Genomic DNA, 72,089 nt, shown 5'->3' with positions numbered 1-72,089 from the left:
TGCTCTCAAGGACCTTAGGATTTTACATTCTGTTAGAGAAAACATCATGCGTACATATACATTTATTATTTATTATATACATTTATTATATATGTAATGTATATATACATATAATAAATGTATACGTGTGTGTGCATATGTGTACAATTTAAAATAATTTTGAGAGGGAAGGACTAGCAATTAGGAGGAGTGAATCCAGAAAGGCCTCATTTAGAAAAGGGATGAATCTGGAAAGCTGAGGTATTAGCAGACTGTGAAGATGTTAAATTTGCAGCAGCAAATTAAAAGAGCCTTAGAATATCATTTTATATCTACCAGGTGAGCTAAAATGATTGAAGAGAAAGAGACAAATGTTGGGGGGGATATGGAAAAATTGGGACACTAATTTACTGTCAGTGGAACTGTAAAATAATCCAACAATTTTGGAGCACAAACTGGAATTATGCCCAAAGAGTTATTAAATTGCCTATAACCTTTGACCTAGCAAAACCAGTACTTGGTCTGTTTCCCAAGAAAATTGAGGAAAAAAGGAAAAGAATATATATATTATGAAATATTTATAGCAGTTCTCTTTGTGGTATGAAAGGGCTGGAAATTGTGGGGATACCCATCAATTGAGGAATGGCTGAATAAGCTTTGGTATGTGATCATATGTGTGCTATAAAAAATGATGAGCTCGGTGATCTTAGAAAAAACATGGATAGACTTGCATGTAATAATGAAGAGCAAAATGAGCAGAATCAAGAGAATGTTGCATGTAGTAATAATAGTTTTAAGAACAACTTTGAGTAACTAAGTCATTTTGACTATTACAAACACTCAAATTAACTACAAAGGACATATGAAAGATGTTATCTGCATCCAGAGAAAGAACTGATATATATCTTTTTTAAATTTCGAATTTTATTTTTCCCCAGTTACATGTGAAAACAGTTTTTAACATTCATTTTAAAAACTTTGATTCCAAATTCTACCCCATCCCCATTGAGAAGGTGAGTAATTCAGTATAGGTTATAGACATGCAGTCATGCAAAACATATTGATAATAGTCATGTCATGATAGAAAATATAGACAAGAAAAAAATCAAGAAAAATAAAGTAAAAACAAGTATGCTTCGATCTGATTCAGACAACATCAGTTCTTTTTATGGTAATGGATAGCGTTTTTCCTCCTAAGTCCTTCAGAATTATCTTGGATTGTTGTATTGCTGAGAACAGCTAAGTCTTTCATGGCTGATCATGCTACAATATTGCTGTTATTTTGTACACAATACATTTCACTTTACATTGATTCATGAAAGTTTTCCCAGGTTTTTTTTTCTGAGAACATCCTGATCATCATTTCTGATAGTGCAATAATATTCCATCACAATCACATGTCACAACTTGTTCATCCATTCCTGAATTGATGGGCATACCCTCAACTTCTAATTCTTTATCTTAATAAAAGTGTTACTATAAATGTTTTTTGTAAATATGGGTCCTTTCTTCTGTTTTTATCTTTTTTTGGCATACAAACCTAGTAGTGGCATTGCTAGGTCAAAATATGTTTTTATATCCATGTAGACATAGTTCCAAATTGTTCTACAGAATTGTTGAATCAGTTCACCACTCCACCAACAATATATTAAACAACATTTTCCCTATATCCCTTTCAATATTTATTTTCTGTCCTATTAACCAATCTAATAGGTATGAGGTAGTACCTCAACATTGTTTTAATTTTCATTTCTCCAATCAATAGTGGTTTTGAGTATTTTTTTTCATATGGCTATAGGTAGACTTGACTACTTCATCTGAAAACTGATCATATCTTTTTATCATTTATCAACTGGAGAATGGTTTATTTTTAAAAATTTGAATCAGTTCTCTATATGTTTGACAAATGAATCCTTTTTCAGAGAAACTTGTTTCAAAATGGTTTTTGCAGTTACTATTGGTAAATTTATTCTCTTCCTTCCTGTTTATTCTATTCTCTCTCTTTTTTCACCCTGTCCCTCCTCAAAAGTGTTTTGCTTTTGACTCTTACCTCTCTTCTCTCACCCCTACCCCCTTTTCTAGTTTCTTCCCCTCCTACTTTCCTGCATGGTAAGATAGATTTCTATACCCAGTTGAGTGTGTATGTCACTACTTCTTTCAGTCAGTTCTTATAAGAGAAAGGTTCACTCATTTCCCCCAACCTTCGCCCTCTTCTCCTCCATTGTAAAAGTTTTTCTTTCCTCTTTTCCCTCATTTTACCTTTCCTTTTCTCTTTCACTATGTACATTCCCCTCTCACACCTCTTAATTTTATTTTTTGGATATAATCCTTTCATAATCGAATCACACCTATGCTCTCTGTCTATACATATTTCTTCTAATTACCCTAAAAATGAGAAAGGTCTTAAGAGTTACAAAAATCATCTTCCTGTGGAGTAATGTAAACAGTTTAAATTTATTAAGCTCCCTATGATTCTTCTTTCCTGTTTACCTTTTTACACTTCTCTTGAGTCTTGTATTTGAAAGCCAAATTTTGTATTCAGCCCTGGTCTTTTCATCAAGAATACTTGAAAGTCCTCTATCTCATTGAATATCCATTTTCCGCCCTGAAGGATTATACTCAGTTTTGCTGGGTAGGTGATTCTTGGCTTTAATCCTAGCTCCTATGACCTCTGGAATACCAAATTCCAAGTGCTTTGATGCTTTAACATAGAAGCAGCTAAATCTTGTGTTATCCTAATTGTAACTCTATAATATTTGAATTGTTTCTTTCTGACTGGTTGCAATATTTTCTTCCTGAATTGGGAACTCTGGAATTTGGCTATTATATTCTTGGCAGTATTCATTTGGAGATCTCATTCAGGATGTGGTCAGTGAATTCTTTCAATTCCTATTTTATCTTCTGGTTCTAGAATATCAGGGTACTTTTTCTTGATAATTTCTTTTTTAATGTTTATTTATTTTTAGTTTTCAACATTCATTTCCACAAAATTTTGAGCTCCAAATTTTCTCCCCATCTCTCCCCTCCCCAGCCCCACAATGCCTTGCATTCTGGTTACCCCTTCCCTCAATATGGCCTCCCATTTATCATACCCCTCTCTTCCCCTATTCCCATCTTCTCTTTTCTTGTAGGGCAAATAGATTTCTATACCCCATTACCTGTATTTCTTATTTCCAGGTTATATGCAATAACAGTTCTCAACATTCATTTCTAATACTTTGAGTTCCAACCTCTCTCCATTCCTCCCTCCTCACCCATCACCACTAAGAAAGCAAGAAATTCAGTATTGGCTATATACGTGCAGTTTTGCAAAAGACTTCCATAATAGCCATGTTGTGTAAGGCTAACTATATTTCCCTCCATCCTAACCTGTCTGCCATTTATTTTATTCTCTCATCTTCTCCCTCCCCAAAAAGGTTTAATTCTATCATTCCTCCAACCCCAATTGTCCACTTTCCCCTACTTTCCTGTAGTGTAAGACAGATTTTCATACCACATTGAGTGAGCATGTTATTCTCTTCTTAAGCCAAATGTGAAGAGAGTAAACTTCACTTTTCCCCTCTCACTTCCTCCTATTTCTCCTCCTTTGCAAAAGCTTTTTCTTGTCTCTTTTAAGAGAGATAATTTGCCCATTCCATTTCTCCCTTTCTCCTCCCAATATATTCCTCTCTCACCCCTTAATTTTATTTTTTTAGATATCATGCCTTCTTATTCAATTCACCCTGTGCCCTCTGTCCATATATATGTATATGTGTATGTATGTATGTATGTATATGTATATACATACATACATATATATATGTATATATGTATGTATGTATACATATACATACATACATACATATATATATATATATACGTGTGTGTGTGTGTGTGTGTGTGTATAATCCCTCCAACTACCCAAATACTAAGAAAAGTCTCAAGAGTTACAAATATGATCTTTACATGTAGGAATGTAAACAGTTTTGTTTTCTGTTGTAAGGGCAAGCAAAATAGCATCTTATGCTATTTTTGTTTTACTAAAAGTGCCTCTGAATAATGTGATTAAGGAGGATTTTTCCCACCCATTGTCTGACATGGGAAGATTTCTAGGAAGGATCACTCCTTTTGTTAATTAGGCACTGGTTTTCAAAGGATGTGATAGCCTCTGACTTTAAAAAATGTATAAAGACTCTGAGGCCTGGGTTTTACTTTGAAGCTTGCTGACTAGAAATGTTTGTTTGATCAGGCAAGGACTCTGGGAAACATTGCTAAGGAGCCTCCTGGCTTGGAAAACCCAGACGTTGGGGCTTACTTCTCTGGTTACTATTGTCACACAGTTGGACCTGTCTGTTTATGGTAAAGCAAAGGAAGTCATGTCTCTTGACTTTTGATTTCTCTCTATTTTCTTTGAAGTTCAGGGTGTTTACTCCCCTGAACTAGGTGAATGATACATGTGCTTGATTAAAGTGATTGTTAACCACTCAAAAGTAGCCTTTCCTTTTATGAATGCAGATGTAAGAAACTGTGAGAGTAGACCCCCTGTGTATGTTGGGGTACTTACTGACACACCTTACCTCAGGTTCACAGAATACCTAGCTTTCTTGGAAGAGTAATTCAGGGAATATTATGTCCTATCCTACCTGAGTGCTCTCTCCCTCTTGATGTTACTTTGATTTTTTTTTTTGGATTTGCTTATCTATCACAGGTTGTATCCCTATAATTTAACATGAGCTTAACTAAGAGGGGAGCTATTTCCCTAGCTCCAAGTCTCTTTCATTGCACATAAAAACAACTCATCACAAAACGCTGACTAAGTATCTACCAAGTTCCAAGTACTACATCATGCACTGGAAATAAAAAGACAAAAGTAACATGGTTCAAGCCCTTACACATACAATTAAATTTAAAAAATACTAGGTAAATTTGCGGAGATGGAGAAGGGAGATGGGAAAAAGTCCAAGTGATTTGACTTGACTTTGAAGTCAACTAGAAATTTTTTTTATTAATTTATTTAACTTTTAACATTTATTTTCACAAAATTTTGGGTTCCACATTTTCTCCCCTTTTGTCCCCTCCCCCCACCACAAAACACGGAGCGTTCTAATTGCCCCTGTCTGCCAATCTGTCCACCCTCCCTCCCCACCCCTTCCCTTTGGAAGGCAAGCTATTCAATACAGGCCAGATCTGTGTAGTTTTGCAAATGACTTCCATAATAGTAGTGTTGTGTAAGAATTAATTATATTTCCCTCCATCCTATCCTGTCCCCCATTACTTCTGTTCTCTCTTTTGATCCTGACCCTCCCCATGAGTGTTGACCTCAAATTTCTCCCTCCTCCCCGTGCCCTCCCTTCCATCATCCCCCCCACCCTGCTTATCCCCTTATCCCCCACTTTCCTGTATTGTAAGATAGGTTTTCATACCAAAATGACTGTGCATTTTATTCCTTCCTTTAGTGGAATGTGATGAGAGTAAACTTCATGTTTTTCTCTCACCTCCCCTCTTTTTCCCTTCACTAAAAAGTCTTTTGCTTGCCTCTTTTATGAGAGATAATTTGCCCCATTCCATTTCTCCCTTTCTCCTCCCAATATATTTCTCTTTCACTGCTTGATTTCATTTTTTTTAAAGATATGATCCCCTCCTCTTCAGTTCACTCTGTGCACTCTGTCTCTATGTGTGTGTGCATGTGCATGTCCATGTGTGTATGTGTTATCCCACCCTGTACCCAGATGCTGAATAGTTTCAAGAGTTACAAATATTGTCTTTCCATGTAGGAATGTAAACAGTTCAACTTTTGTAAAGTCCCTTATGACTTCTCTTTGCTATTTTCTTTTTCATGCTTCTCTTCATTCTTGTGTTTGAAAGTCAAATTTTCTTCTCAGCTCTGGTCTTTTCATCAAGAATGCTTGAAAGTCCTCTATTTCATTGAAAGGCCAATTTTTCCCCTGAAGTGTTATATTCAGTTTTGCTGGGTAGGTGATTCTTGGTTTTAGTCCTAGTTCCTTTGATTTCTGGAATATCCTATTCCATGCCCTTTGATCCCTTAATGTAGAAGCTACTAGATCTTGTGTTATCCTGATTGTATTTCCACAATACTTGAATTGTTTCTTTCTAGCTGCTTGCAATATTTTCTCCTTGACCAGGGAACTCTGGAATTTGGCCACAATGTTCCTAGGAATTTCTCTTTTTGGATCTCTTTCAGGAGGTGATCTGTGGATTCCTTGAATACTTATTTTGCCCTCTGGTTCTAGAATCTCAGGGCAGTTTTCCTTGATAATTTCATGAAAGATGATGTCTAGGCTCTTTTTTTGATCTTGGCTTTCAGGTAGGCCCATAATTCTTAAATTGTCTCTCCTGGATCTATTCTCCAGGTCAGTTGTTTTTCCAATGAGATATTTCACATTCTCTTCCATTTTTTCATTCTTTTGGTTTTGTTTTGTGATGTCTTGGTTGCTCATAAAGTCATTAGCCTCCATCTGTTCCATTCTAATTTTTAAAGAACTATTTTCTTCAGTGAGCTTTTGAACCTCCTTTTCCATTTGGCTAATTCTGCTTTTGAAAGCATTCTTCTCCTCATTGGCTTCTTGAACCTCTTTTGCCAATTGAGTTAGCCTATTTTTCAAGGTGTTATTTTCTTCAGCATTTTTTTGGGTCTCCTTTAGCAGGGAGCTGATCTGCTGTTCATGCTTTGACTGCATGTCTCTCATTTCTCTTCTCAGCTTTTCTTCCACCTCTCTAACTTGATTTTCTATGAGCTTTTCTATGGCCTGAACCCACTGAGTGGGCTGGGATATAGAGGCCTTGACTTCTGTGTCTTTGCCTGATGGTAAGCATTGTTCTTCCTCATCAGAAAGGAAGGGAGGAAATACCTGTTCCCCAAGAAAGTAACCTTCTATAGTCTTATTTCTTTTCCCTTTTCTGGGCATTTTCCCAGCCAGTGATTTGACTTCTGAATATTCTCTTCACACCCACTTCGCCTCCGCATCCTCCCAGCCAGCACTTGGGGTTTGAGATTCAAATGTTGCTTCCCAGCGTCAGGGCATTTGGCAGGGGCAGGGCTGCTATTCAGTGTGAGATTAAGTTCAGGTGCTCAGGTCGGGGCAGGGCCGCCTCACGGGCTCAGTTCCCTCAGGGAGTTTATGCAGAGACCTTCAACAATGGATCCAGGCTCCTGCCTGCTTGGGGAGCCCTGGTCTGCTCCCGCCTCCGCTGTTGCCTCCCGAGGGGGCCTGAGTTATGGGGGCACCCCACTCCCCTTTTGACCCACCAAAGAGACCCTCTCACCGACCTCTGTCCCATGTGGGTGGAGGGACCTGCGTGGCCACTGGAGATCCCATCCCTGAAGCCCACTCGGATCTTTTCCTCTCGGTGCCGCGGCCGCAGCAGGGCTGTACTCAGCTCCCAGTCCCAGTGTCCAGTCCGCGGCATGAAGGACCTTTTGCAAGAGCTTTGCAGGTCTCTCTGGAACAGAAATCTCCCTCTCTCCAATGTTCTGTGGCCTCTGGGTGCAGAATTCGCCATGAGTTATTTTTTTGTAGATGTTCTATGGGTTGGGGGTTCGGAGCTATATGTATGTGCGTCTTTCTACTCCGCTATCTTGGCTCCACCCCTCTCAACTAGAAATTTTAAGATTGCAGGTGATGAGAGAGAATATTGTAGGCAGGCAAAGGCACAAAGATGAGGGATAGACTATTTTTTACAAGAAATATCGAAAACACCAAGTACGATGAAAGAAAGATTATATGCATTTGAAGGGGCTACTACATCTTCAAAGACTGTCTGAATCCAGACTGTGAAGGGCTCTAAATGACAAACAGAAGAGTTAGTATTTGATCCTAGAAGCCACAAGGAACCACTGGATATTTTTAAAAAGGAGTCAGACCTGTCTTTTAAAAAATTCTGGCTCCTGGTGTTTAATAATTGTTTGCTGAATTGAATAGAATTAACCAAATATTTCCCTAAAGAAGACTGAGTTGAAGACAACAGAGTAGAAGCAGGAACTTGCTAGAGGTCTCCCCCCAAACCTCTCAAAATCCTGTAAAAATGACTCTAAACAAATTCTAGAGCAGCAAAAGCCACAAAATGAGAGACTGAAGCAAATTTCCAGCCCAAGAGAATCTGGAAGGTCGATTCAACACAACCTGGGAGTGGAGCAATGGGTAGCGTGGGCCATGCCAGTGCTGATGGAGCTAGAGTAGACTTTAGGGCACTGAATCGCTTGTGGCTGCTGTGGTTTCCAGACTTTTCAACCCACTAATCCCAAAGAGAGCCTTGCAAGTCAGTGGGAAAGTTCTCTCACCTGAGTGAGAGGGGAGCTTGGTCTGGTTTGAGCCCAAGCCCCAAGGCAGTGGCAGCCAGTGCTGAAGCAAAGGCTGCTTCTGGAGCCCTCCACTTTACAAAGAGCTCAAAAGTCAAGTTATTGTCTTGGAAAATGACCAAATGGGGGGAAAGAAACAGACCATATATTCTTACTTTCTCAGTGAAAAGGTGATGAGAAATATCAAAACATAACCTGGAGAAGACACCAAAGCCAAAGCTTTGCCATCGAAGCTTCCAAGAAAAATATGAATTGGTCTCAGACCAAGGAAGAGCTCAAAAAGATTTTGAAAATCAAGTAAGAGAAAAAAAGGAAAAACTGGAAAGAGAAATGAGATTGAAGAAAATCATGAAAAACAAGTCTACAGCTTGCTAAAGAAAACTCAAAAATGCTGAAGAAAATAATGTCTTTAAAATAAGACTAACTCAAATGTCAAACGAGTTCCAAAAAGCCAATGAGGAAAATAATTCCTTAAAAAGGAGAATGGGTCAAATGGAAAAAAGAAGTCCAAAAGCTCATTGAAGAAAATAATTCTTTAAAAATTAGAATGAAGCAAATGGAAGCTAATGACTTTATGAGGAATCAAGAAATTAGAAAAGAAAACCAAGAGAATGAAAAAATAAAATACAATGTGAAGTATCTCACTGGAAAACAACTGACCTGGAAAATTAATTCAGGAAAGATAATTTAAAAATTATTAGACTTTGTGAAAGACATGATAAAAAGAAAGAGCCTAGACAATCTGTCAAGAAATTATCAAGGATCTAGGGGCAGAGCCAAGATGATGGTGTAGGAAGATGCACATACTCTAGCTCTTCCCACACAGCCTGTAAAAACTTACTCCAAACAAATCCTAGAGCAAGAGAAGCCACATAGTGAAAGAGATCTTTAGTCCAACATTGCCTGGAAGACCAACAGGAAAGGTCTATGGCATGGGGCATGGAGCAGAGTGCAGCCCATGGAACCCACTCCAGCCTTGGCCACATGGATCAGCAGAGAAAGGACAGGAACAGGCCTCTGGAAAAGAATTCTGAGCAGCAGTGGTGGTTCTCAGAACCCTCTACCCACAAACACCAAAGACACTTCAAAGGTTAGTGAAAAAACTTTTTCTCCTGAGTGAGAAGGGAGCAGGGTCCTCTCCTAGCCCCAGCCTCAGGTGCTGGCAACAGCAGTAACAGCATTTATTTTTGGAGCCCTTGACCTAAAGCCCTTGGGGAACTGAGTTGCTGATCTGAGTCTCAGTCCTGAATAGTGGTCTGGGAGTGAGAAAGAGTGCTGGCTGGCATGGTGGAGGCTCTGGAAAGGGAATTTTACTTGCAGATCCTAGGCAGAAAAGTTTTGATAGCTGCCAGACCAGAGTGCAGACCATAAGAAGAGTAAACTCCTCTCCCTTGACTGAACCACCTTAGAGGAACTGAGAACTTATAGGTCCCCAGAGTTTACAACACTCTTCACAAAGGATTCAAAAGTCTAGTAACTGGCTGGGAAAATGTCCATGAAAGGGAAAAAATAAGACTATAGAAGGTTACTTTCTTGGTGAACTGATGTTTTCTTCTATCCTTTGTGATGATGAAGAGCAATACTTACCATTAGAGGTCTCCAAAATAAATATGCAATAGTCTCAGGCCATGGAAGAGCTCAAAAAGGATTTTGAAAATCAAGTAAGAGAGGTGGAGGAAATATTTAGGAAGAGAAATGAGTGATGCAAGAAAATCATGAAAAGCAAGTGAACAACTTGCTAAAGGAGACCCAAAAACATGCTGAAGAAAATAACACCTTTGAAAATAAGTTAACTGAATTGGTAAAAGAAGTCTGAAAAGTCAATGAGGAGAAGAATTTTTAAAAAGCAGAATTAGCCAAATGGAAAAGGTGGTTCAAAAGCTCACTGAATAAAATAGTTTGTTTTTTTTTTAAATTAGTATGCAACAAATGGAAGCTAATGACTTTATGGGAAACCAAGAAATTACAAAACAAAACCAAAAGAATGAAAAAATGGAAGATATTGTGAAATATCTCATTGGAAAAAAGAACTAATTTGAAAAATAGATCCAGGAGAGACAATTTAAAAATTATCAGATTACCTGAAAGCCATGATCAAAACAAAAATAACCTACACATCATCTTTCATGAAAGGAAAATTGCCCTGATATTCTAGAACCAGAGGACAAGATAAATATTGAAAGAATCCACTGATCACCTTCTGAAAGAGATCTGAAAAGAGAAACTCCTAGGAATATTGTAGTCAAATATCAGAGTTCCCAGATCAAAGAGAAAATATTGCAAGCAGCTAGAAAGACAAAATTTGAGTATTGTGGAAATACAATGAGGATAACACAGATCTGGCAGCTTCTACATCAAGGGATTGAAGGTCTTGGAATATGATATTCCAAAAGTCGAAGGAACTGGGATTAAAACGAAGAATCATCTACCCAGGAAAACTGAGTATAATACTCCAAGGGAAAAAAATGGTCATTCAATGATATAGAGGACTTTCAAGCATTCTTGATCTAAAGACCAGAACTGATTAGAAAATTTGACTTTCAAATACAAGAATCAAGAGAAACATGAAAAACTAAACAGGAAAGTGAAAAGATAAAGGACTTTCTAAAGTTGAACTATTTACATTCCTACATTGAAAGATAATAGTTGTAACTCTTGAAACTTTTCTCAGTATTTGGGTAGTTGGAGGGATTACACACTCACACACACACATACACACACACACACACACACATAGACAGAGAGCAAAGGGTGTGTTGAATAAGATGGAATGATATCTAAAAACTAAAATGAAAGAGTGAGAGAGGAATATATTGGGAGGAGAAAAGGGAGAAATGGAATGGGGCAAATTATCACTCATAGAAGAGGTGGGAAAAAGTTTTTTCAATGGAGGAGAAAAAGGAGGAAGGGAGATGGAAAAAGTGAAGCTTACTCTCTTCACATTTGGCTTAAAGAGGGAATAACATAGTCACTCAATTTGGTATGAAAATCTATCTTACACTCCAGGAAAGTCGGGGAGAAGGGGACAAGTGGCATGAGGGGGATGGTAGAAGGAAGGGCAAATAGAAGAAGGGAGTAGTTAGAAGTAAACCCTTTTGGGGAGGGACAAGGTCAAAAGAGAGAATAGAATAAATGGGGAGCAGGACAGGATGGAGGGAAATATATTTAGTCTTACACAATATGACTATTATGGAGGTCTTTTGCAAAACTGCACATACATAACCTTGAATTTCTTATCTTCTCAGTGGGGATGGGTGGGGAGGGAGGAAAGGAGAGAAGTTGGAATTCAAAGTATTAGAAAAAAATGTTGAGAGTTGAGAGTTGAGAAACAGCTGAGAAATAAGATATACAGGTAATAGGGTATAGAAATCTTTCTTGCCCTACAGGAAAAGAGGGAAGATAGGAATAAGGGAGGGGTGTGATAGATGGGAGCCCATATAGAGGGAAGGCACAACCAGAATGCAAGGCATTATGGAGCATGGGGAGGGGAGAGATGGTAAGAAAATTTGGAACTCAAAATTTTGTGGAAAAGGAATGTTGAAAACATATCTGCATAAAATAGAAATGGAAAGAATCCACCAATTACCTCCTGAAAGAAATTCCAAAAGGAAAACTTGAAATATTCTAGCCAAATTCAATAGTTTCCAAGGTCAAGGAGAAAATATAATATAAGCAGTCGGAAAGAAACAATTTAAGTTTTTGGAAACACAATCAGGATAAGGAAGATTTAGCAGCTTCTATACTAAGGGATCAGAGGGCTTGGAATATGATATTCCAGAAGTCAAAGGAACTAGGATTAAAATGACAAATGACCTACCCAGCAAAACTGAGTGTAAAACTTCAGGGAAAAAAAGAGAACTTCAATGAAATAAAGGACTTTATTTGCAGCATTATTATTATTATTATATTTTATTAATATATGGTTGTTATTTATTTGCAGCATTCTTGCTGCAAAGACCAGAACTGCAGAGAAAATTTGACTTTCAAATACCAGAATCAAGAGAACCATGAAAAGGTAAATGGGAAAGAGAAACCATAAACCACTTATTAAAGTTGAACTGTTTACATTCCTACATGGAAAATGATATTTGTAACTCATGAGACCTTTCTCAGTATTAGGATACTTTAGAGGGAATGTGTGTGTGCACATATGTGTGTGTATATATATATATATATATATACATATGTACGTGAATATATTTATGTATATATGTATGCATACATATAAATATAAATGGATAGATAGATAGACAGATAGATAGATATATGTACAGAAACAAAGACAGGTAGAGACAGAGGGCACAGGGTGAGCTGAATATGAAGGGATGATACCTAAAACAGAAAGAGGACTCCACTAAGAGAAAGAGAAAGGGAGAGATAGAATGTAGTAAACCATCTCACATAAAAGAGGCAAGTAAGAGCTTTTACAATGGACAGGAAGAAGCAGAAAGTGAGAAAGAATAAATGAGCCTTACTTTCATTGGATTTAGCTTCAGGAGGGAATAACATATACACTCAATTGAGTATGGAATTTTATCTTGTGCTACAGGAAAGCAAGGGGAAAGGGGATTAGAGAGGGAGGATTATAGAGTGGGTGGTAGACTGGGGGAAGGGGTAATCAGAAGCATGCATTTTGGTAGAAGGACAGGTCAAAGGAGAAAACTGACTAAATGGAGGGTGGGACAAGGTAGAGGGAAATATAGTTAATCTTTCACAACATGGCTGTTATGGAACTGTTTTCCATAACTACACATATTAAATATATATCAAAATGTTTGCTTTCTCAATGAGAGTAGTGGGTGGGGGAGAGATTGTGGAACTCAAAACTTTGGAAATGAGTGTTGAAAATTGGTTTTACATGCAACTAGGAAATATGGTATCTAGTAATGGGGTATAGAAATCTATCTTGCTCTACAGAAAAATAGAAGGGAAGGGGATAAGTGGGGTATGATAGAAGGGATGCCAGATTGGAGGAAAGGGTAATAAAAATACCATGCTGTCCTTGGGTGGGATGAGGGGGTCAAAATTTTGTGGAAGCAAATGTTGAAAACCGAAAATAAATAAATTTAAAAAAGAAACCTTTGTTGAAAATGATTAACTGAAAAGAATAGTTAGATCTTTCCTAAAAATTATTCCATGCATAAAACACAAGGAATTATCCTTAATCTTCTATGAAATCTTTTCCCTACCCTATTGGAAATAGGATGTTGACTTCTAGTTTCCTAGCTGCACTGTGTGTAAATATATCAATTCCTTCTGTGATGTAATACAAGAAATGTAAAAAATGGATCCTTCCTTTATCTTCAGATAAAATCTACAAATCTAGCCCTTGCTTTATGTATATTTTCAAGTGTTTGTTAATTTAATGGTACCATTATAGCATGTCTCCTCTTCACTCTTAGGACCATGTCTGTTCACCTTGATTTGGGCAACAGTAATCCCTGCCCAGGACTCTAATGCTGGGTAACATCTAGAGAAACAATATCTCATGGACAGTGCTGAATTCAATAGACAGAAACATTACAACTCAGAAAGAGATTGGCTTTTGCCCTATGCACATTGTTACTTGCTATGTACACCACTGCCCTCTAATGAATGCATGATGGGATCTATGTCCCTCACATGTCTATTGCATAGCCCAGAGTGGAAATGATACTGTCTTGTAATTTTGTTAGCATAGTAAGCATTCTCTTTTTTGATGCCATATCTGGAGCCTAGAAGTTCCACAGGCACTGCCCACCTATAGCAGTCTAGGTATAGCACAGGAATGTTTAATTATTGATCCTTCTCCATGTTTGAAGACACTTTGGGTTAATGCTTATGTGAATAGGCATTGATGTCTAATCTTACATAATCTGTACCCAAGCTGAGATGTGATGATAAAATAAGAACCACACTGAACGTGATTTTAAGTGCATCTGTTTGGTTGATGTGTAATTCAGAAAACAGCTCTGAGACGCTAGCAGCCAAATTACTCCCAGGAGGGGACGGCAATTCATTCCTTAAATGGCACAAATACTTTATGTGTTGCTTTAGAGAGAAAAGACTCTGGGATATATATTGTGCAAACCCAGAATGATGACCAACATTATCAAATCTATACAACATCATATTCTGTTTCATCCCAATAAAAAAACAGCAATATATTAACAAATAAAAGGAAGATACTTCATACCGAATAACCCTACTCTACTAATCAGCACATTTCAGTGACCCATGAAATTCTACTTGTTACTTTTTCCTTTAAAGAAAGGGATTCAGCTATCCAGCTGTGTCTCACTCTTCATGGCCCCATTTGAGGTTTTCTTTGCAAAGATACTGGAGTTGTTTGCCATTTCCTTCTCCAACTCATTTTACAAATGAAGAAATAGAGGCAAACAGGGTTAAGTGATTTGCCCAGAGTCATATAGCTAATAACTGACTGAGGCTAGATTTGAACTTAGGAAGAAAGGTCTTCCTTACTGCAGGCACAGCATATGATCCACTGTGCTACCTAGCTGCCTAAAAGAAAGGGGAAGTCTAAGTTATTAAAGCAAAATCGAAGCCCCAGAATCTCTCAATAATTCTACCCCATCATTTCAAGTGTGCCAATTAAAGATAAGGGAAAGAGGATGTATGAAAAAGATTCTCTCACAGGCTACACAGTACAAAAAATCTTGTGAGGAATACAATGTCAGAACAGCCGTCAGAATGCTAATGTGATCTTAGGTTTCATTAAGAGAATAGCTTCTAGAATTTTGTCCTCATCAGAAAACATCTGGATCTTTTATTCAATTTTAGGTGTTGTATTTTAGGAAGGACATGGATAAGCTGGACAATGTGTAACAGACAGTGAGCAGGATGACCTTAAGATCATATCATGTGGAGACTTATCAAGTAATAATAATAATTAACTTTAACAATCATGCTTGAAAGTTTGTAGAAATAATTTTATCTACATTATTTCATTGATCGTCATGATGATCATTCATGGAACTGAAAATGTTTATAATAAAAAAGTGAAAACTTAGGAAAAAAGGATATGATACACAATAGCTGTTTTAAAATATTTGAATGGCTGTCATGTAGACAAAGAACCAGACTTGTTTTACTTGGGTCAACTGAGAAGAACTAGCATCAGTGGCTAGAAGTTGAAGATTTAGGCTTGACTTAAGGAAAACACTTGGTCATGATTAGTTGTTAAAAGGTAGGTCTCCCTTAAGAGAACCCCCCTTACTGATACTATTTCAGGCAAAAACTGGATCACCACCTATCAGATAGATAAGAGACAATATCCTGACTTGGTTAGGAATTGAGTTAGATGGGCTTGGAGATCCTTTCTAACTCAGATTCTATTACTTTGTAACACATTTTCCCTACGTAAGAAGACAAATGATGTCTGCAAGAATACAGCATGGCGACAGAGCCAAGATGGTGGAGTAGAAAGACACACATACGCTAGCTCCAAACCCACAGCCCATAAAATATCTGTAAAAAAGAACTCCCAACAAATTCTGGAGCAGCAGAAGCCATAGAACAATGGAGCGGATGAGATTTCTGTTCTAGAGAGCCCAGAAAACCTCTTGCAAAAGGTCCTTCATGCTGCAGACCCGGAGCTGAGCCCAGCCCTGCCTTGGCCGCGTGGCAACGAGAGGAGCGGATCTGAGTAAGCTTCAGGGATGGAATCTCCAGAGGCTGCGCAGGTCCCTCCACCCACAGGTGACAAGGGTCAGTGAGAGGGTCTCTTTGGCAGGTCGAGAGGGGAGTGGAGTGCCCCCATAACTCAGGCCCCCTCGAGAGGCAGCAGTGGAGGCAGGAACAGACTGGGGCTCCCCAAGCAGGCAGGAGCTTGGATCCATTGTTGAAGGTCTCTGCATAAACCCACTGAGGGAACTGAGCCCCTAAGGTGGCCCTGCCTCCACCTGAGCACCTGAACTTAATCTCACACTGAAGAGCAGCCCCGCCCCCGCCCCCACCAAAACTCTGAGGCTGGGAAGCAGCATTTGAATCTCAGACCCCAGGCACTGGCTGGGAAGATCTGGAGGCCAAGTGGGTGTGAAGAGAATACTCAGAAGTCAAGTCACTGGCTGTGAAAATGCCCAGAAAAGGGGGAAAAAAAGACTATAGAAGGTTACTTTCTTGGTAAACAGATATTTCCTCCCTTCCTTTCTGATGAGGAAGAACAATGCTTACCATCAGGCAAAGACACAGAAGTCAAGGCTTCTGTATCCCAGCCCACTCAATGGGCTCAGGCCATGGAAGAGTTCAAAAAGGATTTTCAAAATCAAGTTAGGGAGGTGGAGGAAAAACTGGGAAGAGAAATGAGAGAGATGCAAGAAAAGCATGAAAAACAAGTAAACACCCTGCTAAAGGAGACCCAAAAAATGCTGAAGAAAATAACGCCTTGAAAAATAGGCTAACTCAATTGGCAAAAGAGGTTCAAAAAGCCAATGAGGAGAAGAATGCTTTTATACCTATAAGGAAACAGACATGCCACCTAAAAGAGAACTGTACAATCACATCAAAAGAGGACGTTAGCAGCCTAACAGACCCATTGATATGAGTTGTCCTGCTTACAAATAATCCTAAGTGTAATCCTCCATATGTGTACCCTGACCACATGGAGGACAGGAGTGTGCAACTTCAAGTACATTGCCTGGTGATATGTTCTCCCTACTTGCATTTTCCTTGATCTATCCTCAGTTGTGTTTCTATGTGTCTATGTGTATGTATGTTCCTGCATCACTGGGGTTATGGTAATCTGTTGAAAGTGTACCCTATGTGTTCATGGAGACAGTTTTTCTTGTCATTTGCTATGTTGGTTACTTATGTGTTCTTTGCTTTTGAGTTGACCTGTATCCTTGGTTGGCCAATATAATACAGATATTGTCACAGTTTTATAGGCTTTACTTTGGGTGAGTGCTAATTCACAGATGCTTTCACCCTAATAAAGTTTTCCTTGGGTGTACAGGGGAGATGTCCATTTCTTTTACAGATGATGAAACTGAGACTGAGAGAAATTAAGCAATATCAAGTAAAAAAACTGATACTTGAACCCAGGTCTTCTGGTTCCAAGTCCATTGCTTTTGTAACTACCAGCTGGGGGAATTCTTCCCAAAGTAAAAACAAAATGCTCTCTTATCACTTCTGTGGTGGGTGGAGCCTGGTAATAGGACAGCAAAGGAAGCCTGGGAGAAGCTTTATTACAGACTCAGTGGTAGAGTCTGGTAGAGTTCCCCAGGAAAAGACATAGAAAGAGCAGAGACTAAGCTTACTACATCACATCTCCATCTGTCCATGAGACAGAAAGGAAACTTGGCTCTAGTCCAGGCAGAATGATGGCAAACTTGTTGCCTCAGTGCTGCTAAGCAAAAATGACATGCGTTTCTAAGTGGGAGGGAGTTTGCATAGTGGTGGATGGAGAAGTAATTTATTGGAGACCCATACTTCAGAGATTCATGCCCTTGTTCCCTTTGAAGAAGGTACTGGGCTATTCTTCCTGGACTGAGTTTCAAGTTAGAGTGCAAGTAAATAGTGGCAGTGACCAGTTCCCTACCTCCACCTTCCCACTAAACTGAACAGTCTGAATCATGAGACTATTTGTCCTGGAAGGTCCAGTGCTTCTTCTTCTTCTTTTTTTTTGAGGGGGAAAGGCAAGGCAATTGAGGTAAATTGACTTGCCCAAGATCACGCAGCTGGTAAGTATCAAATGTCTGAGGCCAGATTTGAATTCAGGTCCTCCTGACTCCAGGACCAGACCCATGCTCTATTCACTGCTTTGCATCACCTGGCTGCCCCTGGGCCAATGATTCTGAATATGAAGATCCAATTTCAACAACCTCGATGAAAGGCCATTGGGCCAAAAGTCTAGATGTAGATCTAGATTCTAATGTCTACCCTCACACTAACATTGAACCTCTTTTTCCTATTCTGTAGTATGAGACAAAGTAGTCCTTAAGGACAGGTTTAGCTTTAATAGTCTGTAAGTCTGAGATATGGGTGCAATATGATTTCACCTTATCTCAGCATTAATTTCAGAAATAAGTGAAGAAGCTCTTATCACATCCAAGTAGACAAGTAATTTTCATTATCTGAAGTCTAACTTTTCTCCTCTGTAAAACAGAGTCAAACAAATTCATCTCTACAGTACTGTCCAGGTCTCACATTATGTTATGATACTTTGAGAGTATCTGTTTTAGACTTCTACCCCTAAGTATTTTTTTTTGTTATACTTAGACTACTCCACCAATACTCCTGGTAATTAAACTTCTTAGTAGGATGCCAGTTTTATATTTTTATTCCAGTATTGCCTCTTTATTTTTTTTAATAAGTATTTCATTTGTTTTCAGTGTTTTACAGTGACTTCCAAATGTCTTAGATTTTTCCCCTCCCTCCCCCTTCCTTCTCCCTCCCTTCCTATACCCTCCCCAAGATGGTGTGCAATCTTACATAGGCTCTACAGATACATGCTGATTAAGTACAATTTCATCAGTCATGTTAAATAGAAAAATTAAAATGAGTGGGAGAAGCCATAAAAGAAAGCAAAATATAATACAAAAGAAAATAATCTGCTTCATTCTGATATCCAATTCCATAGTACTTTCTCTAGTTGTAGAAGACGATTGTCTCAAAAGTCCATTTGGAATTTTTTAGGTCCTTGCATTGCTATGAAGGAGTAAGTGTATCAGAAAAATTCCTCACACACTGTGGTTGCTGCTGTGTAAAACGTTCTCCTGGTTCTGCTCTTTTCACTCAGCATCAGTTCATATAATTCTTTCCAGGTCTCCCTGAAGTCTTTCTGTTAATCATTTCTTGTAGTACAATAGTATTCCTTTATATTCATATACCACAACTTGTTCAACCATTCCCTAATTGATGGCCATCGCCTTGATTTCCAATTTTTGACCACCACAAAGAGAGCTGCTATAAATGCTCTTGTATATGTGGGACCCTTTCCCATTTTTATGATCTCTTTGGGATACAGTCCTAGAAGCTATATTACTGGGTCAAAGGGTATGCATGTTCTTGTAGGCCTTTGGGCATAATTCCAAATTTATCCCAGAATGGTTAAATCAGCTAATACCTCCACTAACAATGAATTAGTGTTCCAACTCTCCCACATCTTCTCCAACATTTATCAAGTTCCTGTTTTGTCATGTTAGCCAATCTGATAGGTGTGATGTGGTACCTCAGAGTTGTTGTGATTTGGATCTCTCTAATCAATAGTGATTTAGAGCATTTTTTCATATGACTATAGGTAGTTTTAATTTTCCTCCTCTAAAAACTACCTGTTCATATCCTTTGACCATTTATCAATTGGGAATGGCTTGTATTCTTGTACATGTGACTCAGTTCTCTATATATTTTAGAAATGATGCCTTTATCAGAGACACTAGTTGCAAAAATTCTTTCCCAGTTTCCTGCTTCCCTCCTAATCTTGGTTGCTTTGGGTTTGTTGTGCAAACACTTTTCAATTTAATGTAATGAAAATTATCAGTTTTGCACTTCATAATGTTTTCTATCTATTGTTTAGTCAAAAATTTCTCCATTCTCCACAAATCTGACAAATACACTCTTTGATTATATTATCAATCTTTATGACTAGATCATTTACCCATTTGAACTTTATTCTTGCATGTGATGTCAGGCATTGGTCTATGTCCAGTCTCTGACACAATTTTATCTAATTTTCCTAGATTTGTTGTCAAACAGTGAGTTCTTATCCCTGAAGCTGGGTCCTTGGGTTAATCAAACAATAGATTGTTATATTCATTTACTACTACGTCATGAGTACCTAACTTATTCCACTGCTCTACCCCTCTGTTTTTTAGCCATTAAGAAGTGGTTTTGATGATTGCTGCTTTATAATACAATTTGAGATCTGGTAGGACCTGGCCTCCTTGATTAGCATTGGTTTTCATTCATTTCCTTGAAATTCTGAACTTTTTGTTCTTCCAGGTGAATTTTGACATTATTTTCTTTAGCTGTAGAAAATAAGTATCTGGTAGTTTGTTATGGCACTGAATAAGTAGATTAATTTAGATAGAATTGTCTTTTTTATTATATTCTCTCTGCCTAACCACAAGCAACAGAAGTTTTTCCAGTTATTTAGATTTGACCTTATTTATGAGAAAAATGTTTTGTAATTGTTTTCATATAATCCCTGGGTTTGTTTTGGCACTTGGACTCCAAGATATTTTATACTGTCATCTGTAGCTTTAAATGGGATTTCTCTTTCTATCTCTTGTTGCTGGGTTTTGTTAGTAATATATAGAAATGGAGATGATTTATGTAGGTTTATTTTGGAACCTACAACTTTCCCAAAGTTGTTTATTATTTCAAGTAGTTTTTTACTTGATTCTTTGGGATTTACTAAGTATATCACCACATCATCAACAAAGAGTGATAATTCAGTTTCTTCTTTGCCTATTTTAATTCCTCCAATTTTCTTCTCTTATTGGTACAGCTAACATCTCCAGTACCATAATGAATAACAGTGGTGATAATGGACATCCTTGTTTCACCCCTGATCTTATTGCAAATCTATTTAAATTATCCCCATTGCATAAAATGTTTGCTGATGGTTTTAGGTAGATGCTGCTTATTATTTTATGGAAGGTTCCATTTATTCCTATGCTCTCCTCTGTTTTTAATAGGAATGAGTGTTGTATTCTGTCAAAAGCTTTTCCTGCATCTATTAAGATAATCATGTGGTTTGTGGTAGTTTTCATGTTGATGTGATCAATAATGCTAATAATTTTCCTAATATTGAACTAGCCCTGCATTCCTAGTATTCATGCTACCTGATCTTAATGCATTATTCTCCTGATAAGTTGCTGTATTCTTTTTGCTAATATCTTATTTAAAATTTTTGCATCTATATTCATTAGAGAAATTGGTCTATAGTTTTCTTTCTGTGTTTTGGCTCTTCCTGGTTTAGGTATCAGAACCATATTTGTATCATGAAAAGAATTTGGTAGGACTTCTTCTTCCCCAATTTTCCCAAATAGTCTATATAGTATTGGAATTAACTGTTCTTTAAATGTTTGATAGAATTCACTTGTAAATCCATCTGGCCCTGGAATTTTTTTCCTAGCAAGTTAATTGATACCTTGTTCACTTTCATTTTCTGAGATGGGGTTATTTAAGCATTCAACTTCCTTTTCTACTAGTCTGGGCCATTTACATTTTTTAAATCATAATCCATCTAATTTAGATTGTCAAATATGTGGGCATACAATTGGGCAAAGTAATTTCTAAACATTGTTTTAATTTCCTCCTCATTGGAGGTGAATTCACCCTTTTCATTTTTGATATTGGTAATGTGGTTTTTGTCTTTCTTTTTTTTAAATCACATTGACCAAAGGTTTATCAATTTTATTCATTTTCTCATAAAACCAATTCTTAGTTTTATTTATTAGTTCAAAAGTTTTCTTACTTTCAATTATTAATCTGTCCTTTTGTTTTCAGTATTTCTAATTTGATATTTACTTGGGGATTTGCAGTTTGTTCTTTTTCAAGTTTTTTCAACTGCATGCCCAGTTCATTGATCTCCTCTTTCTCTATTTTATTCATGTAGTCATTCAAAGATACAAAACATCCCCTAAGAACTGCTTTTACAGTATCCATAAAATTTGGTAGGTTGTCTCATTACTCTCATTCTCTTGAATGAAGTTGTTGATTGTTTCTATGATTTCTTATTTAACCCACTCATTCTTTAGATTATTTAGTTTCCAATTAATTTTTAGTGTATCTTTCCCTGGCTTTTTATTACATATAATTTTTATAGCATTATAATATGAGAAGGATGCATTGACTATCCCTGTCTTTCTACACTAGATTGTGCAGTTTTAATGCCCAAGTACATGGTCAATTTTTGTATATGTGCAATGTACCACTGAGAAAAATGTATATTTCTTTCTATACTCATTCAGTTTTCTCCAGAGACCTATCATATCTACCTTACCCAGAGTACTATTCACCTTCTTCACTTCTTTCTTGTTGATTTTGAGGTGAGATTTATCAAGTTGAGAGACAAGGAGTTTGTAGTCCCCCACTAGTTTAGTTTTGCTGTCCATTTCTTCCTCTAATTTCTTTACTTCTCCTCTAAGTGTCTGGCTGTTATACCACTTAGAGCATATATGTTTAGTAATGATATAGCTTTGTTGTCTATGGTGCCTTTTGGCAGGATCTAGTTTACTTCCTTATCTCTTTTGATTAGATATATTTCTGCTTTGTCTGAGATTAGGATTGCTTCTCCTGCCTTTTTTACATCAGATGAAGCACAATATATTCTGCTTCAACCTTTTACATTTACCCTGTGTGTATCCCCCTGTTTGAAATGTATTTCTTGTAAACAACATTTCTTGGATTATGATTTTTAATCCCTTCTGCTGTTTGTCTCTATTTTATGGCAGAGTTCACATTCACAGTTATGATTACTATCTGTGTCTTTCCCTCCATCCTCTTTCCCCTTGTTTATGCTTTTACTTTTCCCTTGTCCCTTCCCCTCCATATTGGAGTTTTAATTTTTGACCACTTCTTCCCTCAGTCTTCTTTTCCTTCCTTCAACACTCCTTTTCCCTCCTTTTTCCTTACTACGTCTTTTCTCACTTTCAGCCTCGCCTCTCTTTTCTTTCCCTTTTCTTCTCCTACTGCCTATAGAGCTAATTACATTTCTATACTTAACTGAGTTTGTTGTTCCCTCCTTGAACCAAATCAGATGAGAGTAAATCTCAAACAATGTTCATCTCTTTCCCTCTACTGTAATATATTTCTTGCCTCTTCCTGTCATGTCATTCACGTTTTCCTGCCTCCTCATTTTCCAGTCTCCCATTACAATCCCTTCACACCTGTCAATCACATTTTTATCATCACATCATTTAATTTATACCCACTCCCTTTATCTATGTATATCCCTTTTATATACCATGATAAATGTACAATCCTCAAGATTAACAGGTATTATCTTCCCTTATAGAGATGGAAACAGTTGGCTCATATTGAGTAACAAGTTTTTTTCCCCTGTTTACCTTGATATGCCTCTCTTGAGGCTTGTGCTTGAAGAGTAAATTTTTATTGAGCTCTGAACTTTTCATTAGGAAGGTCTGGAAAATCCCTTATTTCATTAAATGTCCACCTCCTTGTTTGAAATATTATGATCAACTTTTCTAGATCCTTGGTTATAGTCCCAACACTTTTGCCTTACTGAATATCATATTCCAATTCCTTTGATCTTTAATGTAGAAGATCCTATTTGGTCCTGACTGTAGCTCCTCAATATTTGAATGGCTTCTTTTTGGCTGCCTGCAGTATTTTCTCCTTCACTTGATAGTTCTAGAACTTGGCAATGATGTTCCTTGGTGTTTTTAATTTGGGATCCCTTTCAGGAGGTAAACAGTGGATTCTTTTGATGATTATTTTATTTTGCCCTCTGAATTTAAGATTTCTGGGCAGTTTTCTTTGAAGATTTCTTGGCAAGTATTGTCCAGTCTCTTTTTCTTCATCGTGGCTTTCTGGTAGACCAATATAATTCTTAGATTTTTCTCTCATGCATCTAATTTCCAAGTCAGTTGTTTTTTTTATTTTCCATTAGATATTTTACATTTTCTTCTATCTTTTCATTCTTTAGACCTGTTTGACTGACTCTTGATGTCTCATAGAGTCATTAGCTTCTACTTAACAAATTGTTTTCTTCAGTTAACTTTTGCATCTTCTTTTCCATTCATCCAATCGTTCCTTTAAGAAGTTATTTTTACCGGTTAGGTTTCCATTTGTCCAATTTTTCTTTTTAAGGAGTTGTTCTCTTTAGTGAATTCTTTTTTCATATTTTTAAAATCATTGGTTAGTTTTTCTTCTGTTTCTCTAATTTGGCTTTAAAAATCCTTCCTGAGGTCTTCCAAGAAGGCTCTTTGTGCTTCAGACCAGTTTATATTTCCTTCTGAAGTTCAGATGAGAGTACAGTCTCAATGCTGACCTCTTTGATATTTGCGTTTTGGTCCTTGTTCCCATAGAAAGAATCTATGGTCTTTTCTTTTTGGCTTTGCTTCTTGCACATGGTGAATATCTTTTTCCTGTCTTTTAAAGTAGTTCTCTGTTTCTGGGCCACAAGGGGTTCTGTCCTACCATTTTTGTGCCTTGAACTTGAGGCTTTGTGTGTTGTTGCCTCTTGTTCTTTCAGCTAGATGCTAAAATGCTGCAGCTCACCTGGTGCTGAGCTGGCTGGTGTAAGAAAGCAGAGGTCAGGTGAATTCTTTCTGAGTTTCCCTGGAGTTTCCCTGAAGCTAGCTGTGTTAAGTATGGGGGAGGGGTGATCTGGCCACAGGAGGTCTCCTCTGCTGAGCAGCTTGTGAACCCACCTGCCATAGTGTCTTCTCCATTCCCCTGGAGTGCTGAGGCATGCCTTTGGTCCTAGTCCTGATGATTGTGGTCTCCAACCCCTGGGGCTCAGGATCTCCTCCCTGTTTGCTGAAGTGGAGTTGTCCAACAACTCCCTTTCAGCCACAACAAGAGAGACCCCTCCTTGTGATTTTCCTAGCTCATAGGCTAAGGGACTGTTTGTCCTTTGGCTGATCCCACCTCTCCAGAATTTTTCCTGAGGAAATATTTTGTGGGTCTTTCAAGGTCAACACGGGGAGGGGTAGAGCATTTATCAATCATTCTGCTATCTTGTCTCCCAGAAATTCAAATAAGTGACTTATAGACACTTAATCTGCAGACTGATGTTTTCAGGAGTAGCTTTTGAAGTTATCTGGTGCTCTATGTCTTTCACTCTCTCAGTTCCACAGGACTCCTCTCCTGGGCTGATATGCTGAAGATACTTCAGGGCAGCTGCTCCCTCAGACTTGCCCAGGTCTTCCTACTCAGCCCTGCCACAGTGAGACCATGCTGGTACAGCCTGTGTGCCATGAGCCGTGCAATCTGCAGCCCTGCGGGAGACATGCTTCTTGTAAACCTTTTAGTCTGTCCTGGTCTGGAAATCTGCTACAGTATGTCTCCTATTGGATTCTGCCCCTCCAAAATCTGTTCACATTCTCTTTTTAGAGGTGTCTGAAGGAGTTTGTCTTAGAGTTTAGGTGAGTAGTTGCTCTCACTCCATCATCTTTGCTTTGCCCCCTTGGATACCAGTTTCTCAGAAATAATTGACCTTATCATCTAAATATGAAGAACAATTAGTTAAAATAGGATGTATTGGATGGCCCATTTATTCTTACATGTGGCCTTATAGTATTCCAAGGAATTTGCCCACAGGGTCAGATGTTCTGACTTCTCTTTCTCACCTCTCATGGGTGGAGGAGAGTGGTAGAGGGAATAGGTAGCGCTTCTCCAAAGAACTTGTGTGCATTTTGAATATTTTGCCCCAGACAGAGTATGTGCAGCTTTTATGAGGTACAAAAAATCCAAGATATTTCTCAGATTTTGTCTCTACATTTATGTGTATAAGATTTAATTACAGGGAATAACAAGTAGTACGATCTTAAAAGCAGCCTCTAACTTAGGGATGTGCAATGGAGAAAACTGTATACAGTAGAAATAGATGCTTAGTTTTAGGAAAGCACAGTTTTTGCCTATAAGGAAATAAATACTGTCATTAATCTTGATGAAGACAGCAACCCTGAATGTTGGCAACACTGCATCTGTGACTTATGGTCCATTCCCTAAAAACTAATAAAATCTACCCTTCTAGAGCTGGCAGGCTTCCAGAAAATAATGAGACTCCTCCTACTATGTAAACTCTCTAATTATATTTATTTTCTTTTATGTGGGAAAAAGAACAACAATGCTGTGGTTACTTCATCTTACACCTGTACAGCACCTACCTAAATACATTCAAAGAACATTAAAAACTAAATATGACTTTCCCCAATTGGATAGAAGCTCCAAAGAAAATATGCAGGTATATATGTACTCAAAAGAGAAGAAACTCCACCTGACAACTGAAGTGATATTTATTCCACATATAAGTAGGGGCAGAGGTACTATACTCCATATCTCTACAAATAATGCTCAGGTCATAGATCATAAACAATGGGAACTAGAGATCCCAATGGAAGGTGGTAAATTTTACCATCACTATGATATCTCATGTAATTCTCTCCTTTCCCCTCTCTGAGAATCATCCCATAGGAAAAATAGTATTCCTTTAAAGAGGGAGGAATGAAAAAATGAGAAGGAGGAGAGAGAGAGGGAGGAAGAAGAAAAGGAAGAGAGAGAGAGACAGAGAGGAAAAAAGAGACAGAAATGCAAACAGAGTTGTTGAAGCCAAAATGCAAAATAAAGGAAGTTTCTTTGCTTGCTTACACATATTTATTAAAACAATTTCATTTATTTATTTACCTTTGTTTAACTGAAGGAGAGAAAACAAATGTTTATTAGTTAATAAGAAAAAATATTATTTAAAATATATCAAATGAATACCAATGGTCAACGTAGGATGTTTATTGCTTATTTCTTCCTTTATTTCTTCCACATTATATTTGTCATATAACTACCAGATGACTTTATACTCCTTTTCCTGCATGGATTTTACAAATTTATCATATCTAAATGTTTATTTTCAGTTCTGAGTTCTCTCCCTCCCTCTCAACTTGACCCCACCCATTGAGAAGACAAGTAGTATAATGTGCATTATAGAAATAAAGTTCTTCAAAGCACATTTTCACATTAACCAGGTGGCAAAAGAAAAAAAAGCAAGGGAAATAAAGTAAAAGAAAATATGTCTCCATATGAGGTCAGGCATTATCAGTTCTCTCTCTGCTGGTGGCTACATTTTTCATCATGAATCTTTTGGAATTATCATAGATGATTTTGTTGATCAGAGTAGCATCTTTAACAATTGATTATTGTTATAATATTGTTGTTACTATGTACAGTGCTCTCCTGGTTCTACTCACTTGACTTTGCATCAATTTGCATGTCTTTCCAGGTTTTTCTGAAACTTTCCTTCATTAATTTTCCTAGTACAATAGTATTCTTTCATAAACACATACTGTAACTTATTTAACCATTCCCCGAATGTGGGCATCCCTTAAATTTCCAATTCTTTTTCACTACAAAAAAGAGCTGATATAAATATTTTTGTACATATGAGTCATTTTACTTTTTCTGTTATCTTTTTGGAATACAGAACTAGCAGTGTTATATCTCGGTCAAAGTGCATGCACAATTTTATACGTATGAATTATATATGAATTCTGTCCTTTGCAGAATTCCAAATTGTTCTCCAGAATTGTAGAATCAATTCACAGCTCTTCCAACAATCATTAGCATACCCATTTTTCCATATCCCTTCCAGCTTTTGTCATTTTCATTTCCTCTCATGTTAGTCAAATGATGGGCAGGAGGTGTTACTCCAGGGTTGTTTTAATTTGCATTTCACTAGTCATTAGTGATTTAGAACATTTTATATGAATATTAATAACTAGTTTCTAATTCTCAAAACCAACTATTCATATCCTTTTGACTACTTATCAATTGGAGGATAGCCCCTTTTTTATATAAATTTGTCTTAGTTTTCTATAAATTTGAAAAATGAGACCTTTGTCAGAAAAATTTGCTGTAAAACCTTCTACTTCCCTTGTTTCCTATATCCTTTCTAATTTTGGCTACATTAGCTTTGTTTGTACAAATTCTTTTAAACTTAATGTAATCAAAATTATCCAGTTTTCTTATGCTCCTCTCTATCTGTTGTTTAATAATAAAGTTTTCCTTTATCCATAGATCTGACAAGTATTTTTCTTATTTCACCTAATTTGTTCAAGATATTGTTAATAATATGAAGATATATTTTCCAAAGGAAACAAATTGTGTCTGTATCATCTGCCCATTTTGAGCTTATCTTAGTATTCATTGTGAAATGTTGGCCTATGTCTAGGTTCTGCCAGCCTACTTTCAAGTTTTCCCAGCATGTTTTGTCAAATAGCAAGTTATTGCTCCAATAGCTTGCATCTGTAAGTTTATCAAACACTAGTTTTCTGTGATAATTTACTTCAGTATATTGTTTGCATAATCCATTCCATTCATTGACCACCTTATTTCCTGTCCATAACCCATTATTCCTCCATAGTTTTTCATTGTTCCCTATAGTATAGCCAATTGACACCCTTCTTTGCCCTTTGATTCATCAGGGACTGTAGTATGCCATAAATTGCAGCTTTGCAGTATAACTCTAAGAATACACAAACGAATCTGTGATCTCATTGATTTAGGAATTTCCTGCCATTCAGGATGTAAGTCACTCCTGCCTACTAATCCTCTGTGAATCTTGTCTGTGTCCTCTGTTGAAGAATTAATTCATTATTCTGTATTTTTTTTAGCTTAGCCAAGTTTCTTTTTAGCCTTTTACTTAGGGGGAGATTTGGATCATAGATACATGAACAGATCTCATAGCCATGTCCTCCAAACTAGAAGAATATGGGTGAGCAATTTGTACTCTTATAACTGGGTTTAGAAAGAAAAATAAAAACAACATATCAATAGTGGTAGTATTGAAGGATAAGCAGGAAGTGTTCATAGTATTGTGCTAAGAGGGAAATACAAAGTTACAAATTAATGAAGGTATGGTTAAGTGGGACATCATGATCTAGTTGTGATTAGAACTTTCCAGAATCAAGTCCTACAAGTTGATCAAGTGCTTTCCACTGTCTGTGTGACAAGCCACATTTGTTTCCATTGGAAAATATATCTTCATATTATTAACAATATCTACACTACACATAGGCTCTTGTAGTGAAGTGAATTCTCTCTTTTGTTCCCTTAGGGTTGTTGTTTAGTGGAAACAATGCATTTGTTACAGTACGGCAAATATTCTATTTTTCTAATTCCATTGCATCAGCAGGAGACTATACAGAATTAGGAATCTCATAGAGTAACAAGAAAAGTACAAACATGGGAAGACTTATATGAAGTTATTCCAAAAGAAAGAAGAACCAGAGGAATAACATACAAAGTTGCCACAACATTGCAAAATTGTCAGGAAGATGCAACAAATACAGTCTTGACGCTGTTCTGTCAAAGGTAAGGAGCGTATTCCTCCTTTTTGTTAGCAACCTATAATCTAAATGTTTTTCCTCTGAGAAATGTACTTTTGGAAGAAGTTAACATGAGTGCTTGTTGTGATGTATCTGTTGCATAAGTAAAGTAAACTGTATCATTAAGTCTGTACACATATATACGTATGTATATATATGTAACTACATAAATGTAACTACACATGTATATGTACATATATATAAATATATTCACAAGATATATAAATATATAGATATATTAGATTCATGAATATATATTATAAAGTATAATTCCTGCTAGCTTAATGTTCAAAAACCATTTGCAAAGCTCTGATTTGTTAAATGACTTCTTTCTGAAAGTGAAAATGTTATACCACATAAGCAGTGATTTAGTGGATCCTCCAGCATCAGAAAACAAGGCATGCTAATTTTACATTGACATCGGATCAGGAGTTGTAAAAGTGTGAAAGATTGCTAATTTTCACTTCTTAGAATATGTTCACTGCTCTTTTTTCTTCGCCTTGAAGGTTGCTCAACACCCTCTAACTTAACTAATAGGAACAATAACTTAGAAATTGTCCAATTTAAAATATATCCCAAAATATCCTGCCCAGCGATTGCACAAAGATTCTCTTTTTGGACCATGATAAAATTATTCAGTCCCTGGTTTTCCCCAGTTTGAAGCAGTTAAACAAAATTATGCTTTTTCCTTAATCATCCTAAGGAGCAACAATAAAATCATCTTGTTTAAAAGTACATTCCTTCATTGCTCGGGGTGGTTGCAAATAATAATTGTAATGAAGAAAGGGAGGAAGAAATGAACACCTTAGGAACTTTCCTATTTACAACATAGTTTGCCTGGAAGTAAAACTTCTGATTAAGTTGTCCACAAAGACTTCCTCCACTTGTCCAACAGACATTGACATACTAACTTCAAAACTTTCCCCCAACTTCTCCACTAAAATTGCTTTATTAGAAGTTGCTATTGACCCTTATTCACCAAATCATGTGGTTTGTTTTCAGATTTCATCTATTCATCTTAACCTCTTTGTAATATATAGTGCTAATGCTCACTTCTTGCTAGTACTTTCTTTTCTTTTGACTTCAGAGAAACTGCTACTGTAAAATTGAACTCCATTTCTTACCATTTTCTTTCTTACTTTCTTCCTTAGCTTCTGACCAGTTAGCACAATTAGCTTAAGTGTTTTTCACATTTCTCCTTGATTCTGCTCTCTGTACAATCTCTCTTGAAAATTGCATTCCCTTCCATGTCTTAAACCAGTGGTTCTCTAACTTTTGGTCTTAGTATCTCTTTTTATGCACTTAAAACTATTGAGGACCTATAAGTGATTTAATTATGTGGATTATATCTTTAAAATTTTACTACATTAGAAATTAAAATGGATACACTTTAAAACATTTATCATTTCATTTGAAAATAATAATAAAAATCTCACTGCATGTTAACAAAATATTTTTCCTGAAAAATGACTATATATTTCAAAACAAAAAATAGTAATTTGTGGGGAAATGGCATGATTTGTATACTTTTGCAAATTTCTTTAACATCTGACTTGATATGGATAGATTATCATCTTAGATCTTATATCAATCTTTGTTTTTTTTTTTTGTTGAAGTATATGAAGAAAATCTGAAGGCATGACAATGTAGCTAAAAAAGGCAAGAGCCTTTTTAACAGTTAAAGTCTTAATATCATTATATATATTTTTTTTACCTTGTAGATCCTCTGAAAGAGTTTTGAGAACCCCAAGGGGTCCACAGACCAAACTTTGAGAACCTTTGAAGTATTTTGTTCACCCCCTCTCTAGTGTCTGATTAAAAGGAGGCCCTTATTGCCTAAGTCAAACCCTCTCCTTACATTCTAGATCCCATCTACTCCCTTCTCTTGTGGAAGATTGCCTCCACCATCATCCTGCCTCCCTAATCTTTGATCTTGGCATTACCTAATGATATTGGAGTGCAGGCATATCCAAGTATCATACAACTATCTGTTATCAAGTGCCATCTGTCTTGTTTTTTGGGTCCTATCCAAATCAGTTATAGAGTAAAATATGAGGGGAGGGGAATACAAGAAGACAACATTGTGTGCAAGACCCATTCTGAGATTTGGCAGAGTTCATATCTATGAGTGAGAGTATGCTGTTCTATGAGATGCTGTGATGAAAGCAAACCTCATAGGCCTCAGGTTTGTGCTAACTAGATCCTCTGGACTGCTGTACTTCAATCAATCACACTAAGGAAACAACCACTTTTGCATTACTCCTCCTTATGGACTTTATAACCAAGTAAAATTACCTTATTAATTTTCTTCAAATATAGTATTCTATTTCCCATCTCCTTTCCTTTGCATTAATTGTCTTCCATATCTACAATACACTCCCTCCTCACTTTTGTCTCTTAAAATCCTTAGTCTCCTTCAGGACTTAGGTCAAATATCACTCTCTTTGTGAAGACTTTCCTTATTCTCCCCAGCTGCTAGTACTCTTCTCCCCTAAATCAAGTATACCTAGGTATCTATTACTTTACTCAATAGGCTCCTTGAGACTATTGACTATTTTTGCTTTGTCTTCAAATTCTTAGTGCCTTGCCTAAAGCCTTATACACTGTGTTGTGGTTCAGTTGTTTTAGTCATTTCCAACTCTCTGTGATCCCATTTGGGTTTTTCTTGGCAAAGATACTGGAGTAGTTCACTGCTTCCAGTTCCAGTTCTTTTTGCAGTTGAGGAACCTGAGGTAAACAGGGTCAAATTAACTTGCCCAAGGTCACATGGTTAGTAAGTGTCTGAGGTCATATTTGAAGTCAAGAAGATGACTTCAGACCCAGTATTCTATCCACTGTGCCACTGAGCTGCCCTTCTTGTATATAGTAGGTGCTTAATAAATGTTTTTTGATTGATTATTTGATGGTTGGCTGTTACAGACAGCAAGATAACTACAAATAACACCCCCTTAGTTGTCCTAGGAAGACTCTACCTAATGAAAGAAAAAAGATATGAAAGTGATTGATTCAATGCCCATTAGTTTCTTAGAATTAATGGGTTCATATTGCTTACATTAGGAAGAAAATCCAAACAATGGTTCTCTTTTTTTCACTTCACAAGTATTAGGCTGTTAAAGAAGTTGAATAAGCCCATTCCAAATGTGTTTGAAATTTATTTTCCATTGTAACAGAAGGGACCTAGTTTTCCATTCCATTGAAGACTTTTAATTTATGTCCTATTTTAATGATAAATTGCTTATAGAGATACGTCTTCATTGGTGTATAATTATTTCTTCTTCTTTCACTTGTAGCGTCATCATTACTGGATTGTGAAGTTCAAGAAAAGGAACATTTAGCTCACATAGGAGAATGCTCAGCACTAAGTGATGCTTTTTCCAATGAATATTTCTGGACAGGAGACAAATGTGAATATATATATTTCCTATTCTTTCAATTACATAAAGAAATCATTACACAGTGAAAAGAGGAATACCACAGAGCTCCAGGGTAGAAAGAAAGAGGCATGCTTGGCTGATATTGGAGTTCAATATGAATTAGAAACATCAAAAAGAGAGGGGGAGGAAGGCCATATGCTGAAAAAAAACTAATCAAATGGCTGATGAGTAGATTGAAATTTGACTATGCTATAAGAAATGATGAATATAATGAATATAGAAAAACATGGGAATATTTATAAAACATTGCAAAGTAAAATAAACAGAACCTAGGAAACAATTTGCACAATGTCTACAACAATGTAAATGGAAAAGAAAAAAAAGACTGGAAGTAGAATTCTTTATTATTTTAAGGATCAAATATGTCCTTGAAGAAAATAAAAAATATTTTTTCTCATTTTCAGTGGTAGGGGACCACAGGTGTGGAATATAACATGCTGTCAGATTCTGCTCCTGTATTGACTTATTTGCTGAGCTACTCTTATTTTATTTTAATTTTTTCTTTTGTTATTGTTACAAAGGATGACTCTCAAGGGAGGGGAAGGGCATATTGGAAAAAAATGTTGATGCAAAAACAAAAGATATCAACAAACATGAACAAAAATGTGGGGAAAGCAGGAAGAATATGTTGTGAGGAGTGATGAAAAAGAAGTGGAAGCCTTTGGGAAAGTAGACAAAGAAGCTCCCACAGTCTACACAAACCTAGACAAGTTATTCCAAAATCAGTACTTCAGTAGATGTAGGAGCAGATCTATATGGGTAGTCTCTCTAAATGTTTCATTCACCACACTCATTCTTTGAATTGTTAATCTGCACTTTCCAATATGTGCTCCAGAAATGATTTATCTAATGCCCTGATGGCCATCTTCTAGGTATTTTAATATTCTCTAGTTATCAGTACAATATGGGCTATCCCTCTGTCATTCCTCACTTTTGTTACGCCTCCCATCCCTATACATTTTGTCATTTCTTGCATGAATCATTTTTGGTAATGACATTTCTTTAGTAGAGATTCTTAAAGGAGATTGAGACTTTTTGAAACCACTGAAGCAAAGGGCAGAAAGAGTATTGAAAATATAGAACTGAAAAAGACACAAGAGGCTCCAAAACAGAGACAGAATGAAAATGCAGTGCCTCAAGTATGTCAAGCAAATGACTTCTATGTTCAATGTCTTGGTTACCAAGAAAACCAGCTATTGAATGTGGAGCCATTTTTCTATGCAGAAATAGCATCTCCATTCAATGTCACACTATTTATCTTAGGGCATTCTCCTTACTGGAATCGGCCAATTGCAAATCTAATGTTCCCTTTGAGAGAAATTATAGAGGTTTAGAAAGGTAGAGAGTAATGGTCTATTAGTTTTAGGGTCCTTTGGAGAAATTTCAGACAATTTCACATCTTGGAAATTATGTTGCTTTCAATCTCCTTCCCCGTGCAGTGAGTTAAGTTAAAGAACAGAGGTCAGTTTTTGATTTGAGGGACATGGTATGAATCCCTTTAGAAACCTTTAGGAATTCAACAAGTTACTTTTTTTTTCTCATAATGGTTATACCTATTTTTTCAGAGTTTCTTTTTATTGTACTAATCTATGCTGAAGGCTACCAAGGTTGGTATCAAGGGCAGGAAAACCTTGGGTTCAAGTCTTAGCTACAATATATATTGAATGTATGATCCTGGCTGAGTTACCTAGCCTCACAGTAGTCAAGTCTTGAAGTGTCAAACATATATCTACTGTGACTCAAACACTCCTAGGGCAGCCTTGAATCAGCTTAAATATGGCCTGCAGTGATCATAATGTATGGTTTAGTGGCCCCCATTTCCATTTGCATTTGATACCACTACTCTAGGCATCACTTTAAGAATATAAGACACAAATAAAGTACCAATAGGAATTGGAAGGGACAACTAGGCAGCTCAGTAAATGGAGCACCAGGCCTATAATCAGGAAGACCTGAGTTTAAATGTGGCTTCAGACACCTACAACACACATACGTATATACATATATGGATGTGAGGAAGACAGGAAGAACATGTGGTTAGAAATAACAAGAAAGAACTGGAAGCATTTGGGGAAGCAGACACAGAAGCTTACTCAGGCTACACAAACCTATGTAGCTATTCCAAAATCTGTATTTCAGTGAGTCTATGAGGGCAGTCTCTCCAACTGTGATGATCACCACAACTTCTTATCCTATGCAATGCTTATCTACACTTTCTCATAAGTGCTCCTTCTACCTATCCAATGCCCTGATGACAACCTTCTAGATATTTTAAATTCTCTGGGTGCCAGCACAATATGCACCGTTGTCCCTCCGCCATCCCTCACTTTTGTTACATTACCATTGTTTTTATTTTCTTCCCAATGTTAGCAACATGAAGTCATGACTTCTAGGAAAGTAAAGAGTACGGAATCAACCTGCTTTAATTTCTTTTTGTCCCATCATTGGGTAGGGTTTTCCTAGAAAAGTCAATGAGGAGCTACTTGGACTTATGATAGTGTCCCTTTTAATCATGACACTTGTTACTATTATCAGACAATCAGTCAACAAACATTTATTAAGCACTGGCTATGTGTGACCCTGGACAGAGTTTGCCTCAGTTGCCTTAACCATAAAATGAGCTGGAGAAGGCAATTGCAAACCACTTTAGTATATTTGCCTCAAATGGGATCATGAAGAGTTGGATATGTCTAAATAACTGAATAACAACACAAATTGGTTGAGTGACTTACCCTTGAGTTTCTTATACTATTTAATTAAAGATGTAGTCCCTATCCCATTTCTATGCCAAGAACAGGAAAAAAAAGCAGTTATGGATCCTTAACCTCTTACTTTTGCCCATTTCAAAAGCAATACACATTAAAATAATATCATTGTGGTTAAGACTCAGCCATGGTTCATCATTTCGTGGACTTACAAATTTGTAAGCAGTGAAGTTCCAGCAGGATACATTGAGTCCTATGGCAATGGGGCAATGTGGTTAAGGGGAAAAGAGAGAAAATGGCAAACATCTCATTCTCCTTGTCTTAGAGTGGCTAAGAAATAATGGCATTGATAGTTCAACAATATCTTTCTGTGGGGTTTATTTATTACAATATTCATCTGCCCCCAACCTTTAGAGACTGATCAATGGTAATCATTCCTCCTAGTATCAATGTCCCTATCACAATGTGGGTTAGATCAAGAGAGCAGAGGTAGGTTTATAGAAAGGAGAATGAAGGTAACAGTAAAGCATCTGGACAAAACAGACTCTGGGTGAATAATCAATAAAACAGTTCTTTCCCTAAGAACATGTTTTCATTTTGACCCATGCTGGGTAGCCATGTAAAAATGTCTCTTTATTATCAGGTTTTAATAAAATGATGCTACCATATTTTATTTCCAGAGAATGATGTATGCATGCATGTATGTATGTATGTACGTATGTATGCATATATGTATATATATATGTGTGTGTGTGTGTGTGTGTGTGTGTGTGTGTATAGGCTCTTTGATATTCTTCTACCCTCAACGTATATCTCTAATTGTAATTTTTACAGTGGTTTAGTTTCTCAAGAATTTTAATAGATTTTTCAAAAATAACTTATTTTTAAGTTCTTAACATTCACTTCCACATGATTATGAATTCAAAATTTTCTCCCTATCTCTTCCCACCCCCACACCAGGACAGCATACACCCCATCCACTCCTTCCTCTAATCTGCCCTCCCTTCAATTACTTACCCATCTTCCATTGCCCTTCCCCTCTATTTTCCTGTAGGGCAAAATAGATTTCTATACTCCAATGCCTGCACAGCTTAATTTTCAGTTGCATGCTAAAACAATTTTTAATGTTCATTCTTAAAGTTTTGTGTCTCATATTTTCTTCCTCCCCTCCCATTGAGAAAACAAGCATTTCAATATAGTAACGTGTAACAATGCAAAGCATTTTTATAATATTTATGTTGTAAAAGACTAACCACAATTACCTCTGTCCTATTCTGCCTTTCATTTATTCCATTCTCTTCCATGACCTGTCTTCCCACAATAGTGTTTGATTCTGATTATCCCTTTCCCCAATTTGCTGTCCCTTCTATTATCTTCCTTCTCCTATCCCCTTCCCCCTTGCCTTCCTGCAGGATAAAATGGATTTCCATATCCAATTGAGGGTGTGTTATCCCCTCCGTAAGCCAAACCCCATGAGAGTGAGGTTTGATTACTTCCTTTCATCTCCCCCCCTCTTCTTCTCCATTGTAGAAGCTCTTTCTTTCCAATGTGTATGTGAGAAGATTTGCTACAGTCTACCTCTCCCTTTCTCTTACTCCTAGTACATTCCATTCAATAGTAAATTTTATTATTTTCGGTGTTCTTCTTTCATATTCAGCTCACTCTGTGCTCTCTGTCTATGTGTGTGTGTGTGTGTGTGTATGTATATATATACACACATACATAATGCAAACATGGATATACACATATTTATATATATATGTACTTACACATATATAATATTCATATACATATATATATATATCCATGCACACCTACATACATATATTCTCTGTAACTACCTTAATACTGAAAAAGATCTCATGAGTTACAAATAACATCTTTCAATGTAGGAATGTAAACAGTTCAACTTTAATGAGTTACTTAAGGCTTCTCTTTCCAGTTTACCTTTTCATGTTTCTCTTGATTCTTGTATTTGAAAGTCAAATTTCCTATTCAGCTCTGGTCTTTTCAACAAGAATGCTTGGAAGTCCTCTATTTCATTAAAGTCCCATTTTTCCCCCTGAAGTATTATACTCAGTTTTGCTGGGTAGGTGATTCTTGGTTGTAATTCTAACTCCTTTGACTTCTGGAATGTCATGTCCCTTAGTGTAGAAGTTGCTAAATTCAGTGATATCCTGATGATATTTAAGCAATACTTGAATTGTTTCTTTCTGGCAGCTTGTAATATTTTCTCCTTGACCTGGGAACTCTGGAATTTGGCTACAATATTCTTATGAGTTTTCCTTTTGTGATTTCTTTCAGAAAGGGACCAGTGAATTCCTTCCCTTTCTGTTTTACCCTCTGATTCTAAAATATCAGGGCAGTTTTGCTTGATAATTTCTTGGAAGATGATGTCTAGGCTCAGGTACATCAATAATTTTTAAATTATCTCTCCTGATTCTTTTTTACAGGTCAGCTCTTTTTCCAATGAGGTATGTCGCATTATTTTCTATTTTTTCATTCTTTTGGTTTTGTTTTATAATTTTTGGCTTCTTATAAAGTCATTAGCTCCATCTGCTCCATTCTAACTTTTAAAGAACTATTTTCTTCAGTGAATTTGTAAACCTTCTTTTTCCATTTGGCGAGTTCTACTTTTTAAAAAATTCTTCTCCTTATTGGCTTCTTGGACCTCTTTTGCCATTTGGGTTAGTATATTTTTAAAGATGTTATTTTCTTCAACATTTTTGGGTCTCCTTTAGTGAACTGTTGACACCCTTTTCTTTTTTTTTCTCTCTCCTTCATTAAATCAACATTTATTATTCATTTACTGTGTGCCAGGCACTGTGCTAAGTGCTGGAAATCCCCCTACTCCCTCGCCCCCCCCCTTCAAATAGGCACAAGCTGTCCTTTCCTGTAAAGAAGCTTCCATTTTAATGGGGAAGACATGAATATGATCAGTATCATATGTAAGACAGAGACTGTAGATACAAGGTCACCTTAGAGATGAAGACAGTGACAGCAGGTAGTGAGAACAGTAAAGGCCTCCTGCCTGCAGGAAGTGGTGCTTTAGCTGTGTCTTGAAGGAAGCCAGGAATTCTTGGACATGGCAGTGAGAAAAGACTGCATCCCAGGCACTAAAGATAGTCAGTCCCTATAGGAGGGAGGTGATGCATTGTGGATGACGAGTAACAAGGACAACAAACAGCATGGTTGGATTGTACCATCTATGGAGAGGAGTCATGTTAACAGGATGTTGGAAAAATAGAATGGATCCAGATGAAGAACACACTAAGTACCAAACTGAAGAGCTTGAATTTGACACTTGAGATAATAAGGAGGCAATGGAGTTCATTGAATAGGAGAGGAAAAGTTTACATGGTCAGATATTTGCTTTAGGAAAGTCATCTTGGCAGCTCCCACTGGAACACACATTATCTAGAAAGGATCACAGACTCTTTAGCAGATCATATGATATTTAGAGGGGTCACAGGATCCCAGACTTTGGTGGTGAATGTGGCTTGGCTGTAGTCCTTTTTACAGGAAAGGAAACGGAAGCCTGTGGAGGGACAGTGATGTCCCAGTTCACAGAAGAGTGTCTTATAGATAACAGAGACCTGGAGACTGCTTCTCTTTAATCTCTAAGGTACAGCAGGAGGGGGTATTTATCTCCTCTCATGTCCCTTTAGTAGAGTTCCTTCTGGTGACCATTACTGTTCTGTGATCAAGATAAAGACAGGTATTGATATATAGATGGAGATTGCCTTGTTGAAAAAGAGGTTTTATAGTGACATTTTACTCTAGTGAATCAAACCTGTTTTATAGAACAAATATCTCTTTTACCTGTACAAAGTCTTTATAAGTTGTCTTTACATGAATGGAGAGTATGCTTGATGAAGATATTAGTAGGTAACATGAAAACTTTGGAAAAAGACATTAATGTACATGACTGTGTATATATAATATTTGTGAAATTGCTCACATCTAAGTAGAGGGGAGAAGGGAAGGAGGGAGAAAATCTGCAACTCAAATTTTTTGTTAAATGAATACTAAAATTGTCTTAGCATGTAATTGGGAAAAATAAAGCATTCAATAGTTTTTAAAAAAAAATTCAACAGTAGACCACATCTTCACTGTTTCATAGTTGATTGAAAGATGTAGATGCTACAAAATCTCATTATGCTTATTACTTATTGACCAAATCTTTAACATACTATGTAAAATATGGTGTATTATTGGCTTCTATAATAATTTATGTTCCAAACTTTCTCTTTTCAATATCCCTGCTCTCTATCTTACTCTTTCACTCTCAGCAAGGATATTCTTTCCTTGCATTCTTCCCTCAGTTCCATTTCATCTCATCTCTTCTTTGACTTTATCCCATTTGTTACGTCATTCCGTCATTGTCATTATCTACTCTGCTAATTCCCATTTTCTCAATCCACAGACATATTCAGGTCATTCCTGGCCTAAAACAAATAAACAAACCCAAATTCTTTCCCTTGACAGTATACTCAAATCAATATCTTCTCTCCTTCACTGTTTAATTTCAAGAAAGGAGAGTTGACACTCACCACTTTCACTTCCTCAATAATAGTTCCCTCTCTATCCAGAATAATCAATCTGTCTTCCATGTCCATTATTCTTCTAAACTGCTTTTTCCAGAGGTAGTAAGGACCTGGTCATTACATCCAAAGACCCTTTCTGCCTTCATTCCTTTCAACCTCTTTACAGTATAGTAACCTACCATCTGCTCCCTTAGCTTTTGACAAAATGTGCTTTCTCTTCTCATCTTTGAAAGCTCCTATTGTGGCTCCTCATTTCTTCTTGTCTTTTTTTAATGTTTATTTACTAATTTTCAATTTTCAACATTCACTTCCACAAAACTCTGAGTTCCAAAATATCTCCCTGTCTCTCAACTCCCCTCACCCCATAATACCTTGCATTCTTATTACCCCTTCTCTCAATATGCCTTCTCTTCTATCACACCCCTCCCTTCCCTTATCTCCATCTTCTCTCTTTTCTTGTAGGGCAAGATAGATTTCTATGCCTCATTACTTGTATTTCTTATTTCCCAGTTGTATGCAAAAATAATTCTCAATGTTCATTCCTAATACTTTGAATTCCAGCTTCTTTCCCTTCCCCACCCACCCCACTGAGAAGGCAAGGAATTCAATATAGTCTACATATGTGGAATTTTGCAAAAGATTTCCATAATAGTCATGTTGTGTAAGACTAACTATATTTCCCTCCTTCTTATCCTGGCCCCCATTGAATCTATTCTGCCTTTTGACTTTGTCCCTCCCCAAAAGTGCTTACTTCTAATTACTCCCTCCTCCCATTTCCCTTCTTTTCTATCATCTCCCTAACCCTACTTGTCCCTTTCTCCCCTACTCTCCTGCAGGGTAAGACAGATTTTCGTACCAGATTGAGCATATTATTCTCTCCTTAAGTCAAATGTGAAGAGAGTAAACTTTACTTTTTCTTCTCACATCCTCCCTTTTCTCCTCCATTGGGAAAGCTTTTTCTTGCTTCTTTTATGAGAGACAATTTGCCCCATCCATTTATCCCTTTCTCTTCCCAATATATTCCTCTCTCGCCCCTTAAGTTTATTTTTTAGATATCATCCCTTCTTATTCAACTCATTCTGTGCTCTCTGTCTATATATATGTGTGTGTGTGTGTCTGTGTGTCTTTGTGTCTGTGTGTGTATGTATAGTCCCTGCAACTACCCAAATATTGAGAAAAGTCTCGAGTCACAAATATTATCTTTCCATGTAGAAATGCAAACAGTTCAACCTCAGAACCTCCTTTATGATTTCTCTTTCCTGTTTGCCTTTTCATGCTTCTCTTGATTCTTGTGTGTGAAAGTCAAATTTTCTATTCACTTCTGATCTTTTCATCAAGAATGCTTGAAGTTCCTTTATTTCATTGAATGAACATTTTTTTCGCTGAAGAATTATACTCAGTTTTACTGGGTAGGTGATTCTTGGTTTTATTCCTAGTTCCTTTGACTTATGGAATATCATATTCCAGGCTCTTCATTCCCTTAATGTAGAAGCAGTCAGATCCTTTGTTATCCTGACTGTATTTCCACAATACTCGAATTGTTTCTGTCTGGCTGCTTGCAATATATTCTCTTTGACCTGGGAACTTTCAGGAGGTGGATGGTGGATTCTTTCAATAATTATTTTGCCCTCTGGATTTAGCACTTCTGGGCAGTTTTTCTTGATGATTTCCTGGATGATATTGTCCAGACTCTTTTTTACGTTGTGGCTTTCTGGCAGGCCAATAATTCTTAAATTTTCTCTCCTGGACCTATTTTCTGGGTCAGTTGTTTTTCCAGTTAGATAGTTTACATTTTCTTCTATCTTTGCACTCTTTAGATTTTGTTTGACTGATTCTTGCTGTCTCATAGAGTCATTTTTATTTGCCCAATTCTAATTTTATCAAACTATTTTCTTCACTTAACTTTTGCATCTCTTTTTCTATCTATCCAATTATTCCTTTTAAGGAATTATTTTCTCAGGTGGTTTTTGAACTTCCTTTTTCATTTGTCCAATTTTCCTTTTTAAAGAGATGTTCTCTTCATGGAATTCTTTTTTCATACTTTTACAATCATTAGCCAGTTTCTCTTCTATTTCCTTCTTCAGCTGTTACAGGAGAGCTTTTTGTGCATGTGGGCAATTCATAGTGCCTTCTGAAGTTTCAAATGGGAGTACAGTCTCAGTACTGACCTCTTTGGTATTTGTGTTTTGGTCCTTTCCCCATAGAAATATTCTATGGTATTTCACCCTTGTTTTGTTTTTTCTTGGTTATGATGGTGATTGTGTGTTGTAGCTTCTGAAGCTACAAAACCTAGTGTTGAGCTGACTGGTGTTGAAAAAGCTAAGGGCAGGTGTCTTTTTATCTTTTTGTTTTGTGTTTCCCCAATCAGCCCTGAGGCTAGTTTGCTAAGCATGGGGGGGGGCATTTTCTGGTCACTGGAAATCTCAGCTGAGCTGAGGCAAAGGCAAGCTCAGGGGTTGGTAATCTCAGCTGCCCTACTGTCTTCCTGTTTTTCCTGGAGCGCTGAAGCATGTCTGGATCGTAGTGTGGGTTTCCACCCCTCTTGGGGCTCCTCTCCCAGCACTGAGGCTCACCTGGGTCATAGTGTGAGTTTCCACTGTGCTGGGGCCCCTCTCCTTCTGGTTCACCTCTGCCACAGTAAAAGGAATCCCCCTTAGCTATTTTCCTTGCCTCAGGTGTTATGAGACTGTTTGCCCCTTGGGCTGTTCCCAGTGATCCAGGATTTTTCTGGGGAAATATTTTATGGTTCTTTGAAGGTCAACAAGGGAGGAGGAGAGAACATTTACTGATCACTCTGCCATCTTGGGTCCTGGAAGTTCAAGGAGGTGACTTACAGATATATAATCTGTGGGCTGAAATCCAGGGCTCAGTGGCTGTCACTCACTCAGCTCTGCTGATCTCCTGCCCTGGGCTGCCACTCTGCAATTTGCCTACTGCTGCCTCAGGCCTCCCTGTGATCCTCCTACTCCACTGTGCTGGATTCGCTGTGCTGTGTGTGATGTGGGCTGACCCCTGCAGAGCAGATACTTCTAGTCAACCTTCCAGTCTGTCCTGGGTTGTAAATCTGCCACAGTCTGTCTCCTATTGGATTCTGCACCTCTACAGTTTGGTCAGATTTTCTCCTTAAAGATATCTGAAGGAGTTTGTTCAAGAGCATAGGTGAGTCATTGCTCTCACTCTGCCATCTTGGCTCTTCCCCCTTGTACAAAATGAGTTAACCTATTTTTAAAGGTTTTATTTTCTTCAGAATTTTTTTGGGTCTCCTTTAGCATGCTGTTGACTTGCTTTTCATGATTGTCTCACATTGCTTTCATTTCTCTTCCAAATTTTTCCTCCACCTCTCTTACTTGATTTTCAAAATCCTTTTTGAACTTTTCTACGGCCTGAAATCATTGCATATATTTTTTGGAGGTTTTAGACTTAGAAACCTTGACTTTTATGTCTTCCTTTGATGATAGCTTTGTTTTTTTCTCATCTGAAAAGATGGAAAAAAAATACCTTTTCACCAAGAAAGTAACTTTCTATAGTTTTATTTTTTCCCTTTTTGGGGGCATTTTCTCAGCCAGTTATTTGACTTTTGAGGCCTTTGTCAAGTGGAGGGTATACTTTAGGAACCTGTAAGTTCTCAGTTCCTCTAAGGTGGCACAGTTAAGGGACAAGTTTACTGAGCTCTTTTCCAGCTGTAAATCTAAGATCTTAAAATCAAGATCAGTTGTCAGAGGGAGTATTAAGAATTTTCTGGAATTTCTAAAGGCGTTACAGAGAATAACTTTTTGAATCACTTACAAGCTAGCTGGTTGTGTTGGTACCAAGCAGATATCCCAGAAGGATTGAGCAGCAGCATTTACTTCCTGGTCCTTCTTATTCCTTTCAGATTTTATGATCTACTGTGTTGGTAACAATAGATTTATTTATTCCTTTGCTTAGTCATTAATTTATCATCAACATGTGTATCTAGTTATCTATTCAATCTTTGTTTTTTTCTTGTGTATTTATTCATTCATAGTTTGCTTGCTTCAGGAAAACCAGTAGCATGGGACACTGTAAGAGTATAAGATTCTGGGAGAAATTGATTTGAAAACACAGGTTTAGATTCCTAAAAATGTAACATAAGATTTTTTTTTCATGTTTAAGTCTTAATATTTTAAATTATTATCATCTCAGTAATCAAAATAGCATATGTATATAGCATGTAAATGTAAACAAGGATTAATATATAAGCATATAAACAAAATGATTATCACCATGACAATGGATTGACTATCCTGGGTCTAATTCAGCCTAACTTGACATGTAGGAATTCAGATTTCCAAATTCCGTGATAGACCATATGATGGAATGTAATAGGATGTCGATATATGAATGAGATATATTGACAGAAGAAAATCTTTAAGACTGTATTTTGCTCTACCAAATCAAATGCTTTAAAATTATCATTAAAAAAGAAACACATCAGATAATTCTCTGCATTTGTCAGTCAATTCTATGTCTTATGAAGATGTGGTCTGTTCTCAAAAATAATTTTTAGAACTTTGCTTAATCCTTAATGTTTCTTCATGGATAGCATCAATTAAAGAATAGATAATTCTCAGAGATTTTGTAGGGGTAAAAATAAGTAAGCATATAGGTACATAGAATTTTAGATTTAAAGACAGAAAGAACTTTAGTGGTCTACTAAAATACCATATTCATTTTATAGATGAGGAAACAAGATCCAGGAAATTTAAGTCACTTATGCAAAATCACATGAGTAACAAGAAGCAGAAAACGTATTAGAACCAACGTACTCTGAATTTGGATTCAACACTTTCTACCTGTTGGTTGCTTCTAGTTCACGCTTTCTTAGTTTTGTGTGTGTGTGTGTGTGTGGGGGGGTACATTATGAGGGAGAAGTGCATCAATGCCATTAATGACTTCATTTGTTATTTAGTGAACCTTCCCCTCTTTGAAATATCTTAAAACCTTGAATCCCTTTAAAATTGTGTGATCTCTAGTTTAGATGTCTTCTGTAAATATGTGGTCACCTCAGCCTTCCTTTTTCAACTTAATCTTCTTATGGGTCATCATGATTTCCTCACAAATTATATGGATTACAAGAGGATGGAGTACAAATACGTGTTTCCTTCGTTGCTGTTGCTGAATCTAAATCACAACAGAAACACTGTCAGGACTGTTCCATTTGTCACTATTTATTAAAATTGGAGCAATATTTACAAATGCTCTGAATATAATCTGGATTAGAGTCACAGAAAACTGCAATTTTATTATCAACTCTACTTCTTTTTTTGCTTTATTTGGTGAGGTATTGATTCTTGAAGACAATAAACTCCAGGAGCAAATAGCATTACCTCCAGTATCAAATATAAATTCACGTCAACAAGTATATATCAATGCCCAATATATACACTGTGCTGAGGTCTGAGGATGTTAAAATAAAAAAATAAAATAAAATAAACAGCCACTTACTTCAAGGACCTTACAATCTAGTGAGGAAAGCAAGAAGAAATCTTTTGTTTGGGATGTAAAGTCTTTCTCATCTTGGCTCCTGTCTAACTCTCCACTTGACTTAAAATTTTCTCTCTTCTATGTACTCTGGGAAGTAGTGATGCTGACCTTTCCTTCACCACTGTGTGACTTTTCACAAACTATGTTGTTTATACTTTGATCTGAGGAGAACTAATGACATCATAGATGATGCTTGTGTGACTTGGATTTAGGTGAGGCAGAGTTGTGCAAGGTCATCAGTTTCATTCTCTCTACTGGTGACTTAGAATTTCAGTGGCAAAATAAAAGTCAGGATAGCTGGCAGTGTTCCACAGTGCCTGCTTCAGCCTTCTTCATGGCAATCAGAACAAATTGTTTTCATTTGTGCATTCCACAGGGAGAAGTCATCACATGCTTAGTGTAATCATCCTGCTACCTCTGTGGGGCCCAGAATTTATTCAACACAAAGCAAGAAGAGGCAATTATCTGAGGAAGATATTCTTTATTAGCAGGGGCATGCAACCTAGTAATAGAAGGGTCTTATTATCTTGTGTGCATTTTATGCCAAAAGACCTCACACATTATATATTCCATGCCTGGAGTGTTCTCTTACCTCATCTCTGCCTCTTGACTACCCAGACTTCCTTCAAGACTCAGCTCAAATCCCACCTTCTGCTTTCCCACTCTTCTTTCCCCTGTGTTAATGTTTTCTCTCTGAATTCCCCCTAATTACACTTCATGTATCTCACATATAAATTGTTCTCTACACGTGTTCTCCCTTAATGAGAACAAAATGTCTACAGGGCAGTGACCATGTTTTTGCAATTCTTTATATTTCCAACAGTTAGAATGGTGTCTGATGCATAGTAAATATTTAATAAATGTGTGTTGATTGAAAAACTTACATCATTCTCCTTAATGTTTTCCAAATAAGCTTATATTCTGATCAGTATTACTTTTAGTTACCATGTCTCTGCCTCATAGAAAGAACACAGTCTTGCTCAGTAATGAAGTAATTTTTATATTTGGAAATCTCTGTTGTGGCTACTGAATTTAAATATCTAAAGGTCTATGAGAAATACTGGGGTAGGCAACATCTTTGCTTTTGTTCACTTTCCATTTTTTAGTTTGATTCTAGCTACTGCCTTGTTCTTTAGTCTAACTTGATATTGATTTTGACTTGTGTTCTAAATTGTCAGTGCTGACATCTTTCTACCTTCCAAGTAGAATGCAAACTCCTTGACTGCAGAAACATGTTTTTGTTTTTGCCTTTGTTGTTTCTCCACTTAACATGACATAGGTCTGAGGCAACATTTGGACTCAGGTTTCTCTGATTCCATATCCAGCCTTTTATTCACTGTGGAAGCAAGGAGAATGGAGGGAATAAACAGAGAAATAGCTCAGGAAGATAGCAAATTTAAGGGGAGCTTTTTATGGTTGGTGAGATCTGAACTTATTTTTAGGTAGAAGAGTCAGAGCAAAGTTAAGAATAGAGATGCAAGGTCAGTGGATGTCTCAAGTAGAGAAAGTTACACAAGAAGTTAGAAAGAGACGACATCAAGAACACTGATGTTCTTAGCATTCTAATGAAAAGATCTCTCTTCCATCATTGCAGGGAAAGATGAGAGAAAAGATGCTCATGCATTGGTACCCAAAGACACTAGATGAAAATAAATGAAAAAGAGAGATTTCCTCTCAGTAGGTGAGATGAGATAGGGACTTGAGGATAGTGGAAAAAGTTAGGAATAACTATTGTGGGAAGTGTGTTGAAAGAGGAGAAATTAAAAGCAATTAATGAGAAGCTATCTGAGTATCATCAAGATTTTTGTCACAGTTAGACAGTGATTTTGAGAGTTAAAATAAATTCCTAGTAAAACTTTTACTAAATTCCTTGGTTAGTAGAATATAGAAACCTTTGAGTATGGTAATATTCCCATATTCATCCATTAACCCAAGTTTTTACTTACAATTTTATCAAAGTAAGAGGACAGCATTAACTTGTAACTTATTACTAATAATGTTCCCAAATGCTGGATTTGCAAGAGTTCATAAATCTTAGTCATTACAATGAGTTAGTTATCTCTGAGAATATATCTGATAATACCTTGAAGCTTTGTCTCTTTAGCAGCCCCCTCCTAAAATTCAGTCAATTTGGGGTCAATTGGGTACACATTTACTTTGCTCATAGTAGCTTTATCATCTTAAATTAGCTTAACACACTTCAGGACAGCTTAGAGGATGCACCATCATTTCAGTATTAGCTTCAGAAAAAGATAATGACAGAAGGAAATACATTGCTGGAAAATCATAATGAACTTTGTTTGAATCATCAACTACTTGCTCTCTTTCATTAACTTCTATAATTGAGTGTTGACTGTTTTATAATAAACATGCCCACTGGACAACTAGGGAGGAGAGGCAGCATTCTTTTTCACGTACTAATTAAAGAAACAATAATAAAGCCATCCTTTCATGCAAAGAAAAATACTTCCTCAGTGATTTTGCCAAAGTTAAGATTATGCATACATAGAAAGATCTCTCATCTCTCTCCTAAATCCTGGTGGTGAAAATAAGTTAGATCTTCATCTTTAACTTTTCTAGTGGAAAGTTATTCTTTTGTAGCCCTCTTAGATCTAAGACTGTTAGATCTACCATTTTCACATATTCACTACTTTTATTACTCAAATTTACTAAATAAGCTCTTCCTAGTAGGCTTCCTTATGACATGAAGGTAAGTCCGAATCTTTAAAGGCTAGATCAGAAAAGCACAGACTCAGACTGGTTTTGAATATGAGTACTCTGATGAAAATTTTTGTCTTTCATCCAAGGACTAATCTAACCATGATAATGAGGCCTATGATGGTCAAAAGTGATGAAATGTTCAGCTACAGAAACTTTCAGACATAGAGAGACGCTGTGATTCGTGTTTGGAGAGGGCGTACCACAGTGATAGAATCCTAAATCTTTGAAATATTGAAATAACTTTGGCAAAATATTTCCTTACTTTTCCTATCCCAAAGCACAGGTCTGATTATGTTACTCCTCTTTAAGAAGTATCAATGGCTCCCAATTACTTTTTGAATGATAGAACTCTGGCATTCAAAGTTCTGTAGAATATCGACCCAATCTCTCTCTTTCTAGACTTATTTTATTTTATTTTATTTTATTACCCTCCATGAATTCTGTGGTCCAGGAAAAATAGTCAATTTGTAGCTCCCTCTACATAGCATTCCATGTTCTATTATTCATTCACACAATGTTCTTCCTCCTTGCTTTTGCCTCTTGTAATCTCTAGTTCTTTTCAAGATTCACTTTAATCACTTTTTACAAGAGGCTTTTCCAGATGCTCTCCTAATCTATATATAACTTTCCATTTCTTCTGTGAATATTTTGTATCTATTCATTTCTGTACATGTTATTCTTGAAATAGAGTGTTAACAGGATAATTTTCACTTTTATTTTTTATAACTAGTACCTAGAAGAGTGAATGGAGCATAGTAGATACTTAATAAATGACTAATTAAATCAAACTGAATTGTTTCCAATACAATCCAGTGAAAAACATAAATTGAAAGAAATAAGTTTGGAGAAAATTATTATGACTTGGGAGCATGAAATCCTATACGTTGTCAAACTAAAAGCTTGATTGAAAGCTCAGATTGAAAGTAACCACAGAAATAGGAGAAATTTATAGTATCCCAGATAAAGTTAAGATGTGCCATCTCTATTTTACAAATAGTCTCCATATTTACTCATAAAAACTTCAATTCTAATAATTTTCAGGTGGTATTCTAATTTTTTTTAATTTACAGTGTAAATTAATAACATATCCTAGACCTCCACAAAGTCCTCCTTTGATACCACATTATGGCCTGCAAGTGACTCTGGATTCTTGAAGTTTATGCAAGCCAAGTGTAAAGAAGTGCAGATTCCAGCTCACTAAAAAGATTTGAGTATCTCTCCATAGCCCACTACATCTGCTTTCTGAGGACTATTGTGGCTTAATAAGGCTCCTTACCTGTAGACTGGACATTTATTGATGAAGTCTCAGGTTATTGTAATCTGTAAGGCATAGAAAAATACACAACATCCATTCATCCTGTGCTTCAGTGATGGTGCCAAAGTAGCAAAAATGAGGACAGATATTTCAAAGTTTCAAGTAGTTTTTAGACCATCTATGTAAATCAACTTAGCTGTTGTCCCTTTAAGTGGGAGATCGTTGTCTAGTGATCAACATGACTACTTACTTACCACTGAAGAAACTGAACTCAATCAATCATAGCAGTCTCACTATAGATGAACGCAAGAGACAATAGGTGTTTATAGATAAATGGAAAGATAACTCAAGTTTTCAAAAGAGAAGCAAATAACTGAGTGACTGTAGTTGACTTTATCAAGAAATATTTAATTACACTTTTCACAGTTTCTTTCAATTTGAAGTACTTATAATGAGCATTTATAGAATGAATATGATGAAGTAATTGTAGCTCTTATAGCAATGTCTGCTATAAAGAACGAAGAAGTAAAGAAATTCTGCAAAAATAATCTTCATGGAACCCTCAAAAGTATAAAAGTATAGAAATTTCTGGTTCTGGGAGCCAAGTTGTTGGAATAATCAGTAATAGCTATCTCCATCCCCTTGTTGACCTTGACGAACCGAGAGAATTTCTCCCCGGGAAAAACCCTAGAACAGTGGAAGCAGCAGAAGGGGTAAATAGACTCTTAGCCCTTGAGGCTAGAAAGATCGCTAAGGAGGGTTGCTCTTCCTTTGGCCAAGGGGACCAGTGCAGGATCACAGCTGTCCCAGACAGCCCCACTTCAACAAACTGGGAGAAGATCTTGAGCCCCAGGGGTTGAAGCCAGCAACTGCCAATACCAAGATGTCAGGTGTGCCTCAGCACCCCCTGGGAATTGGGAAGACACAAGCACAGATAGGATCACCAACTGCAGAGTTTGCTTATGCTCTAGCTCAGCAGAGAAGATCTCCTGTGTCCAGATCACCCTTCCCCTACACTTAATGAGCTAGCTCCAGGGTAACTGTGGAAACACAAAAAGACCTCACCTGACCTCTGCTTTCCAAAACCAGCCAGCTCAGCACCAGGTAAGCTGCAGCATTTTAGCTTCTAACTGAAAGAACCAGAGGCCACAACACACAAAGCCTCATGTTTTAGGCACAAGAATGGTGGGATAGAGCTTGCTGCGCCCCAGACCCAGAGATCTACTTTAAAAGTCAGCAAAAGGGTTATTATCACAAGTAAGAAGCAAAGCAGGGAAAAAAAAGACCATAGAATATGTCTATGGGGACAAAGACCAAAACTCAAATACCAAAGAGGTCAGTATTGAGATTGCAATCCCATCTGTAACTTCTGAAGGTAATATGAACTGTTATGAAGCACAAAGAACCTTTCTGGAAGAGCTCAGGAAGGATTTATAAACCTAAATTAGAAAAATAGAAGAAAAGCTGATGAATGACTTTAAAATATGACAAAAAAATAACAAAAAAACTTAAAAGGATAATTGGACAAATGGAAAAGGAAGCACACAAACTAACTGGAGAAAATAACTCCTTAAAAGGAACAATTGGACAGATGGAAAAGGAGATGCAAAAGTTAACTGAAGAAAACAATCTGAAAAAAATAGAATTGGGCAGATAGAAACTAACGAATCTATGAGATACCAACAATCAGTCAAACAGAATCTAAAGAATGAAAAGAGAGAAGAAAATGTAAAATGCCTAATTGGAAAAATGACTGACTGGAAAATAGATTGAGGAGAGAAAATTTAAAGATCATTGGTCTACCAGAAAGTCATGATAAGAAAAAGAGTCTGGACAATATCATCAAAAAAAATCATCAAGGACAATTGCCCAGAAGTACTAGACCCAGAGGGCAAAATCATCACTGAAAGAATTCACCATTCACCTTCTAAAGGAATCCCAAACTAAAAACATGAAGAATATCGTTGCCAAATTTCAGAACTATCAAGTGAAGGAGAAAATACTGTAGGTAGCCAGAAATAAACAATTCAAATATTGAGGAACTACAGTCAGGATCATAGCTTGCAGCTTCTACATTAAAAGATGGAAGGAATTGGAATACAATATTCGGCAAGGCAAAGGGGATGGAGGGAAAGACACAAGTAGTAATCATAACTGTGAACAAGAATGGGATGAACTCTCCCATAAAACAGAGATTGATAGCAGAATGGATTAAAAACCATAATCCAACAATATGTTGTTGACAAGAGGCACATTTGAAACAGGGGCATACACAGAAAGTAAAGGTAAGAAGTTGAAGGAGAATGTTTTGTGCTTCACCTGATGTAAAAAAAAAAAGCAGGGATAGCAATCCTAATCTCAGACAAAGTAAAAGCAGATATAGACCTAATCAAAAGAGATAAGGAAGGTAACTGTATCCTGCTAAAAAGCATCATAGACAACAAAGCAATTTTATTACTAAACACGTAAGCTCCAAATTTTTAGAGGAGAAGTTAAGGGAGTTACAGGGAGAAATGGAAAGTAAAACTATACTAGAGGGGGCCCTCAACCTCCCCCTCTCTGAACTTGAAAAATCTAACCTCAAAATAAACAAGAAAGAAGTTAAGAAGGTGAATAGAACTCCGGATAAGGTAGATGTGATAGATCTCTAGAGAAAATGAATGGGGATAGAAAGGAATATACCTTTTCCTCAGTGTTATATGGCACATATACAAAAATTCACCATGTACTAGGCCACAGAAACCTCATAATGCAGTGCAGAAAGGCAGACATAATCAACGCTTCCTTCTCAGACCATAATGCAATAAAACTTATACGTAATCAAAGGCCACAGAAATATAAACCAAAAGCTAATTGGAAACTAAACAGTCTAATCCTAAATGTTGAGTGGGTTAAACAACAAATTATGGAAACAATCGACAGCTTTATTCAAGAGACTACAATAGTGAGACAACCTATCAACTCCTATGGAATATTGCAAAAGCAGTTCTTAGGGGAAGTTGTTTATCTTTGAATGCCTACATGAATAAGATAGAGAAAGAGGAGATTAATGAATTGGTCATGAAGTTGAAAAAGCTCGAAAAAGAACAAATTGAAAATTCTCAAATCAATATCAAATTAGAAATATTGAAAACCAAAGGAGAGAATAACAAAATTGAAATTAAGAAAACTACCGAACTAATAAATAAAACTAAGATTTGACTTAATGAAAAGAACAATAAAATTGATAAAACTTTCGTCAATTTGATTTAAAAAGGAAGAAGAAAATCAAATCTTCAATATCAGGAATGAAAAGGGTGAAGTAACCTCCAATGAGGAGGAAGTTAAAACAATAATTTGAAGTGACTTTGCCCAACTATATGCCCATAAATTCAACAATCTAAATGACATGGGTGATTATTTTAAACATATAAATTGCCCAGATTAACAGAAGAGGAAGTTGAATACTTAAACAACCCTGTCTCAGAAAAAAAAAATGAACAAGTCATCAATGAACTCCCTAGGAAAAATTCTCCAGCACCGGATGGATTCACAAATGAATTCTATCAAACATTTAAAGAGCAGTTAATTCCAATACTATATAGACTATTTGGGAAAATTGAGGAAGAAGGAGTTCTCCTAAATTCTTTTTATGATACAAATATGGTTTTGATACTTGAACTAGAAAGAGCCAAAACAGAGAAAGAAAATTATAGATGAATTTCTCTAATGAATATAGAGCAAAAAATTTAAGTAAGATTTTAGCAAAAAAGAATACAGCACCTTATCACAAGAATAATACATTATGATCAGGTAGGATTTACCCCAGAAATGCAGCGCTGGTACAATATTAGGAAAACTATTAGCATTGTTGATTATATCAACAACAATACTAACAGAAACCACATAATTATCTTAATAGATGTAGAAAAGGCGTTTGAAAGAATACAATACCATTCCTATTGAAAACACTGAAGAACACAGAAATAAATGAAACTTGCCATAAAATATTAAGCAGTATCTACCTGAAACTTTCAGCAAGCATTATATGCAATGGGAATAAGCTAGATGCATTTCCAATAAGATCATTTCTAATAAGAAACAATTATGTCCATTATCACCACTGTTATTCAGTATGGTATTAGAAATGCTAGTTGTAGAAATAAGAGAAGAAAAAGAAACTGAAGGAATCAGAATAGGCAAAAAGAAACTAAGTTATCACTCTTTGGAGATGATATGATAATGTACTTAGATAATCCCAGAGAATCAACTAAAAAACTACTTGAAATAATAAACAACTTTGGCAAAGTTGCAGGTTACAAAATAAACCCACACAAATCTTCTGCATTTCTATATATTAGTAACAAAGCTCAACAGCAAGAGATAGAAAGAAAAATTCCATTTAAAGCTAGGGTAGACACTATAAAATATTTGAGAGTCTACCTGCTAAGACAAATCCATTTATGAACATAATTAGAAAACACTTTTGGCACAAATAAAGTCAGATATAAGCAAGTGGAAAAACATCATTTGCTCATGGGTAGGTCGAAGCAACATATTAAAAACAAAAATTCTACCTGAATCAATTTACTTATTCAGTGCCATTCCAATCAAACTACCAGATAATTATTTTCTAGAACTAGAAAAATAATATCAAAATTCATCTAGAAGAACAAAAGGTCCAGAATATCAAGGGAACTAATGAAAACAAAAATGCTAGGGAAGGTGACCTAGCCCTACCAGATCTCAAATTGTATTATAAAGCGGTAATTATCAAAACCACTTGGTACTGGCCAAGAAACAGAAGGGTAGATCAGCAGAATAGGTTAGATACTCAAATCACAGTAGTCAATGAATACAGCAATCTACTGTTTGATAAGCCCAAAGAACCCACTGTTTGACAAAAATTGCAAGGAAAACTAGATAATAGTGTGGTAGAATAAAGTCCAAAAGGGTACATGATCTAGGCATAAAGACTGGTACTGTAAACAAATTAGCAGAGCAAGGAATCACGTATTTATCAGATTTATGGAGATGGGAAAAATTTTTGACTAAACAAGAGAGAAAATATTTTGAAGGATAAAATGGATAATTTTGATTACATTAAATTGAAAAGTTGTTGTACAACCAAACCCAATGCAACCAAGTTTAGGAAGGAAGCAGAAAACTGACAAAGACTTTTTACAACTAGTGTTTCTGATAAAAGCATCATTTCTAAAAAATATAGAGAACTGACTCAAATGTGCAAGAATTCAAGTCATTTCCAATTGATAAATGGTCAAAGGATATGAACAGGCAGTTGTCTGAGGAAGAAATTAAAGCTATCTATAGTCATATGAAAAAAATGCTCTACATTTCTATTGATTCCAGAGATGTAAATAAAAACCACTCTGAGATACCATATCACACCTATCAGATTGGCTAACATGACAAAACAGGATGATGATAGATGTTGGAGAAGATGTGGAAGATTTGGAACACTAATTCATTGTTGATGGAACTGTAAGCTGATCCAACCCTTCTGGAGAGCAATTTGGAACTATGCCCAAAGGGATACAAAAATATACATACTCTTTGACACAGCAATACTGCTTCTAGGACTGTGTCCCCAAGAGATCATAAAAATGGGAAAGGGCCCCACATGTACAAAAATATTTGTAGCAGCTCTCTTTGTTGGACAAAACCTGGAAATCAAGGGACTGCCCATCAATTGGGCATTGGCTGAATAAATTACGGAATATGAAAATAATGGAATATTATCATGCTTTAAGAAACGATGAACAGAAAGACTTCAGAGCGGCCTGGAAAAACTTATATGAGCTAATGCTGAGCGAAAGGAACAGAACCAGGAGAACTTTGTACACCGCAACAACCACAGTGTGTGAAGATTTTTTCTGGTAGACTAAGTACTTCATTGTAAAGCAAGAACTTAAAAAATTCCCTATGGTCTCTTAAGGCAAAATACCTTCCATATCCACAGAAAGAACTAGGGAATTTGATCACAAAATGTAGTCAATAATTTTCTTTGTATTATGGTTTGTTTTGTTTTATGATTTTTCCCATTCATTTTAATTATTCTATGCAACATGATTGAGGTGAAAAGGTATTCAATAGGAATGTATGTGTACAGCTTATATAAAATTTTATGCTATGTCAGGGAGGGAGGGGGAGGGAGAGAGCAAGGAAGGGAAGGGAAGGGAAAAATCTAAGTTATATGGAAGTGATTGTAGAACACTGAAAACAAATAAAATAATAATAATAAAAATAAAAAGAGAATTAAGAGTCTCTGAACATGACAAGAAACAAATAATATCCCTACCAAGTAAGTTAATTCTATTTTAGCAGCAAAGAAATGTTTACTTATGTATGTAAGTTATTTCAAAAATAGCTCTACATGCGGTCAGAACTCTGAATATTTGGAGAAAAGATCTAATCCATTACCCGTTAGAAGAAAAATGTAAAATAGAACATATCATCATGTAATTAAGGCAATACTTGCTTGTTGTAAAGTATTTAAACAGGCAGCTCTTATTTAAAGTGAGAAGTGGATAAAAGAACAAACATAGTCATGAATTTGACCATTTTGCAATCAGGTTTAATCACTGCACATCAAGCACCATGAGACCAAAAGAACCAAGATACCACAGTAGCTACAAGTATTGTGTCTTCTTACCAAGTGAAGAGATATAACAGACAAAAGCAACACTCATTTTGCATGTAAAATTATTTTTATATATTTTGGAGATGAAAGCTTATGAGCAATGTCACTTCATAAAACATTAGTAAGTAAGAGAGGAACAGTCAAATTCATAGAATGTGTAGTGAAATAGTTAAGTTCAAATCTAGATATTCAAAAGATATTTAAGAATAAAACTTGAAAGAGATCACTAAGCAGACAAAAATACAAAATATTTCTAAAGACATTATGCGGGGTGATTAAAAAAAAATTGAACCTGAATTGTACATGCTTTGCTTTTATTTCTTGTTGTTGTTGTTCAGATGTTTTTAGTCCTGTCCTCTCCATGACCTCATGATGGATTTTCTTAGCAGAAGTGCCAGAATGCTTTGCCATTTTCTTCTTTAGCTCATTTTACAAATGAGAAACCGGGGCAAACAGGGTTAAATGACTTGCCCAGGGTCACAAAACTAGTAAGTGTCTGAGGTCAGATGTGAATTCAGCTTTACCTGACTGTACTCTCCTTCCACTGAGACACATAAAGAGAGGGAAAAATGAAAAAGTCAAAAATGTAAATAATCATGTATTTTCATATAGACTTGAGGACACAAACAAAATTGTCTAACTTATCTTTTGATTTTTATATTTAGGTTTTTCCTTTGTTAAAGACTAGAGGTTTTTCATTACATTTGCCTCTTGTATCTATTTGGTTTTGTTAAAATGTTTATGATAAAACTTGCATAGAAAAGTAATTATGATGTATTGACAATGCCAATATCAAGTCATTCTACTAGATATGGAAAGTGACTAAAACAAATGAATGTTAAATTCTGATTTTCAGTAAAAGGCTGTTATCTGAACTTCATCAATTTTAACCTATATTTGTAGTATACAAGCATTATCATTTAGTCCATCACTTCTATGCCTCAGTGAAATAGTTCAGGTTAGGGTTTGCTCATATCAATTTTCCATCTTTCTGTGGATTGAACTCCATCATGCCCCAAGGAGCTTCATCATCAGGGAATTCATCATCCTATTATGCTACATCCACCTGGGTACTAACACTTCTTCAATATCTTCTGCCCTTCTGATTAGAGGACTAAAGAGTGGAACAAAGAAATCCTCCCAAAATATCCATTTAAAGGGGACTCAAAGGCCAACCTTCACTTCCTATTGACCATACTCCTATGAACTAGTTTCTATTAACCTTCTCTCATAACCTCCCCCCTTACCATTTTTCAGCTTTCTTTTTGTACACTGACTTCTCACATTAGATTACAATCTTCTTGTGAACACAGTCTCTATCTGTTTCTGTCTCTGTCTCTTTGTGTACATCTCTGTCTCTTTCTGTCTCTGAAGCTCTACTTCTTTCTCTTTCTAGTCTGTCACATTAATATTTAATATTTTATTAGAAATGCTGGTTATAACAATAAGATACAAAATTAATTGAGGGAATAAATACAGGGAAAGAAAACAAAATCATCTGGCATATGATATGATGATATATCCAATTCTTGATTCAATTAATAATTAATTGAAACACTAACATCAGCAAAGTTGTACAATATAAGATAAATACACACAAATCGTCAACATTTCTGTATAATACCAATTTCTTCATAGGGAAGAAATAGAAAGGAAAATCCCATTTAAAATAATTGGAGAATATGTGAAATCCTTGGGAGTCTACTTACACACAAGAACTATATAAAAACAATTGCAAATCATCATTTAAAAAAATGAGGACAAACCTAAATAACTGTTCTTCAAATATTCAATCTTTTGGGTAGGACAAGTCAATATAATAACAATTGAAATAATACCTAAATTAATTTACTCACTTAATACCATACCAATAAAACTCTTAAATACTTATTAAACTAGAAATAATAATAAAATTCACATGGAGGCAAAAATAGTTAATAACTTGAGGGAAATAATGAAATAAAAATATGGGAAGGATGGTGTCCTAATAGTACTAGACCTCAAACTATACTGCAAAGCAATGATCCTCAAAACTCTTTAGTACTGGTTAAAAAAAAATTGGGAGCTCTGTCAGCCGAACAGATTTGATACAAAAAGTACTAAAGCAAACAAATCTAAGAGTCTAGTACTAAAAACAATACTTCAGCTACTGGGATGAAGTTTCATTAATAAAAAAAAAACTTCTTGGAAAATTAGACAGCAATATGGAAGTCATTAGAATTAGACTAATAAGACAAGCACTTCACATCTTAATCCAAGAAAAGCTTTAAATGTATATGTGACCTAGATCAGATGTAAAAGGTTACATCACAAATAAATTAGAGAAACGTGGGGAAAATGATCTATCTAATCCTTGGAGAGAATGAAAGTTCATCACCAGTTAAAAATTGTATGTATCATCAGTTGTGGTTATTCTTTAGTATTATTTTGATTAATTATTTTTAAGGAGTACGCTTTGTAAATTTGTTGTCTACTGTGTTAAATGAACATTTGTCAACAAAAACAAGATAAACAAATAATTATGCCTTCCATTAAGGGGTTATGGTTTATACCCTAAAACCACCCACTCCATTTTTTAAAATAATTTTAGTTGTTAAGAAGTTTTTCCTTATATCAAGGTTAAATTTACTTCTTTCTAGGTTATACTCATTTTTCTAGGGGAGACATAGAAGAAGTTAGGGGAAACATAGAAGAAGTCTAGACCTTCTACATGACATTCCTTCAAAGACTTGAAAACAATTATCCCAGTCTAAACACTAATGATTCCCTTAATTGATTCTTCTTATGACATTCTTTCAAAGCCCTGCATAGTACTACTTGTCCTCCTCTGGACATACTCAATTTTATAAATGCCCTTCTGAAACTGTGATGCTGAGAAATGATCACAAAACTTGATATATGATCTCTCCAGGGCAGATAAAAGCATAACTCTTAACTCCCTATTCTTAGATACTATTCTTTCCTTAATGTAGACTATTACATTAGCTATTTTGGCTCTCATGATATACTGTTGACTTTCCTCAAGTTTTCAGACTGCTAAATATAGGACCCTTTTTGGGAAAATTTCTATCTAGACACACTCCATTCCCACTCCATATTTGTGAAGTTAATTCCTTGAATTCATTTTTTATAACTCTATGCCTATCTTATTAAATTTCATCTTATTAGATCCAGTCCAGTATTCTAGCCCAAGGGTTCTTAACCTCTTTTGTGTCATGCATAAGTTTGGTAGCCTGGTGAAAGCCTAGAAAACCTGTCTTGAAATCAGGTTCTTTAATGCATAAAATATATAGGATTACAAAGAAAAGCAACTATTTTGATGTAATCTTTTTACCATCCAATCTACTCAATATTCTATATTGAAATATAGTCTTGAAATCTATTCATGGACCATGTGGATCCCAAGTTAATAATCCCCTTTCTAGTCTTTCAAGAACTTTATGGTTCTGTTGTATTGCCTTTTCCTTTCATCTTTGTGTTATCTAAAAGTTTGATAAATCTGTTTTCTGTGGATTCATCCAAGTCATTGACAAAAAGGTTAAGCATCACAGAACCACCAAAGATTGCTGGAACATTTCAAGAAGGACCTTCTTCTTAGCTGGCATCAAATTAATGGCACTAGTTCCATATGCTCCAAAATGTACTATCACATAGCTCATGTCTCTCTGCCTTTTTTGCAAAAGCAGTATACTACATTCTTAAAACTATGTCCCCAGATGCTATATAACATATGTGAAAAGCATTAAGAACAAGTTTCATACAATAAAACTGCAAAGTTAATAGAAAATTGGTAATGAGGTTTTAGAATCCCTTTAAGCATCATGACATTAGACTTCATTCTTATACAAAGACAACAAAATTCTGTTTTTATCAGATTTTTTGTTGAAGATGCTTTGAACAATGTTTATCATTGAATATATTCCCTTATAAAAGGTACTGTAATATATTATATTAAAAGAGTTAAGTCTTTTAGGAATTAACTCTATATTCAGTGAAGATAAATGTTCTAACACAGATTACATGGTGCGTGGTTTTGATTATGGACCTCAGGTCTGACACTGATCTTAAAAAAAAAAAAAAAAGATTTTTTCATGAGTTCCATGGCCAAGTGAGATGAGCACTTCTCAAAACCAGAAGTATTACCTAGAGAGATTGGTTTCTTCTCACTTTTTATTCTCAACAGTATGGAAAATCAAATGCTTAACCAAAATTTTCCAATGTCTAGGCATGACAAATGATATTCAAATCATCAATAACTTCATGTTTCCCAAGTCATTTTCTTATCATGAAAAGAATTGTAGTTTTTCCTCTAAGATGCAGCATTTGATAATTAGTATTCATGAATATTTATTTACACTTAGGTTCATTTGAATAAAACTGAAAAACAGCATAATTTTTTGCATGTCTGCTTGTTTGGTAAATGTAAGACTCACTCATTTCTCAGTCTCCTCATCTTTTAATGAGGAGCTACAAATCTTGTAATTTTTCTCTACATAACTATGTAGTCAGTTAATGAACATTTAAGTGATTTATTTTGTGGCATGTCACTGAGTGGGAATATTAAGACCAAAATGGTACCTTTCCTTGAGAAGCTTTCATTCTAAAGGGAGAAACATGAAATAGTAGATACATACATGAAATATAGAGAGTAGTTGAAAACTAATCTGAGTGGGGAAGACACTAACAGTGTGGTGGGCCTTTTGGAGGAGGGCACTGAAAAAGACTGGCAGAAGGAAGGATGTGAGTTGAGGCTTGAAGGAAGCCAGGAAAAACTAAGAGGTAGAGCATTGAAGGCCTGGGGCACAGTCAGCAAAAAGGCATAGATGATGGGGAAATGGAGTGCTGTGCTTGAGGAATGGCAAGTAAGTGAATGTAGCTGGCTTGTAGAGCTTTGTGGAGGAGGATAAATTGTAAAAAAAGACAAGAAAGCAGGAAGGGTTCAGGTTGTGAGGACCTTTTAATACCAAACAGAGCAGTTTATATTTGATCACGGAAGTTAAAGGGAACTCACAACTTACTGAGCAAAGGACCAGAGGGAATCATGGTCTGATTTATCCAACCCTATCCTTTCTGCCAACTTCTAGTATCACATGTCCAAATGTGTACTGGACATCTTAAACCAAATGTCCAATGGACATAATAAACTCAACATGTCCAAAATTGAACTCATCTTTCTCTCTGAACCCATCTGTTTCCCTATTGCTTTCTAGCATACCACCTTCCTTCCAATCATTCAGGCTCATAAACCAGGTATCATCCTTCAATCCTCATTCTCTTTCATGCCCCACATTCAATTACTGACTAAGAATTGTACATTGTACCTTTTTAACATTTCTTATATATTTTCCTTCCTCTCTTCCAATATTAGCACTATCTTAGTGCTAGCCCTAATCATTTCATGTGTGGACTATTGCAATAGCTTCCTCCTTGCTCTCCCAGATAGAAGTCTCTCCCCATTAGTCCATCCTTCATTCAACTATTAATGGCATCTTCCTAAAACACAGACCTGATGATATCACCCTACTACTCAGTAAATACCAGTCACTCGCTATCACATTGAGGATCAAATATAAAATCCTCTGTTTGGCATTCAAAGACCTTCATAAATTCCCCACACCATTACCTTTTTAGTGTTCTTACACATTTTAGCACCCTACATAGTCCACAATATAGTGACACTGACCTCCTTGCTATTCCTAGAACAAGACACTCCATTCTTCCTACTGTCCAATTATATTTTCTCCTAATTGTAACTTCACTGACTTTCTCCCATGCCTCAAATTCTCTCAACCCTCCTCTCAGTTTTCTTTTCTGATTTCCTTCGAGTCCCACATAAAATCTTACTTTCTATAAAAAGCCTTTCTTTGTCCCCTTTACTTCTCTGCCTTTGTTCTATTGATTATTTTCAATTAATCCTATATATAGCTTATATGTACATAGTTCTTTGCATGTGATTTCCCTCACTAGACTGTGATTCTTTTGAACGCAAGGACTATCTTTTGACTTTCTTTGTATCCCCAGTGATAAGCACAGTGCCTGGTACATAATAGGCACTTAATAAATGTTTATTGACTTATTTTAAAAAGTCATCCTGGATGCCAAATGGAAGATAGGTTTATGTAAATAGTTCAATGTAGGGAGGCAGGGAGGCATTTTAAAAGGTTATTGTGATTGTCAGAGCATTAGGTAATTAATCAGGGCTGAACTAAAAGAGGATGCCTGTGTGAGGGGTGAGCGGACATATATGAGAGAAGTTGTAAAGACATATACAAGAGAAATTGCAAGACAGCACCATATCAGATAGGAAGGATGATTTAGATTGAGGGGTTGAGGTTGACACTGAGGATGCAGGCTAAGATTGCTGGGATGATGGTAATATGTTCTACATTGACAGGTAAGATAGGAAGAGGAAAGTATTTGAGGGGAAAGAAAATGAGTTCTGTTTTTGATGTGGTAAACTTGAGATGTCCATGGGACATACAGTTAATAATATGCAAAAAGCATATGGTGACGTTTAACTATAGCTCACTAGGATTAGATATAGTTTGGCAATCATATGCATAGAAATGATTGAAACAGTGGTAGTTAATGAAACAATGAAGTGAGAGATAAGAAAATGAAAAATGAGAAAGCCCAGGACAGACCCTTGGGACACCCAAAGTTAGTGGGCATGAGGAGTAAGATAGACCAGTAGTACTCTTCCAAAATTTTTTATCCTTTTTTTTTTAACACAAGGGAAGATATTGTTACAGAAAAAGAAGAGCAGGCTAGAAGTATTCCAGAATTTCTTCAACTGCTTCTATGTTTCTGATTCTACTGAAATCACATGCATTCTGCTAAGATGAGTATTTCCATGGAGGAAAATAAGTCAGCAAAAACCATGCATACTATGCAATCGCAGGCACCATGAGAGGCAGCCAGTATCCAATTGGAACTGATGATGCCTACAGAGAAATTTCTCTCCTGCAGGTGCCACCGGAAATATTTTCAATCATTGTTTCCCTCCAGCAAAAGTAGGGGATGAACAAAAGCTGGAGACAACTTTATTCAGGTGAGCAATTCATTAGAAACCATTTGACCTGGTGCGTCTAGGAAGCTAATGCAGTGTGTTTCTTGCTATGTTTCTTGCAGCCATGTCACTTACTCTGGGTTATGGAACAAAAGAATTCCTTCATCCAAAGTAACCATAATATTATGGACTTAGAATTGGAAGGGATCTTAGAGATTATCTAGTCTAACTCCTTCACTTTGGATATAAAGAAATGAAACTCCGAAAGGTTAATAGATTTGACCAAGGTCAGACATACAGTAAATTAAGATAAAAGGAGTTTGAAACCAAGACATCTGATTACAAATTCAAAGACTTTTCCCCTTATGCCACAGTAATTCTTTCATTTTCTAACATTGAGAAACTGTTGCTAAGACCAGAAGGACCAGAGGTTAATCTGCCCACCACTGCATTCTGCATTAAGAAGACCTTCTGTCCTGGAACCATGCTTATAGTCTGACTGGGTTCAGTCCGAAAGAATCTACCTTTCCTCCTTTCCTTCATCTCATTAAAATACCACTCTAGCAAGGGAAACATTTTTAGCTTAGGTTATGCCACTTTAGGCCTAAGATTTTCTAAAAAGTTGGACAGTAGAAAGGTACTTAAGGAATAATATGAATCAAGCATGTCACAGATATTTATTTCCTAGACACAAAAGGAATGTTAAATATACAAGGTCCTCACAAGCATACATAAATGGGAAAACTTAGACTAAGCAAGTGGCAGTGCTGACTACTGTTTTGCTCTCATGCTTAGCTCGAACTTGGTACTTAAAACCATCTAAACCTAAAGAAATTTGTGGGACTGATAATTATGAGTTTTATATTTCATCATATATTGGCTCTGCACTATCTCAACAACTCACAGGACAGTAAAAATGGGATAAGCATGAACCATTTTATACATCTATATCTATGTATGCATGTATGTATATATGTGTGTGTATGTATGTGTGTATATCTATATGTATATGTATGTATGTTGGTGCTATCTTCAGTGAAAAAATTTCCCTTGCTAATAGTTAGATTCATTAATTGGACTTAGAAACTTCAAAACTCAAAAGGTGACTTCCAGGCCTGGATATATCTACCTCTAGGCTGATAAATGGTCATCAGAGAAGGAAAAATACAATAGAAAGGGTAGCCTTGGGCTGAAAAATAAGCTCACTCTATTGTGCTTATACTCCACAGTGGGAACAATAGTTAGTTTGAAGACAAGCAGTCTATCCCCATTCCCTCCACTATAGGGAATGTAGAAACAGAGCCTGTCTATTTCTTGCCACATAGGAGAGTTAAGCAAAGAAACCAAGTTCAAAATTGTATCTTTTTTCAACTGAATTTTCAACTCCCAGTACTCCACTACTGGCCACTGTCATGGAAAGGGAAGGATCAGGGGACCACAAAACTTTGCCACATCAGATCAAAATACTATATACCTTCAGCACTGGGTTATCCTAGGTGGTACAGTGGATAAAGTGCCAGTGCAAGAGTCAGGAGGACCTGAGTTCAAATTTCACCTCAGACACTTGACACTCACTAGCTGTGTGACCTCGGGCAAGTCACTTAACCCCAATTGCCTCATCCTGGGTCATCTCCAGTCATCCTGATGAATATTTGGTGACTGGATTCAGATGACTCTGGAGGGGAAGTGAGGCTGGTGACCTGCACAGCCTTCTCTCACTCAAAGCAAAGTCAAGTGCAAGTCAAGTCACTATTTCTCTGTTGGCATGGTCTTCTTAGGCAACAAAGCACGAACACATATATCACATAGCCAAAAGTGTACCCAAGAGTTTACCTGTTCATTCACCCCTATTGGGATCAGCAAGGGCAACTCTGATCATACTTCATGTGATAGCCCCTATATGCAAATTTGAATTGTGTTCTACCTGTTAATCTCTTAGTTTGAGTTTCTGTGAGTCTCTGAATTTTTATTTTGCTAGGTTTGGACCTTAGATATTCTTATTTGTATTTACTCTGGGAATAAGAGCTTCTGGGGGAAAGACCCACTAGTCTATGTTTGTCTTTGAATAGAGCAGCAGACAGGAGTTAGCTTAGACTGTTCAGATCACAGAAGGGGGAAGTCATGATGACACAATCTTGGAATTTCATACTCAAGGAAAAGAGTAGTTCACACACCAACATTCATTGAGCTTGCTTTTCTTAGGACCTTTTAATGGCAAGTAAAATGGAATCTTTTGTTCTTTTTGTTTTAGTATAATCAAGAAGTTTAATGCCGCTATGCGATTGTGACTAAGGAGGATCTTTCTCACCCATTGTCAGGCCTGGGAGATTTGTGGGAAGGTTCACTCCTTTTGTTAATGAGGCAGTGGTTCTTAAGGGATGTGATGCCCTCTGGCTCTAAAAAGTGTATAAAGATTCTGAAGTGCAGTTTTATTTTGGGGCTTGCTAACTGGAAGTGTTTTTGACCAGATGAGGACTCTGGGAAGCTGCTAAAGGAGCCCCCAACTTTGAGAACTCAGATATTGTGCTTTCCTCTCTGGTAACAATGGTCAGACAGTTGGACTGTCTCTGTTGAATTACACTCAGGCAGAGGAAGCAATGTGTGTTGACTTTTGATTTCTCTGTATTTTCTCTGAAGTTCAGGGTACTGACCTTTTTCCCTGAACTAATTGAATGATATATGTACTTGGTTAAAGGAATGATACATGTGTTTGATTAAAGTGATTGTTAGCCCCCCCAAAAGTTACCTTTCATTTTATGAATGTAGATCTAAGAATCTCTGATAGCAGGCCCCCCTGCATTTGTCAGAGTGCTTACTGTTACAGACCTAAGCTTCCTCTGGAGAATAACCTAAGAATCTTTGTAAATGTATTATCTTCACTGGAAAAATTCCTGCTTGAATGGAACTCCATCTCTGTAGAAGTAAGAACCAGGAAAACCATTTGGTTCAGTTCTCTGGTATGGAAACCCAACCAAAGATCTTTATGCTTATATAGACCTCAAAAAGATTATTAAAAAGTACACTGCATGGGATTCATTGGTTCAAGGAAAGACTATTTCATGAGCTCCAAGGGTCTCATTCTAATAGCAGTGGAATAAAGGACACAAGGCTTAATTACCCTGCCTAAGAAACATGAAGGCTAGGGGTAGGAAATCTGTGGCCTTGAGGCCACATGTGGTCTTTGGCTCTTTGACTGAATCCAAACTTCACAGAACAAATTCCCTTAATAAAAGGATTTGTACTGTAAAACTTGGACTCAGTCAAAAGGTCACACTTGAGAACCTAGAGGACCACATGTGGCCTCAAAACTGCAGGTTCCCCACTCCTGGTAGGCTGAGACAACCCTCCATGTAAGCATTATGTCCTATTCTTACTTCCCTAAAATCTAGCACTTAAAACCTTTTGCCCCTAGAAAATAGTTAAGCAACCACAACCAACATTCTTTTCTCCAGAAAATTGGGTACATCTTTGTGCAAAATGATCCAGAGCTTTCATTAGAAAATGAGACAAGCTGCATTACTTATTTCTGAAGCCATATAGCAGGACTGTGCCAGTGCTTGTAAGAATCAAAGCAATCTATATTATTTTAGCTATGGAACCTCATCATTTATGATTTTATAGTATCCCACTGTGATTTCACTCCCACTCTCTATGTCCCCTTAATTGGTCTTTGTCGTTATTCAGTCATTTTTCTAGTCATGTCCAACTATTCATGGCCCCATCTGGGATTTTCTTGGCAGAGATACTGAACAGTGATTTCCCATTTCCTTCTCCAGCTCATTTCATATACAAGGGAGCTGCAGCAAATAAGGTTAAGTGGCTTACCCAGGGTAACATATATAGTAAGTGTCTGAGGCCATATTTGAATTCACAAAGATGAGACTTATTGACTCCAGACCCAGAGCTCTATCCACTGCATTTTCTCTTCGTAATTCCTGTAATCTTTCTGCTTCTCTACAAGTATTTTTCTACAATAGCCCTTTCTACCATATTCCTTAATCTCTTAACTATCCCATAATTTCCATAACTCATTTAAGGCACTGAAGCATATCTCCACCCCTCCACCCTGACTAGACAAGAGATGGTAACAAAGTGAATTTGTTTGATAAAGCCCCCCCTTCAGTCTTTTCTTATTGTCAGGAAAAAAAAAAACAACTCTTTGGCACTATAAAGAGGATTTCAAATTAAGGTAAATCTAAATTTGTGTTGTCAAATGTGGAGACTCTAAGCCACTAAATCTTAGGGCACTTCCAAAAGATAACATTACAATAATGGATTTGAAATCCATTGAAAACCATGTGTTCCCATCATTGCTCTTCTGTTGCCTACCTGACTTCGGGCAATTATTTCCCTCTCTTGAATCTCAGTTTCCAGATCAGTAGTAAGAATAATATTAATTAGCTAACCTCTCAGGTCTCTTCTAGGTCTAAATACTATAATCCCATGCAGCCTAGAATCCAGGGTACTTCTGAATGAATAATGTTGCAACCATTTGTCAAATGCCAGATTCTCCATGAAACTTACCATCATTTGAGGTCAGTTCAATTTAATTTAATTCAATTTGATTCGATTTTCAATTCAGTTCAGTTCAATTAAATTCATTGCAGTAAACATTGATTACATACCTACTATGTGTCAAACACATGAAAAGTTCTGTGTTGGAGATGAGGAAATTAAATTGAAAATACTATCTGACCTCAAGGATATCATATTCTACTATATGTAACACATGCATTATATTAATTTTTTTTTTACATAGGCATGTTTTTGGTGTTAGACCTTGTGAAGGAAAGATTGACTCCACACAACTTTTTTTTTCTCTGCTTAAAGAGCAGAATGTGGTCCTAGGATTTTATGAGAAAGAAAGGAGGTATGAATAATGATGGAACCCAATATATGGAGTCATGGGATCTGTATTAAAGTCCTGGCTACCAGTAAATGGTCTGCTCACAGTGGGACCTGCCATAGGTCACTTCATCTTCATAACTTCAGCAACCTGAATATCAATTTCCTTATCTATAATAATAATAGGTAGTATTTATATGGGACTTTAAGTTTTGCATTCAGTCATTTCAGCAAGGTCTGACTCTGAATTATTTTGGACTTTTCTTGGTAAAGACACTGGAGTGATTTACCGTTTTCTTTGCCATTTCATTTTATATGTGAGAAAACTGAGGTAAACAGGGTCATGTGACTTTCCCAGGGTCACACCGCTAGTATCTGAGGTTAGATTTGAACTCATGAAGATTAATCTTTTTAATGTCCAGCTAAGTGCTGTATCCCCTGTACCACCAAGCTGCCTTAAGGTTTGCATAGTGATTTATAATTGCTAGTTGTATGATTTTAAGCAGCTGCTTAACCTCTTCCTGGCTCACTTTCTTCATCTTAAAATGTGAATAATAGTAGCACCTATAGTAGCATCAAAGGGTTGATGAGAAGATAAAATACAATAATATGTTTTGCATAGTACTTTACAATTATTATCTCATTTTATCCTCAATCAACCTTTGGAGGTAGGTGCTTCTATTGCACTTTCCCAAGGTCACACAGTTACTAAGTATATGAAGCTGCATTTGAACTCAGGTCTTCCCAACTCAGAGTTGAGCACACAATCCACTGCACTATGTAGCTACCTCTCTGTAATATGTGGATGTCTTCTTCACAGGGCAGTTCTATAAATCAATGTTCAATAGGCAAAGAGTGTTATAAACCTTAAATAGTGGTGACAGAGTCAACTGCTGTTTATTTGTTTATTTTGATATCCATTCTGTCCCTGGGCTCTACTTAAAAACTCTCTTACTATCCATTAGTGGTCAACTGATAAATTACAGGTCAGGAAGCTGCAGTAAAAGGATCAGTCTTCATGGTACTTTCCAGTAGTAATTTCTCTGTGCAGTTCCACTTCAAGATGATCCTTATATTTAAGACATTCTTCTCCGTTCCACTTTGTTTGAAGTCACTAAAGACCTTTGCAAACTTTGATCACCAGTTATTTGATGCCTACTATATACAAGACACTATGTTAATTAATTCAATTATTAATAGTATCATTAAATTGATGTAGACTAAAGTTTGATTCACCCAAAAAGATTTCTCATTCAGTCAATACAAAACTATTACAGATGCCAGGGGACACTCTGGTATAGTCAAGCGTATGCCAGAGTCAGTTGAAATCAGCTCCTGAGAGCTGATAGTTAAACTTGCAGAGTAAGCATTTATACCTCACATGTAAGCAAGTGCCAAAATTTATAATTCAACTGTTTTGTTGATTGAGTAACTTAAGAAAGTGATGGAGGAAGTCTTAGTAATGTGTGTGTACGTCCTTAGTTGCCAAAGAAGACCATGCCATCAGAGAAACAATGACATGACTTGCACTTGACTTTGTTTTGAGTGAGGGAGGGATGTGTAGATCACCAGCCTCACTCCTCCTCCACAGTCATCTGAATCCAGTGACCAGATATTCATCAGGATGACTGGAGATGTCCCAGGATGAGGCAGTTGGGGTTAAGTGACTTGCCCAAGGTCACACAGCTAGTGAGTGTCAAGTGGCTGAGATGAAATTTGAACTCAGGTCCTCCTGACTCCTGCACCACCTAGCTGCCCCAAGATTAATGCTAACAATGTATTGCATTTGCATTTTTTGGAGGATAACTGTTAAACATTTACCAAAATAGACACTGAGTACATTGCCCCTTAATGGTAATAGGGTTTAATTCTATTACAAACAAACTCTCAAAGGCCAGTCTAACACTACCCTGAAGTACAATAAGATGAATATAGGCATGAGATTTATACTACCAAGTATTTCTGCACTGCTATTAATAGGAAGAGGCAAGGAATTGACCGCATCACACTCTAGCCAATGTACTCCATATAAAACCAGAAGATGCTCAGGAAAATAAAAGAACTTTGATCCTCAAAGAACTCCCACATGTATCCCTCAGCATCACCCTTTTACGAGTATCATCATTTACCTTGTTAATCTAGGAGTACGATCTGAATAGATTTATCCATATACTCTCTTGCTTTAGTTCCCACTCAATAGGAAACTATACCACTCATGATGTGAGTGTGGCATTATGAAGTCACTAATATGAGCAAGGTTTAAATGTATATTGTTCTTATTTCCAAACATATAATCAAAGAATAAATAAAAATATATTTAAAAAACTACCACGTGATTTACATTGCTTCAGTTTCCAAATCAAGCATTTAGCCAGATTGTGGGCATAGAGAAAGCTCAGAAGTTCCTGTAAATGGTTCAGACTCAAGCCTCTCTTAACTATACCCAAAGAAAAATGTCTAATGTTCTCCATTTACTTTTCAACTCATCGACTTAAGATCCCCTCCCCCTCTCTTTCTTCTTCTTCTTCTTCTTCTTCTTCTTCTTCTTCTTCTTCTTCTTCTCACAACCTTTTGAAATTCCAACATCCAAAGGAAGGATTGGAGACTTAGAACATAGGTACTGGTTATTCTTTCTCCTTTGGTAACTTTCCTCACTTTTTGCTCTGTTACTGCCTTTTAAATTTTGGTTCTTTTCTCTGCTTCTCCCCACTGATTGGAGGGCTCTACAGCCCTCCAGTAGAGTACCCAAGTTATTTAAATGCTTTCCTTTATAGAGGGCAGAAACTGGATTTCTGTCTCACCTCCACTTGCAGCTCTGCCTAGTTTCAATTCCATAGAACAAGATGACTCGGGGGGTGGGGGTGGGGGGCAGAGACAAGGTGGTAGATTGAGAGCAAGTACTCACCTAAGCTCTAAGACAAACTCCTTCAGATACCTCTAAAAAGAGAATCTTAATAACTTTTAGAATGAAAGAATCCACTAGGAGACAAAATGTGGCATATTTCCAACCCAGAACAGCCTGGAAGGTTGACTGGAAGAATCTGTTGCATGGAGCTGGAAGAGTGCAAAGGGCACAGCACACAGGCTGTACCAGCACAGGCCCTGACATATCAGATTATCAGTCCAGGATGGGAGTCCAGTGGAACTGAGTGAGAGAGAAGCACAGAAGCCCAAGTAACAACAACAACCACTCCTGAGACTATCGGCCCACAGATTAAATGTCTGTAAATCACTTACTTGACTTTCCAGGAGCCAAGATGGTAAAGTGTTCTATAAATGCTACCCCTATCCCCTTGTTGACCTTGAAAAACTTAGAGAATAGTTCCCCGGGAAAAAAATACTGGAATATTGGGATCAGCTGAAGGGCAAAACAGTCTCTTACCCTGTGAGGCTAGGAAAATTGGAAAGGGGAGGATCCCTCTTGCTGTGGCTGAAGGGTACTAGTGCAGGACTGGAGCTATCCTAGACATTCCCACCTCATTGAAGCAGGAGGAGATCTTTAACTCCAGGGGACTGGAGACCATTAGGGCCAACACTGGGACCCCAGGCCTGCCTCAACACACCCAGGGGAACTGGGAAGACACTATCGCAGATGGGATTCACCAACCACTGAGCCTGCCTATGCTCTAGCTCACGAGAAGAGACTTGCTGTGGCCAGATCACCCCTCTCTTAAAACCTAACACACCTCAGTGAGCTCCATGCTAATTCAGTGAAACTCAGAAATACTTCACCTAGCCTCTGCTTTGGCACACCAGACAGCTCAGCACCAAATAAGTTGCAGAATTTTAGCTTCTAACTGAAAGAACCAGAGGCCACAATACACAAAACCTCCAGTTCCAAATACAAGAACAGTGGGACAGAGTCCCCTGTGACCTAGAAGCAGAGATCCACTTTAAAAGCCAGGTAAAAGGCAAGCATTATGAGCAGGAAGCAAACTACAAAAGAAAAGACCATAGAATCTTTTTATGCGCACAAGGACCAAAACATGAACACCAAAAAGGTCAGCATTGTGACTGTACTCTCATCTGAAACTTCAGAAGGGAATATGAACTGGTCTCAAGATCAAAGAGCATTCTTGGAAGAGATCAAGAAGTATATTAAAAGTCAAACTACAGAAACAGAAGAAAAAACCAGCCAATGACTT

The sequence above is a fragment of the Notamacropus eugenii genome, chromosome 4, assembly GCF_028372415.1.
Source record: "Notamacropus eugenii isolate mMacEug1 chromosome 4, mMacEug1.pri_v2, whole genome shotgun sequence".
NCBI lineage: Eukaryota > Metazoa > Chordata > Mammalia > Diprotodontia > Macropodidae > Notamacropus > Notamacropus eugenii.
Note: the sequence above shows the minus strand (reverse complement) of the source record.